The 72,089-nt window shown below is 41.4% G+C and overlaps 3 protein-coding genes, 3 long non-coding RNA genes and 1 pseudogene across 8 annotated transcripts; 4 read left to right on the top strand and 3 right to left on the bottom strand.

The window, feature by feature from the left end:
* Positions 1-697: 697 nt before the first annotated feature.
* LOC127917449 (uncharacterized) lies at positions 698-1,331 on the bottom strand. Its single transcript, XR_008097302.1, has 3 exons — positions 1,255-1,331; positions 821-882; positions 698-771 (listed from the first exon to the last, which is right to left on the bottom strand). It is a non-coding gene; the product is annotated as an uncharacterized LOC127917449 (long non-coding RNA).
* A 3,359-nt stretch (positions 1,332-4,690) lies between these two features.
* On the top strand, positions 4,691-14,276 carry LOC127917451 (aftiphilin-like). The gene is made up of 7 exons (XM_052500598.1): positions 4,691-4,855; positions 4,989-5,115; positions 5,664-5,720; positions 6,133-6,249; positions 9,739-9,808; positions 13,529-13,616; positions 13,808-14,276. The coding sequence occupies exons 2-7, from the start codon at positions 5,098-5,100 to the stop codon at positions 13,956-13,958; spliced, it is 501 nt and encodes a 166-aa protein (XP_052356558.1). The 5' UTR covers positions 4,691-4,855; positions 4,989-5,097; the 3' UTR covers positions 13,959-14,276.
* LOC127917450 (uncharacterized) lies at positions 9,856-12,741 on the top strand. Its single transcript, XM_052500597.1, has 2 exons — positions 9,856-11,702; positions 12,302-12,741. The coding sequence occupies exons 1-2, from the start codon at positions 11,070-11,072 to the stop codon at positions 12,443-12,445; spliced, it is 777 nt and encodes a 258-aa protein (XP_052356557.1). The 5' UTR covers positions 9,856-11,069; the 3' UTR covers positions 12,446-12,741.
* Positions 14,277-15,943: 1,667 nt separating the features above from the next.
* On the top strand, positions 15,944-36,027 carry LOC127917452 (butyrophilin subfamily 1 member A1-like; annotated as a pseudogene).
* Positions 36,028-38,272: 2,245 nt separating this feature from the next.
* Positions 38,273-40,489, bottom strand: LOC127917443 (uncharacterized). Of its 3 annotated transcripts, XR_008097297.1 has the most exons (4): positions 39,647-40,489; positions 39,567-39,606; positions 38,799-38,846; positions 38,273-38,718 (listed from the first exon to the last, which is right to left on the bottom strand). It is a non-coding gene; the product is annotated as an uncharacterized LOC127917443 (long non-coding RNA). The 3 variants fall into 3 exon arrangements; XR_008097296.1 differs by lacking the exon at positions 39,567-39,606; XR_008097298.1 differs by lacking the exon at positions 38,799-38,846 and having other exon boundaries at positions 38,273-38,733; positions 39,574-39,606.
* A 1,727-nt stretch (positions 40,490-42,216) lies between these two features.
* On the bottom strand, positions 42,217-44,740 carry LOC127917444 (uncharacterized). Its single transcript, XM_052500591.1, has 5 exons — positions 44,721-44,740; positions 43,082-43,171; positions 42,830-43,039; positions 42,704-42,787; positions 42,217-42,481 (listed from the first exon to the last, which is right to left on the bottom strand). Exons 1-5 carry the CDS (start codon positions 44,738-44,740, stop codon positions 42,232-42,234), a joined length of 654 nt encoding a protein of 217 aa, XP_052356551.1. The 3' UTR covers positions 42,217-42,231.
* Positions 44,741-44,836: 96 nt separating this feature from the next.
* LOC127917453 (uncharacterized) lies at positions 44,837-56,468 on the top strand. The gene is made up of 4 exons (XR_008097304.1): positions 44,837-45,390; positions 46,650-46,676; positions 48,309-48,335; positions 56,434-56,468. It is a non-coding gene; the product is annotated as an uncharacterized LOC127917453 (long non-coding RNA).
* The last annotated feature ends 15,621 nt before the right edge of the window (positions 56,469-72,089 follow it).

Consider the following 72,089-nt stretch of genomic DNA (forward strand, 5'->3'; position numbering starts at 1 on the left):
ACAAGGCCTACTGTTAATAATGTCATATGGCTATGTAGAACAAGGCCTACTGTTAATAATGACATATGGCTATGTAGAACAAGACCTACTGTTAATAATGTCATATGGCTATGTAGAACAAGACCTACTGTCTGTTAATAATGTCATATGGCTATGTAGAACAAGACCTACTGTCTGTTAATAATGTCATATGACTATGTAGAACAAGACCTACTGTCTGTTAATAATGACATATGACTATGTAGAACAAGGCCTACTGTCTGTTAATAATGACATATGACTATGTAGAACAAGGCCTACTGTCTGTTAATAATGACATATGGCTATGTAGAACAAGGTCTACTGTCTGTTAATAATGACTATGTAGAACAAGGCCTACTGTCTGTTAATAATGTCATATGGCTATGAGACTATGTAGAACAAGGTCTACTGTCTGTTAATAATGACTATGTAGAACAAGGCCTATTGTCTGTTAATAATGTCATATGGCTATGTAGAACAAGGTCTACTGTCTGTTAATAATGACTATGTAGAACAAGGCCTACTGTCTGTTAATAATGACATATGACTATGTAGAACAAGACCTACTGTCTGTTAAAAATGTTATATGACTATGTAGAACAAGACCTTCCTTTTATTTTCTCCCAACAACACATTTATTTGATTGATTGAACATTCAGCTGTCTTCTGTAGGCCTTCTGTACTCAACCTGTCTTCTAGTAGGCCGTTCTGTACTCAACCTGTCTTCTATTAGGCCGTTCTGTACTCAACCTGTCTTCTAGTAGGCCGTCTGTACTCAACCTGTCTTCTATTATTCAACCTGTCTTCTAGTAGGCCGTTCTGTACTCAACCTGTCTTCTATTAGGCCGTTCTGTACTCAACCTGTCTTCTAGTAGGCCGTTCTGTACTCAACCTGTCTTCTAGTAGGCCGTTCTGTACTCAACCTGTCTTCTAGTAGGCCGTTCTGTACTCAACCTGTCTTCTAGTAGGCCGTTCTGTACTCAACCTGTCTTCTAGTAGGCCGTTCTGTACTCAACCTGTCTTCTAGTAGGCCGTTCTGTACTCAACCTGTCTTCTAGTAGGCCGTTCTGTACTCAACCTGTCTTCTAGTAGGCCGTTCTGTACTCAACCTGTCTTCTAGTAGGCCGTTCTGTACTCAACCTGTCTTCTAGTAGGCCGTTCTGTACTCAACCTGTCTTCTAGTAGGCCGTTCTGTACTCAACCTGTCTTCTAGTAGGCCGTTCTGTACTCAACCTGTCTTCTAGTAGGCCGTTCTGTACTCAACCTGTCTTCTATTAGGCCGTTCTGTACTCAACCTGTCTTCTAGTAGGCCGTTCTGTACTCAACCTGGCCGTTCTGTACTCAACCTGTCTTCTAGTAGGCCGTTCTGTACTCAACCTGTCTTCTAGTAGGCCGTTCTGTACTCAACCTGTCTTCTAGTAGGCCGTTCTGTACTCAACCTGTCTTCTAGTAGGCCGTTCTGTACTCAACCTGTCTTCTAGTAGGCCGTTCTGTACTCAACCTGTCTTCTAGTAGGCCGTTCTGTACTCAACCTGTCTTCTAGTAGGCCGTTCGTTTTGTACTCAACCTGTCTTCTAGTAGGCCGTTCTGTGCTCAACCTGTCTTCTAGTAGGCCGTTCTGTACTCAACCTGTCTTCTAGTAGGCCGTTTGTACTCAACCTGTCTTCTAGTAGGCCGTTCTGTACTCAACTTCTAGTACGTTCTGTACTCAACCTGTCTTCTAGTAGGCCGTTCTGTACTATACCTGTCTTCTAGTAGGCCGTTCTGTACTCAACCTGTCTTCTAGTAGGCCGTTCTGTACTCAACCTGTCTTCTAGTAGGCCGTTCTGTACTCAACCTGTCTTCTAGTAGGCCGTTCTGTACTCAACCTGTCTGTGTGTTCTCCCTACAGATCTATGAGGCCTTCAGCCAGGAGAGCTCTCCCATGGAACAGGAAGTGATGCGCATATACTCCTCCTCCCCCCCTCCGCTGGACGACGAATCAGGGGGAGAGGAGGACGATGACGAGTTTGGAGATTTCTCTGGGGGTGTGGCAATGTCATCCAACCAGCCGTGCCCCTCCACAACAGACCCCGCCTCCCCGACCCCATCAGCTGTGAGCTTTAGTGTTAGTAACTCCTCCTCTTTCTCCGGAACTACCCATAGCAACGGAATCTCGAAACAGTTCCGAGCAGCTGACGACCTGAAGAAGCCATGGGCGCCGGTGGTGGACCAATCACAGCCCGCTAATACTGGGACTTCAGAGGTCGGCAGGGTTCGGCCGGGGTTGGAGGTCAAAGGGCAGCCCTGTCATTGCGACCTCCCTGACCTCCCTCTCACCAATGGGTTTGTCAAGCGGAATCACCAGGGGACCATGTCTGCAGGTAACAACTTTAGTCCCGAGGGCTGTCATGGAGTTGTTAGTGAGGTTGTTTTTGTTGTATTGTGTTTTTAATCCTCAATAATTTTGAATATGTACTGTTGTACTCAAATGGCTGAGGCATCTCTATATGTATTTGAAATACGTTCCAGTAAAATGTATGAATTCATTCACCACAGGTCTTGTACCGGCTGGCCTGGACTCCCCCAGCCAGGAGCAGGGGTTTGCAGACTTCTCTGCATTCGCCGAGCCAGAGATGGAGCTGGAACCCTGGTGCTGCGGCTTCACTCACACTCACAGTACGGAGCACAGGAAGGACGGCAGGATGGAGGGGACAAACCTAACCAACGGTTTCTGCAATGCACACTCGGTCCAGAAGGACATGGAGCAGCGGGCCAGAATAGAGCCTGGCGGGCCTGACTCTCAGTGTTTAGCACAGCAAGACGACAGGGACTGCACTGGAGTCCAGCAACACTGTGAGCTAAGGGGCCACCCTCAGGACTCTGGCCTATTAGCCCCCATAGAGGTGCTCTGTGCTAGGGGTGAGGGGCCGGGGGAGCCAGGAGAGAGGGCACCCAGCATCAACAGGGATAGCACGCTTACACAGGACCCAGAACTGGGAGGGAGGAGGGTGGAGGAGGAGGAAGATAAGGAGAGCGAAACAGAGGACAGTGTCTCTCCTCTCCAGACCACAGTCAGTGGGTCAGTGAGTGAGGAGTTTGCCTCCTCTGGTGAGGCTGTGTCGTCAGACGCTTTGGAGGAGTTTGGGAACTTTGGCGAGACGGTCTTCACTCCCTCGTCAATAGGGGAGGAGGAGAAGGAGAAAGAGGAGGTGCAGCGGAGTGACCTCAGGGAGGAGACCAAGACAAAGATGGTGGAGGAGGAAGATGAAGAAGAGGACTTTGGAATCTTCAGGGATGCTGGATCCTTCCCTAGCCAGGAGGACTTTGCTGACTTCAACCAATCGGAGTCCAGGACACAGGAGGGCTTTGGTGACTTTGAACAGGACTATTCTGAGGACCCAGGTCCGACCCAGGCGTGTGGGGAGGAGGTTGGACATGGAGACCTTCCCCTCAGCGACAGCTTTGCAGACTTCCACTCTGCTCCCCTGGAGGGGCAGGGTGAGAGGGAGGAGGGCTGGGGGGCGTATGGGGACCAGAGAGGTCTGTCGGAGGGGGAGACCTGGGCAGAGTTTGGAGAGGAGGATAGAGCCAGGCGGACAGAAGAGGCAGAGGAGAAGAAGTGGGGAGAGAGATGTCAGGGAGGTGCTGCTGTACGAAGGGACAGTCTGCAGGTGAGTGGTCTGAGTTATTAGAGGGGATTTATATTGTGTAACGCCGGAGAGACAGTCCCAGCTCCAACACCTCACATTATCCCCAACACGGCCGACACACAATTTATACCGGTGAGATGAATGGTCAGCCGCCCGCCGCATGCTCTAATGTAAAGTGATAGAGAGTTGGGACTCCAAACAGGATTCTCCAGGAGTCTGGATAACCAGGCATCCAACAGTACTTAGTTGTCCCACGTCTGGTAGAAATCCACTCTGACATTTGTAGTATGTTTGTCATAACCTTTGACTCAAGAATAAGAATAATTCTGCCCAGATGTTTTTTTATTATTGTATCAATAGATTGTCACTAGAGGTAGTTCCAGTTCGCCTAGAGGTAGTTCCTAGAGGTAGTTCCTAGAGGTAGTTCCTAGAGGTAGTTCCTAGAGGTAGTTCCTAGAGGTAGTTCCTAGAGGTAGCTCCTAGAGGTAGTTCCTAGAGGTAGCTCCTAGAGGGTAGCTCCTAGAGGTAGCTCCTAGAGGTAGCTCCTAGAGGAGCTCCTAGAGGTAGCTCCTAGAGGTAGCTCCTAGAGGTAGCTCCTAGAGGTAGCTCCTAGAGGTAGCTCCTAGAGGTAGCTCCTAGAGGTAGTTCCTAGAGGTAGCCCTAGAGGTAGCTAGAGGTAGCCTAGAGGGTAGTTAGAGGTACCTAGAGTAGTTCCTAGAGGTTAACACCTAAATGAGTTTGCTGGAATAAGACAGTTCCTGCCAGACTTCAGTTTGCTTCAAAATCAGGTAGATGGACAAAGTTAGTTTAAAAATCTTTCCCATTAATTGTGTTTGATTACAATGTAGTAGACTGCACTGTACTAGATCTCAAACAAGCCATGTCTCTCCCATTCAGGACTCCCTGTCTATCCGGCTACAGAGAGTCCTACAGACCAGCTTCCCTGCAGTGGCAGTCCCAGAACTGGATCAGGAGAGGGAGGAGACTGGGGTGGAGGGGGAGGAGACTGGGGTGGAGGGGGAGGAGACTGGGGTGGAGGGGGAGGAGACTGGGGTGGAGGAGGAGACTGCCGTGGAGGAGGAGGAGGTGGAGGACAGTGGGGATGAGGTGTTGAATGTGCTCAGCCTCAGGGCTCTGCTAGAGACTCTAGACACACAGCCTGAGGAAGAGGAGACAAAGGGGCTCAACCACACTACACACTGGTGAGAGAACCTCTAGTGATGATGATGATGATTATAACGATGATGGTTCAGTGGAATAACAGCACATAGCATTGGAGGCTGGCCAAAGCACTACTCTGCTGTATGTGACCGCCTCCTTGGTTGCTTTACCCAGGGTTCCTAGGGGCGCGTGGCGGCAGCCTCGGGACCTTCACGATGCCGTGGGCCTGGGATTCCAGTGGGGCGGTTCCCATAGCAACAGGGCCCTGCTCCGCTGTCTGGGGATGGACACCAGAAACATGGTAACGGCCTCTTTTCAGTTTAAAGCCACACTCTGTAGTTATGTGAATGGCTCCATGCGTAGCAGAGTGAGCCACAGCCTCCCCAACAGAATAACAGAAGATGTAAGAAAATGGATGGATGGCATTTCACGTGACTTTAAATCATCTACATATATAGTGCTCAATGAATGACTTTCCATCAGAGCAACATAACTAAATAAAACATGAAGCCATCTGTCTTTAACAACAACATCAATGATGTAGTAAGTAGTCTGTCCGTCCGTCCGTCCGTCCGTAAGCACCTCCCTTCTCCCCATATTTCCATATTGTACATCATCTACTGTAAATATGTCTGTATATCCCCTTTACTATGTAAAGTGTTCTGTTGTTGCTGTATCTATAGTGTACTTACTGTATGTGGATTATATGTCAATTCTTAATCTATAATATAATGTTTTTCTGTCTGTATATTCTGTTTATTGGTGTAAAAGCAGCACCGTTTCACCAGCTTGAATTCCTGCTACATGTAAAGTTACTTGGTGATTTCTGATTCTGTCTCTCCTCCACAGTTGTTCACTGGTCAGAGAAAGCAGCCTGTCATAGTTCCTGTGTTTGCAGCCAGCCTGGTGAGTGGACTGATGCAGATACTGTACTGTGTCCCAAATGGCACCCTGTTCCCTATACAGTGCACTACTTTAGACCAGGGCCCATATGGACACAGTCCATGGTGGTCCTTGTTCCATTTCTGTCCCTAGATCCTCCCCCTAAGCATGTGTACCAGTCAGTTTGTTCCGTGATGCCACTCCTTGTCATCCCAAACATGACCAGGAGTTGACATGATGGCACCAACAGATCTGGGACCAGGCTACCTTCCCTTAGACTTGTATGCTGATAGCCCCTTAATGTTCACAGATCTGAAACTACTGGGTAGGTGTAAAGCAATAAGATGATGACTTGGCAGTCGGCCATGTTGCTTTCTCCCGTTATCCTCCCCTCTCCTCTCTCTCTTTCGCCCCCTCTCCCCTCTTTCTCTTTCAGGGAATGTTAGAGCCCACCAAAGAGCCACTGAGACCAGCTTCAACTGCGGAGAAGACTGCTGCCACAGCACAAGCACTTCCTGGGTCACAGGAAACCACCACCACCTCGTCAATACAGGTACAGAAACAGGTGTAGGGAGAAGTTGTCCTTGATGCTGATATGTGGTCAGTTTAGCATTTTCCCTCCAAATGGTTACAGTTAGAATTGCGGGAGGTGAAGCAGATCCTAGATCTGTACTTAGGGGAAACTTCAATCCAGAGCAACAGGCACACCATGGCTGTGTGTGAACATGTTACCAGCTGTTAAACTCTCCTCCGTCTTTGCTTCCTCAATCCTGCACCCCTTTCTCAAAGCTCATTGGAGGAGGAGGGACCTTAGATACTCTCTTCAAAGTTAACTTTGAGAGAGAGGTAAGAATAGTTATGTTCCTTGAATTGAGGACAGAAGAGGCAAGGATTTGACAGTTGGTAATGTTTCCAGACAGTCTGTAGCAAGGATGTGACAGTTGGTAATGTTTCCAAACAGCCTGTGGCTAGGATGTGACAGTTGGTAATGTTTCCAGACAGTCTGTGGCTAGGATGTGACAGTTGGTAATGTTTCCAAACAGCCTGTGGCTAGGATGTGACAGTTGGTCATGTTTCCAGACAGTCTGTGGCTAGGATGTGACAGTTGGTAATGTTTCCAAACAGCCTGTGGCTAGGATGTGACAGTTGGTAATGTTTCCAGACAGTCTGTGGCTAGGATGTGACAGGATGTTTGACAGTTGGTGAATGTTTCCAAACAGTCTGTGGCTAGGATGTGACAGTTGGTAATGTTTCCAGACAGCCTGTGGCTAGGATGTGACAGTTGGTAATGTTTCCAGACAGTCTGTGGCTAGGATGTGACAGTTGGTAATGTTTCCAGACAGCCTGTGGCAAGGATGTGACAGTTGGTCATGTTTCCAGACAGTCTGTGGCTAGGATGTGACAGTTGGTAATGTTTCCAGACAGCCTGTGGCTAGGATGTGACAGTTGGTAATGTTTCCAGACAGTCTGTGGCTAGGATGTGACAGTTGGTAATGTTTCCAGACAGTCTGTGGCTAGGATGTGACAGTTGGTAATGTTTCCAGACAGCCTGTGGCTAGGATGTGACAGTTGGTCATGTTTCCAGACAGTCTGTGATGTGACAGTTGGTCATGTTTCCAGACAGTCTGTGGCTAGGATGTGACAGTGGTGGTACATGTTTGACAGTTGGATGTTTCCAGACAGTCTGCCGCTAGGATGTGACAGTTGGTAATGTTTCCAGACAGCCTGTGGCTAGGATGTGACAGTTGGTCATGTTTCCAGACAGCCTGTGGCTAGGATGTGACAGTTGGTAATGTTTCCAGACAGCCTGTGGCTAGGATGTGACAGTTGGTAATGTTTCCAGACAGTCTGTGGCTAGGATGTGACAGTTGGTAATGTTTCCAGACAAACAGTCTGAGCCTGTGGCTAGGATGTGACAGTTGGTAATGTTTCCAGACAGCCTGTGGCTAGGATGTGACAGTTGGTCATGTTTCCAGACAGTCTGTGGCTAGGATGTGACAGTTGGTAATGTTTCCAGACAGCCTGTGGCTAGGATGTGACAGTTGGTAATGTTTCCAGACAGTCTGTGGCTAGGATGTGACAGTTGGTAATGTTTCCAGACAGCCTGTGGCTAGGATGTGACAGTTGGTAATGTTTCCAGACAGTCTGTGGCTAGGATGTGACAGTTGGTAATGTTTCCAGACAGCCTGTGGCTAGGATGTGACAGTTGGTAATGTTTCCAGACAGTCTGTGGCTAGGATGTGACAGTTGGTAATGTTTCCAGACAGTCTGTGGCTAGGATGTGACAGTTGGTAACGTTTCCAGACAGTCTGTGGCTAGGATGTGACAGTTGGTAATGTTCTCCAGACAGTCTGTGGCTAGGATGTGACAGTTGGTAATGTTTCCAGACAGCCTGTGGCAAGGATGTGACAGTTGGTCATGTCTCCAGACAGCCTGTGGCTAGGATGTGACAGTTGGTCATGTTTCCAGACAGTCTGCCGCTAAATCTGTGACAGTTGGTAAGGTTTCCAGACAGCCTCTGACTAGGATGTGACAGTTGTCATGTCATGTTTCCAGACAGTCCTGTGGCTAGGATGTGACAGTTGGTCATGTTTCCAGACAGCTTGTGGCTAGGATGTGACAGTTGGTAATGTTTCCAGACAGTCTGGGGCTAGGATGTGACAGTTGGTAATGTTTCCAGACAGCCTGTGGCTAGGATGTGACAGTTGGTAATGTCTCCAGACAGCCTGTGGCTAGGATGTGACAGTTGGTCATGTTTCCAGACAGTCTGCGGCTAGGATGTGACAGTTGGTAACGTTTCCAGACAGTCTGACTAGGATGTGACAGTTGGTCATGTTTCCAGACAGCCTGTGGCTAGGATGTGACAGTTGGTCATGTTTCCAGACAGCTTGTGGCTAGAATGTGACAGTTGGTAATGTTTCCAGACAGTCTGGGGCTAGGATGTGACAGTTGGTAATGTTTCCAGACAGCCTGTGGCTAGGATGTGACAGTTGGTAATGTCTCCAGACAGCCTGTGGCAAGGATGTGACAGTTGGTAATGTCTCCAGACAGCCTGTGGCTAGGATGTGACAGTTGGTAATGTTTCCAGACAGTCTGTGGCTAGGATGTGACAGTTGGTAATGTTTCCAGACAGTCTGTGGCTAGGATGTGACAGTTGGTCAATGTTTCCAGGGACAGTCTGTAGGCTAGGATGTGACAGTTGGTTTTCCAGACAGCCAGTGGTCAGGGATGAGTTGATCGAGGTGAATGTTTCCAGACAGTCTGTGGCTAGGATGTGACAGTCTTGGTAACAGGTTTTCCAGACAGTCTGTGGCTAGGATGTGACAGTTGGTAATGTTTCCAGACAGTCTGTGGCTTAGGATGATGTCACAGTCAAAATGGTAACCTCTCCAGACAGTCTGTGGCTAGGATGTGACAGCTTGGAATAAGTGTTTCCAGACAGCCTGTGGAAAGGATGTGACAGTTGGTCAGCCCTGTCTCCAGACAGCCTGTGGCTAGGATGTGACAGTTGGTCATGTTTCCAGACAGTCTGGCTAGGATGTGACAGTTGGTAACGTTTCCAGACAGTCTGACTAGGATGTGACAGTTGGTAATTTTTCCAGACAGCCTGTGACTCACACAGTAGTATACCCAACACAAACAGGGCAACATTGGGCACTATATTTTACACTTCCTTGATAATGAAGTTAACCCTAAACTCTGACCTATGATCAGATATCCTTACCGCAGATCCTAATCTCAGCATTAGGAGGATAATGACAATATCTGACCCTAGACTAACTAACACCCAATTCCTCTGTGCTGTCCTCTATCCATCACGAAGACCTGGCCATATTCACAAAGCGTCTTGGAGTAGGAGTGCTGATCTAGGATCAGTCTAGTATTTTAACTCATAATCAATAAGATAACAATAACCAGGGGGACCTGATTCTAGATCAGCACTCATTTGTCTGATGTGCTTTTGTGAGTATGGGCTTTCAAGAGACTGTGTTGAATAGAGGACACACTGCTGAGCCTCACTACAGTTTGTTCCTTCCGCCAGCAGGGGGCCCCCCAGCCTTGGTCCCAGTTTGACTGGAGCAGCAGTGGCCTTGGCATCAACCGTCTGGATGGTACGTCCTCCCACTGAGCCCCTACCGACAGGGCTTGAGATGAGGCTGCTGAACACACTCTCCCCCGACTCTGCTGCTACCTGACTCCTGTTATTCTCTTTGGTTCCAATGTCCACACCAGCATACTAGACTACCATTTATAATGAAGCAATGTGTTGGACATACTAGACTACCATTTATAATGAAGCAATGTGTTGGACATGCATTCTAAGTAAGTGGTATGCAAGCGTGGACTTTGGAACATAGTCCCTATCACTCCCCCTCCATCTCTCCTCTGCTCCTCTCTTCACATTGATGTCTCCCTCTAGATGGTACTACTCATTTTCATGACCTACTGTCCCTTTGTACTGTGGAATCCCAAGGCTCTCTCTCTATACGTCTAACTTAACCGGCTACCTCGTCTGCCCTGTATAGAGTGATGGTGATGAGGTTTCTCACATGTTGTTACCCTTCATCATTGACCCAAACACTGTTTCTTATTGCACTGGGCGAGAGATCTTTCAGTATTAGTGGAGGGAATGGGGCAAAGACAAGTCAAGCCATAGATGAATGTGTGGCCATAGCCTAAAGGGAATCCCCCCAGTAGCTGCATTTTGGTTGTAGTAGAAATAAGCTAATGTGAAAAAGCCTGAAATCCAGACCTGTTCTGTACTAACATTCCACTCCTTGTACTTTGTCATATGCCAAAAATTATGTTTGGCATGACATGAAGTAGAATATTAGCACAAACAGACTGGTATCCAGACTAGAGAAAGCCAGGATCCTCTTACTAGTACCCAGGATAGAGAAAGCCAGGATCCTCTTACTAGTACCCAGGATAGAGAAAGCCAGGATCCTCTTACTAGTACCCAGGCTAGAGAAAGCCAGGATCCTCTTACTAGTACCCAGGATAGAGAAAGCCAGGATCCTCTTACTAGTACCCAGGCTAGAGAAAGCCAGGATCCTCTTACTAGTACCCAGACTAGAGAAAGCCAGGATCCTCTTACTAGTACCCAGGCTAGAGAAAGCCAGGATCCTCTTACTAGTACCCAGGATAGAGAAATCCAGGATCCTCTTACTAGTACCCAGGATAGAGAAAGCCAGTATCCTCTTACTAGTACCCAGGCTAGAGAAAGCCAGGATCATCTTACTAGTACCCAGGCTAGAGAAAACCAGGATCCTCTTACTAGTACCCAGGCTAGAGAAAGCCAGGATCCTCTTACTAGTACCCAGGATAGAGAAAGCCAGGATCCTCTTACTAGTACCCAGGATAGAGAAAGCCATGATAGAGAAAGCCAGGATCCTCTTACTGGTACCCAGGATAGAGAAAGCCAGGATAGAGAAAGCCAGGATCCTCTTACTAGTACCCAGGATAGAGAAAGCCAGGATCATCTTACTAGTAGCCAGGATAGAGAAAGCCAGGATCCTCTTACTGGTACCCAGGATAGAGAAAGCCAGGATAGAGAAAGCCAGGATCCTCTTACTAGTACCCAGGATAGAGAAAGCCAGGATAGAGAAACCCAGGATAGAGAAACCCAGGATAGAGAAAGCAAGGATAGAGAAAGCCAGGATCCTCTTACTAGTACCCAGGATAGAGAAATACAGGATCCTCTTACTAGTACCCAGGATAGAGAAAGCCAGGATCCTCTTACTAGTACCCAGGCTAGAGAAAGCCAGGATCATCTTACTAGTACCCAGGCTAGAGAAAGCCAGGATCCTCTTACTAGTACCCAGGCTAGAGAAAGCCAGGATCCTCTTACTAGTACCCAGGATAGAGAAAGCCAGGATCCTCTTACTAGTACCCAGGATAGAGAAAGGCAGGATAGAGGAAGCCAGGATCATCTTACTTGTACCCAGGATAGAGAAAGCCAGGATAGAGAAAGCCAGGATCCTCTTACTGGTACCCAGGATAGATGCACCAATTTGTAAGTCGCTCTGGATAAGAGCGTCTGCTAAATGACTTAAATGTAATGTAATAAAGCCAGGATAGAGAAAGCCAGGATAGAGAAAGCCAGGATCCTCTTACTAGTACCCAGGATAGAGAAAGCCAGGATCCTCTTACTAGTACCCAGGATAGAGAAAGCCAGGATCATCTTACTAGTACCCAGGATAGAGAAAGCCAGGATCCTCTTACTAGTACACAGGATAGAGAAAGCCAGGATAGAGAAAGCCAGGATCCTCTTACTAGTACCCAGGATAGAGAAAGCCAGGATCCTCTTACTAGTACCCAGGCTAGAGAAAGCCAGGATCATTTTACTAGTACCCAGGCTAGAGAAAGCCAGGATCCTCTTACTAGTACCCAGGCTAGAGAAAACCAGGATAGAGGAAGCCAGGATCCTCTTACTTGTACCCAGGATAGATAAAGCCAGGATAGAGAAAGCCAGGATAGAGAAAGCCAGGATCCTCTTACTAGTACCCAGGATAGAGAACGCCAGGATCATCTTACTAGTACCCAGAATAGAGAAAGCCAGGATAGAGAAAGCCAGGATCCTCTTACTAGTACCCAGGATAGAGAAAGCCAGGATAGAGAAAGCCAGGATAGAGAAAGCCAGGATCCTCTTACTAGTACCCAGGATAGAGAAAGCCAGGATAGAGAAACCCAGGATAGAGAAAGCCAGGATAGAGAAAGCCAGGATTCTCTTACTGTTTTCTGTTTAAGCTGCTATTCTGTGTTTTCTTATATTCTTCTGTATCTTTACTTTTCATTTCATTTTCTTTGTAAAATAAAGAGGACATATATATTCAGTAAACTGAAATTGATCTTTACAATCACTGTGATTATATTAACACAATTTCTGCAAAAGAAAATACAATTTGATTTAGCTTGAATATGTTTTTATATTTCTTTTTAGATTCCCCCCAACCAATGAGATGTTTTAAGGTTCTTTCAGTGTGGTTGCAATAAACACTGTTGTAAATACGTGAATAAACCTCTTTCTAATATATTACACCTATCTGAGCTGTCCTGCCTCTTGGTTTTCTCTGGCTGTTCTATCACTGCACTGACAACTTTCCTCCATAGACATGGATAGATGTAACACATCCTGGTTTAACATCGGCAGTGCCATTGAGGCCGTTCACCATAAGGAAGCAGTCAGCTGGGTGGGAATTTCTATAGGATAAGTAAGGATCACAGAATTCCATCCAGGTCAGCAGGAAGGATCTGCCAATGAACTATACTCCTGAGCAAACGTCCCATACCTGGATGTGGCTGTAAATCACCCACCTTGGCCTTAATGCCTGTTCAGACAATACACTCCATGAGGCAGTATGCAAACCCTTTCAGTTTGTTAACCGACTGTCAATTAACTCATTTAAGTCAAATGGAGAGAGCCCTTAATATTGCTGCCCATGCTGTCACGGAATCCAGTATGGCAAAGATGTAAGGAAGAGCCCTCTATCCAACTCTATGCTGCTTTCCTCTGTTCTGGAGATTCTTATTCCAGCTCCATACTGCCACCCACTGTGTTGAAAGACCAAATTCTTGATGGTTTCTTCACCACTTGCTAGTAGTTTGTACACCTTTTATTTGGACCAAGGACAGAAGTGCCATGGTGGTCTTTTTGTTTTGAACTCTAAACACAGGTGCAATGTGTGTGTGTGTGTGTGTGTGTGTGTGTGTGTGTGTGTGTGTGTGTGTGTGTGTGTGTGTGTGTGTGTGTGTGTGTGTGTGTGTGTGTGTGTGTGTGTGTGTGTGTGTGTGTGTGTGTGTGTGTGTGTGTGTGTGTGTGGTGGATCCAGAGCTAGACAGTGACACCAGCAGCCGTCCAGCTGACACCCTGAACCACCTCATGTCTACTATGGAGAACACCACCACCACCTCCACCAGGTCAGACTGACACACACACACACACACACACGTAGAGATCAATAATTGCTAATCAAGCATAATTGATTGGTTTTATATCGTGCTTTCCCAGGTCTGAAAGAGCTTTGCATGGAAAGAGGGGAAACTCACCTGCAATCAAATGTCACCTCTTTGTTTTTCCATCTTAATGTGTTGTGTGTGTTTTGTGTCAGGAAACCCCATAGGGATGAGGAGGACCAGCTGAGTGAGGAGGCAGCCAGGGTGATCTGTGGGCTGGCTGACCTGTCCTTCATGAAGGCTATGGTCCTAATGTTCCCCATCACCCTCACACCAGCCGCTGGCTCTGGTACACTGCTAGAGTGATGCACACATGGATGGATGCACACACACACAAACACAGAAGACTTGTCCGCTTCAAAGCTAGATTGAACATTAATGCAAAGTCAAAATGTTGATAATCAGTAATATGGTGAAATAGTTAGTCTTTTGTGCTGAATGTATTGATGTATTTATGTTGTGACACAGTGGTTGAGGTCTAAGACTGATCCACACTTACCTCCAGTCATCTGCCTCGTTCCTCCAGTGGTCTTAGATCAATTTCCTGTTTCCCTTTTCAAGATGGTGATTTTATCTTCATGTATTTATTCTTAATGTGTGTATAGTTATTCATGTGAATTCATCATAAATAGCACCTTAATAGGAAATATATTGTATTTAATATTTACATAACAGTTTGGAAATAACAATATTTATATGATATATGTTTGTGTTGTTGATCCAGAGTGTGATTTCCTTGTAAATGGCACCCTATTCCCTATATAGTGCATTTATTATTGTCCAGAGCCATATGGGCCATTGTGAAAAGTAGTGCACTACATTTGGGACAAACGCCTATCATCATGGGGTTAACTACTGTTAAAGAATATAATAGCACAAGTCTTAATAAATAGGGCCTCCAGAACCCTAATATTTCTGATGAGTGTCTCAGGGGAAACACAGTCCTGTGTGTTCAGATGATCTGCCATTAAAGGGACAATCCAGTATTGGTACATCCATTTTTTTAAAAACCTTTAAATGAATGATATGTAGCCATTGATTGTTAAATAATTGAATGTATAAATGCCTCATGAGCTTAGTTCAAATGTCTTACCCAATCAGAACCCAAATGATCAGCTTGTTTCACTACATTTCTTGTAAATAATGTAATTGGTAACTAACGCTGTAAAGCTTCAGAATGTGGTTAAACTATCATGTTGATCTCATGGATGGTCAGTCCTTGCATCCATCCTTGCTTCATCTTTGAATTTGAGTGGTTTAATTTTTTCCAGCTCCATCCCAGCTGTTTACCCAAAGAAAGTGGTGGGGGGATTTCTAAAGATATGAAATGAATGTGAATCCCAGATTGCCCCTTTAAGGATCATATGGTGGTACTCACAGGAGCAATATTAATATATTTGATTTCTTATTTCCAGTTTTGTGTGTTTGATATTTGGGTTTGTGACCGTTTTTTCCCACACTTGTTCCCGCTGCCTGTCTACATCTTCAAGGAGGCATTTGCACATTCTAAAGATATGAAATGAATGTGACCTGTAGTTCACTGGTGCTGAATAATAAGATCACATTCTAAAGATATTAAATCAATGTGACCTGTAGTTCACTGGTGCTGAATAATAAGATCACATTCTAAAGATATGAAATGAATGTAACCTGTAGTTCACTGGTGCTGAATAATAAGATCACATTCTAAAGATATGAAATGAATGTAACCTGTAGTTCACTGGTGCTGAATAATAAGATCTGTGGAGGAAAACTATGGACTGTAAAATGTCAGGGACTTCCTGTGGAAAAACACAAGACATTAAAGAGCCTCCAGAAAGGTTTGAAAGCCTTGCTCTCCTTGGCTGTTCCTGTTAATGTACATTCACATGGAAATGATTTAGAAGAGGTACATGAGTGTGAACGTGTGTTTGTCTGTGGTGAGATTCAAACACGTTACCACTAGATCATTACACTAGATGTTTACGTTATACTTCCACCTCAGTTATGCCTTAAATAACCATCTGTCTTATGTGACCATATCAAACGTAACTTATACTAATTTAAGTGTTCTGGATTTACGTTTACTAAGTTACATCTAGTCTAGTGATGTAACCTAATATAAACATATCATACTATATAAATGGAGTGGCACAGATTTAAGTAAACTATCATGTGTTTTGCTTGGGTTATAGACCTCTCTATGTCATGTGGTCTGCACATCAGGCAGGCTTGGAATCCACAACCAAAACTTACCACCACAGTTCACACCCATGTTATCTGATTCTGAGCTCACTATGCAACAGTTGTGTGCAGCGATGCAGTTGAACAGGTTCTTGTTCCAAGGAATAGAAAGAATAAGAAGGTAGTTTGATCACATCACAATAGTTTGATCACAGAACACTAGTACATTTATCAGACTGCAGTGCCTCAATAGGACCGATTCAACCAGGTAAATGGATCAGCTAGTTTGCTATTGAAATGTGTTATACTATGTTATCCATTGTTATTGTATAATTAATGCTACAGTACTGCTTTCCAGGTTTCAAGTTGTGTTAGTCTTTCTCTTTATGATGAATGTAATTGTCTTCAGGAATGAAGATGACTCAACTAGACTGTCTGTGTCTGATTCTTCTACATCTCCTACACACAGCAGGCTCTGGTACAGTAGAAAACACATTTAATATCTCACTGCCTTTAATAACTCTGTGTGTGATTAATATGATCTCATTGTGTCTTTAGTCACTATTGTGGTCTTAAGGGTTCTACACAGTCTAATCAAACAGAGCAGAAGGAGGTCCTTTTGCTCCTCTGTCTACATAGTTCTACTACTATTGTCCATCAGCTCCATGGTGTAAACTGTGGAGATCCCTTTAGGGTGTCTGGCCTAAGGTGATTTCCTCTCCTAGTCTCCTTTCCTTCATCTGTACTGGTGTGTGTGTGATTAATATTATCTCATTGTGTCTTTAGTTGCTTGTATAGTGTTAAGGTGCATAACCTAAGGTTTATTCCTCTCCTAGACTTAAAATGCTTCAAATTATTCTAGCAAAGTGATGATCTTAAGACACACTACCTAGCTCCATAGTGAGGTCATCTGTAAACATGTAGAGTATGAGCTCAATGACCTCAAAATAACCTTCTTAAAATGTTTTTGTACTTGCAGTCGGTAAATTAAAGAAAATGTTCCTTTTGTGGTTCTAATAATGTTATCAAAGTGATGATCTGAAGACAGTACTTACAGAACCTCTCCATGAAATTGTCTGTAAATTGTCTATGTGGAGTAGATGGAAGACAGTGAGAACATCATTAACATGAACACTAGAAGATGTAGTCTCTCTCTGAGACTCCTTGGTCAGGATTCAATCCAATGTGCAGTATATCACAGGGCACTTCATAGCTGACAATGCACTTTTTTAAAGGCATTTTCACCAGCATTCACAGAGATCACATTCATGGTAAACACTGCACATGCCGATTCATGTGTAAAATACTTTTAAAAGTCTGTAATAGTGCTTTGTTAAATTGCGCCTTGAGTTGAATCCCGGCCCTTGTCTCATACCACTGTTCCAACATCAGATGGAACATCTTAAAATGTGCTCAGCAACCAAAAAAATACTTTAACTGCTTCAAATAATTATTGCAAAGTGATGATCTGAAGATACTACTTACCACTTTCCTTCTTGAGGACCTCTGTAAACATGTAGAGTAGATGGAAGACAGTGAGAACATCATTAACATGAACACTAGAAGATGTAGTCTCTCTCTGAGACTCCTTGTCTCATATCACTTCTCCAACGGCACAAATCCTATTTGAGTTCCACCACCTAAATGAGTCCCGTGTTCCTCTGTGAGACAACTTCCCCAATGAAGATATTCTACCCTCCCACCACTTCTTAATTTAATGAATGAAATGTGACTGGTCCATCAGTGATAGAGGTGTATCAGAGTTCATTTGACCTTTATTTAACCAGGTAGGCTAGTTGAGAACAAGTTCTCATTTGCAACTGCGACCTGGCCAAGATAAAGCATAGCAGTGTGAACAGACAACACAGAGTTACACATGGAGTAAACAATTAACAAGTCAATAACACAGTAGAAAAAAAGAGAGTCTATATACATTGTGGCAAAAGGCATGAGGAGGTAGGCGAATAATTACAATTTTGCAGATTAACACTGGAGTGATAAATGATCAGATGGTCATGTACAGGTAGAGATACTGGTGTGCAAAAGAGCAGAAAAGTAAATAAATATAAACAGTATGGGGAAGAGGTAGGTAAAATTGGGTGGGCTATTTACATTTACATTTAAGTCATTTAGCAGACGCTCTTATCCAGAGCGACTTACAAATTGGTGCATTCACCTTATGACATCCAGTAGAATAGTCACTTTACAATAGTGCATCTAAATCTTAAAGGGGGGGTGAGAAGGATTACTTATCCTATCCTAGGTATTCCTTAAAGAGGTGGGGTTTCAGGTGTCTGAAACCCCACCTCTTTAAGGAATACCTAGGATAGGATAAGTAATCCTTCTCACCCCCCCCCTTCATTTACCGATAGACTATGTACAGCTGCAGCGATCGGTTAGCTGCTCAGATAGCAGATGTTTGAAGTTGGTGAGGGAGATAAAAGTCTCCAACTTCAGCGAATTTTGCAATTCGTTCCAGTCACAGGCAGCAGAGAACTGGAACGAAAGGCAGCCAAATGAGGTGTTGGCTTTAGGGATGATCAGTGAGATACACCTGCTGGAGCGCGTGCTTCGGGTGGGTGTTGCCATCGTGACCAGTGAACTGAGATAACCTATGAGTTCTGTTATACTCACAGACATAATTCAAACAGTTTTAGAAACTTCAGAGTGTTTTCTATCCAATAGTAATAATAATATGCATATATTAGCAATCTAGAATGATGCAGTTCACTATGGGCACGCAATTCATCCAAAGTGAAAATACTGCCCCCTATCCTCAACAAGTTTTCACTGACTTGCCTAGTTTAAATAAAAGTGTTCTCAACTAGCCTACCTGGTTAAAGAAAGGTGTTCTCAACTAGCCCACCTGGTTAAATAAAGGTGTTCTCAACTAGCCTACCTGGTTAAATAAAGGTGTTCTCAACTAGCCTACCTGGTTAAAGAAAGGTGTTCTCAACTAGCCTACCTGGTTAAATAAAGGTGTTCTCAACTAGCCTACCTGGTTGTGTTAAACCTGGTTAAATAAAGGTGTTCTCAACTAGCCTACCTGGTTAAAAATAAAGGTGTTGTTCTCCAACTAGCCTACCTGGTTAAATGAAGGTGTTCTCAACTAGCCTACCTGGTTAAATAAAGGTGTTCTCAACTAGCCTACCTGGTTAAATGAAAGGTGTTCTCAACTAGCCTACCTGGTTAAATAAAGGTGTTCTCAACTAGCCTACCTGGTTAAATGAAGGTGTTCTCAACTAGCCTACCTGGTTAAATAAATGAAGGTGTTCTCAACTAGCCCACCTGGTTAAATCAAAGGTGTTCTCAACTAGCCCACCTGGTTAAATAAAGGTGTTCTCAACTAGCCCACCTGGTTAAAGAAAGGTGTTCTCAACTAGCCCACCTGGTTAAAGAAAGGTGTTCTCAACTAGCCCACCTGGTTAAAGAAAGGTGTTCTCAACTAGCCTACCTGGTTAAAGAAAGGTGTTCTCAACTAGCCCACCTGGTTAAATAAAGGTGTTCTCAACTAGCCCACCTGGTTAAATAAAGGTGTTCTCAACTAGCCCACCTGGTTAAAGAAAGGTGTTCTCAACTAGCCCACCTGGTTAAAGAAAGGTGTTCTCAACTAGCCTACCTGGTTAAATAAAGGTGTTCTCAACTAGCCCACCTGGTTAAATAAAGGTGTTCTCAACTAGCCTACCTGGTTAAATAAAGGTGTTCTCAACTAGCCTACCTGGTTAAATAAAGGTGTTCTCAACTAGCCTACCTGGTTAAATAAAGGTGTTCTCAACTAGCCTACCTGGTTAAATAAAGGTGTTCTCAACTAGCCTACCTGGTTAAATAAAGGTGTTCTCAACTAGCCTACCTGGTTAAATAAAGGTGTTCTCAACTAGCCTACCTGGTTAAATAAAGGTGTTCTCAACTAGCCTACCTGGTTAAATAAAGGTGTTCTCAACTAGCCTACCTGGTTAAATAAAGGTGTTCTCAACTAGCCCACCTGGTTAAATAAAGGTGTTCTCAACTAGCCTACCTGGTTAAATAAAGGTGTTCTCAACTAGCCTACCTGGTTAAATAAAGGTGTTCTCAACTAGCCCACCTGGTTAAATAAAGGTGTTCTCAACTAGCCTACCTGGTTAAATGAAGGTGTTCTCAACTAGCCTACCTGGTTAAATAAAGGTGTTCTCAACTAGCCTACCTGGTTAAATAAAGGTGTTCTCAACTAGCCTACCTGGTTAAATAAAGGTGTTCTCAACTAGCCTACCTGGTTAAATAAAGGTGTTCTCAACTAGCCTACCTGGTTAAATAAAGGTGTTCTCAACTAGCCTACCTGGTTAAAGAAAGGTGTTCTCAACTAGCCTACCTGGTTAAATAAAGGTGTTCTCAACTAGCCTACCTGGTTAAAGAAAGGTGTTCTCAACTAGCCTACCTGGTTAAAGAAAGGTGTTCTCAACTAGCCTACCTGGTTAAATAAAGGTGTTCTCAACTAGCCTACCTGGTTAAAGAAAGGTGTTCTCAACTAGCCTACCTGGTTAAATAAAGGTGTTCTCAACTAGCCTACCTGGTTAAATAAAGGTGTTCTCAACTAGCCTACCTGGTTAAATAAAGGTGTTCTCAACTAGCCTACCTGGTTAAATAAAGGTGTTCTCAACTAGCCTACCTGGTTAAATAAAGGTGTTCTCAACTAGCCTACCTGGTTAAATAAAGGTGTTCTCAACTAGCCTACCTGGTTAAATAAAGGTGTTCTCAACTAGCCTACCTGGTTAAATAAAGGTGTTCTCAACTAGCCAACCTGGTTAAATAAAGGTGTTCTCAACTAGCCTACCTGGTTAAATAAAGGTGTTCTCAACTAGCCTACCTGGTTAAATAAAGGTGTTCTCAACTAGCCTACCTGGTTAAATAAAGGTGTTCTCAACTAGCCTACCTGGTTAAATAAAGGTGTTCTCAACTAGCCTACCTGGTTAAATAAAGGTGTTCTCAACTAGCCCACCTGGTTAAATAAAGGTGTTCTCAACTAGCCTACCTGGTTAAATAAAGGTGTTCTCAACTAGCCTACCTGGTTAAATAAAGGTGTTCTCAACTAGCCTACCTGGTTAAATAAAGGTGTTCTCAACTAGCCTACCTGGTTAAATAAAGGTGTTCTCAACTAGCCTACCTGGTTAAATAAAGGTGTTCTCAACTAGCCTACCTGGTTAAATAAAGGTGTTCTCAACTAGCCTACCTGGTTAAATAAAGGTGTTCTCAACTAGCCTACCTGGTTAAATAAAGGTGTTCTCAACTAGCCTACCTGGTTAAATAAAGGTGTTCTCAACTAGCCTACCTGGTTAAATAAAGGTGTTCTCAACTAGCCTACCTGGTTAAATAAAGGTGTTCTCAACTAGCCTACCTGGTTAAATAAAGGTGTTCTCAACTAGCCCACCTGGTTAAATAAAGGTGTTCTCAACTAGCCTACCTGGTTAAATAAAGGTGTTCTCAACTAGCCTACCTGGTTAAATAAAGGTGTTCTCAACTAGCCCACCTGGTTAAATAAAGGTGTTCTCAACTAGCCTACCTGGTTAAATAAAGGTGTTCTCAACTAGCCTACCTGGTTAAATAAAGGTGTTCTCAACTAGCCCACCTGGTTAAATAAAGGTGTTCTCAACTAGCCCACCTGGTTAAAGAAAGGTGTTCTCAACTAGCCCACCTGGTTAAATAAAGGTGTTCTCAACTAGCCCACCTGGTTAAATAAAGGTGTTCTCAACTAGCCCACCTGGTTAAATAAAGGTGTTCTCAACTAGCCCACCTGGTTAAAGAAAGGTGTTCTCAACTAGCCCACCTGGTTAAAGAAAGGTGTTCTCAACTAGCCCACCTGGTTAAAGAAAGGTGTTCTCAACTAGCCCACCTGGTTAAATAAAGGTGTTCTCAACTAGCCCACCTGGTTAAATAAAGGTGTTCTCAACTAGCCCACCTGGTTAAAGAAAGGTGTTCTCAACTAGCCCACCTGGTTAAAGAAAGGTGTTCTCAACTAGCCCACCTGGTTAAAGAAAGGTGTTCTCAACTAGCCCACCTGGTTAAATAAAGGTGTTCTCAACTAGCCTACCTGGTTAAATAAAGGTGTTCTCAACTAGCCTACCTGGTTAAATAAAGGTGTTCTCAACTAGCCTACCTGGTTAAATAAAGGTGTTCTCAACTAGCCTACCTGGTTAAATAAAGGTGTTCTCAACTAGCCTACCTGGTTAAATAAAGGTGTTCTCAACTAGCCTACCTGGTTAAATAAAGGTGTTCTCAACTAGCCTACCTGGTTAAATAAAGGTGTTCTCAACTAGCCTACCTGGTTAAATAAAGGTGTTCTCAACTAGCCTACCTGGTTAAATAAAGGTGTTCTCAACTAGCCCACCTGGTTAAATAAAGGTGTTCTCAACTAGCCTACCTGGTTAAATAAAGGTGTTCTCAACTAGCCTACCTGGTTAAATAAAGGTGTTCTCAACTAGCCCACCTGGTTAAATAAAGGTGTTCTCAACTAGCCTACCTGGTTAAATGAAGGTGTTCTCAACTAGCCTACCTGGTTAAATAAAGGTGTTCTCAACTAGCCTACCTGGTTAAATAAAGGTGTTCTCAACTAGCCCACCTGGTTAAATAAAGGTGTTCTCAACTAGCCTACCTGGTTAAATAAAGGTGTTCTCAACTAGCCTACCTGGTTAAATAAAGGTGTTCTCAACTAGCCTACCTGGTTAAAGAAAGGTGTTCTCAACTAGCCTACCTGGTTAAATAAAGGTGTTCTCAACTAGCCTACCTGGTTAAAGAAAGGTGTTCTCAACTAGCCTACCTGGTTAAAGAAAGGTGTTCTCAACTAGCCTACCTGGTTAAATAAAGGTGTTCTCAACTAGCCTACCTGGTTAAAGAAAGGTGTTCTCAACTAGCCTACCTGGTTAAATAAAGGTGTTCTCAACTAGCCTACCTGGTTAAATAAAGGTGTTCTCAACTAGCCTACCTGGTTAAATAAAGGTGTTCTCAACTAGCCTACCTGGTTAAATAAAGGTGTTCTCAACTAGCCTACCTGGTTAAATGAAGGTGTTCTCAACTAGCCTACCTGGTTAAATAAAGGTGTTCTCAACTAGCCAACCTGGTTAAATAAAGGTGTTCTCAACTAGCCTACCTGGTTAAATAAAGGTGTTCTCAACTAGCCAACCTGGTTAAATAAAGGTGTTCTCAACTAGCCTACCTGGTTAAATAAAGGTGTTCTCAACTAGCCTACCTGGTTAAATAAAGGTGTTCTCAACTAGCCTACCTGGTTAAAGAAAGGTGTTCTCAACTAGCCTACCTGGTTAAATAAAGGTGTTCTCAACTAGCCTACCTGGTTAAAGAAAGGTGTTCTCAACTAGCCTACCTGGTTAAATAAAGGTGTTCTCAACCAGCCTACCTGGTTAAATAAAGGTGTTCTCAACTAGCCTACCTGGTTAAATAAAGGTGTTCTCAACTAGCCCACCTGGTTAAATAAAGGTGTTCTCAACTAGCCCACCTGGTTAAAGAAAGGTGTTCTCAACTAGCCCACCTGGTTAAATAAAGGTGTTCTCAACTAGCCCACCTGGTTAAATAAAGGTGTTCTCAACTAGCCCACCTGGTTAAAGAAAGGTGTTCTCAACTAGCCCACCTGGTTAAAGAAAGGTGTTCTCAACTAGCCCACCTGGTTAAAGAAAGGTGTTCTCAACTAGCCCACCTGGTTAAAGAAAGGTGTTCTCAACTAGCCCACCTGGTTAAAGAAAGGTGTTCTCAACTAGCCTACCTGGTTAAATAAAGGTGTTCTCAACTAGCCTACCTGGTTAAATAAAGGTGTTCTCAACTAGCCTACCTGGTTAAATAAAGGTGTTCTCAACTAGCCTACCTGGTTAAATAAAGGTGTTCTCAACTAGCCTACCTGGTTAAATAAAGGTGTTCTCAACTAGCCTACCTGGTTAAATAAAGGTGTTCTCAACTAGCCTACCTGGTTAAATAAAGGTGTTCTCAACTAGCCTACCTGGTTAAATAAAGGTGTTCTCAACTAGCCTACCTGGTTAAATAAAGGTGTTCTCAACTAGCCTACCTGGTTAAAGAAAGGTGTTCTCAACTAGCCTACCTGGTTAAATAAAGGTGTTCTCAACTAGCCTACCTGGTTAAATAAAGGTGTTCTCAACTAGCCTACCTGGTTAAATAAAGGTGTTCTCAACTAGCCCACCTGGTTAAATAAAGGTGTTCTCAACTAGCCCACCTGGTTAAAGAAAGGTGTTCTCAACTAGCCCACCTGGTTAAATAAAGGTGTTCTCAACTAGCCCACCTGGTTAAATAAAGGTGTTCTCAACTAGCCCACCTGGTTAAAGAAAGGTGTTCTCAACTAGCCCACCTGGTTAAAGAAAGGTGTTCTCAACTAGCCCACCTGGTTAAAGAAAGGTGTTCTCAACTAGCCCACCTGGTTAAATAAAGGTGTTCTCAACTAGCCTACCTGGTTAAATAAAGGTGTTCTCAACTAGCCTACCTGGTTAAATAAAGGTGTTCTCAACTAGCCTACCTGGTTAAATAAAGGTGTTCTCAACTAGCCTACCTGGTTAAATAAAGGTGTTCTCAACTAGCCTACCTGGTTAAATAAAGGTGTTCTCAACTAGCCTACCTGGTTAAATAAAGGTGTTCTCAACTAGCCTACCTGGTTAAATAAAGGTGTTCTCAACTAGCCTACCTGGTTAAATAAAGGTGTTCTCAACTAGCCTACCTGGTTAAATAAAGGTGTTCTCAACTAGCCCACCTGGTTAAATAAAGGTGTTCTCAACTAGCCTACCTGGTTAAATAAAGGTGTTCTCAACTAGCCTACCTGGTTAAATAAAGGTGTTCTCAACTAGCCCACCTGGTTAAATAAAGGTGTTCTCAACTAGCCTACCTGGTTAAATGAAGGTGTTCTCAACTAGCCTACCTGGTTAAATAAAGGTGTTCTCAACTAGCCTACCTGGTTAAATAAAGGTGTTCTCAACTAGCCCACCTGGTTAAATAAAGGTGTTCTCAACTAGCCTACCTGGTTAAATAAAGGTGTTCTCAACTAGCCTACCTGGTTAAATAAAGGTGTTCTCAACTAGCCCACCTGGTTAAATAAAGGTGTTCTCAACTAGCCCACCTGGTTAAAGAAAGGTGTTCTCAACTAGCCCACCTGGTTAAATAAAGGTGTTCTCAACTAGCCCACCTGGTTAAATAAAGGTGTTCTCAACTAGCCCACCTGGTTAAAGAAAGGTGTTCTCAACTAGCCCACCTGGTTAAAGAAAGGTGTTCTCAACTAGCCCACCTGGTTAAAGAAAGGTGTTCTCAACTAGCCCACCTGGTTAAAGAAAGGTGTTCTCAACTAGCCCACCTGGTTAAATAAAGGTGTTCTCAACTAGCCCACCTGGTTAAATAAAGGTGTTCTCAACTAGCCCACCTGGTTAAAGAAAGGTGTTCTCAACTAGCCCACCTGGTTAAAGAAAGGTGTTCTCAACTAGCCCACCTGGTTAAAGAAAGGTGTTCTCAACTAGCCCACCTGGTTAAATAAAGGTGTTCTCAACTAGCCTACCTGGTTAAATAAAGGTGTTCTCAACTAGCCTACCTGGTTAAATAAAGGTGTTCTCAACTAGCCTACCTGGTTAAATAAAGGTGTTCTCAACTAGCCTACCTGGTTAAATAAAGGTGTTCTCAACTAGCCTACCTGGTTAAATAAAGGTGTTCTCAACTAGCCTACCTGGTTAAATAAAGGTGTTCTCAACTAGCCTACCTGGTTAAATAAAGGTGTTCTCAACTAGCCTACCTGGTTAAATAAAGGTGTTCTCAACTAGCCTACCTGGTTAAATAAAGGTGTTCTCAACTAGCCCACCTGGTTAAATAAAGGTGTTCTCAACTAGCCTACCTGGTTAAATAAAGGTGTTCTCAACTAGCCTACCTGGTTAAATAAAGGTGTTCTCAACTAGCCCACCTGGTTAAATAAAGGTGTTCTCAACTAGCCTACCTGGTTAAATGAAGGTGTTCTCAACTAGCCTACCTGGTTAAATAAAGGTGTTCTCAACTAGCCTACCTGGTTAAATAAAGGTGTTCTCAACTAGCCCACCTGGTTAAATAAAGGTGTTCTCAACTAGCCTACCTGGTTAAATAAAGGTGTTCTCAACTAGCCTACCTGGTTAAATAAAGGTGTTCTCAACTAGCCTACCTGGTTAAAGAAAGGTGTTCTCAACTAGCCTACCTGGTTAAATAAAGGTGTTCTCAACTAGCCTACCTGGTTAAAGAAAGGTGTTCTCAACTAGCCTACCTGGTTAAAGAAAGGTGTTCTCAACTAGCCTACCTGGTTAAATAAAGGTGTTCTCAACTAGCCTACCTGGTTAAAGAAAGGTGTTCTCAACTAGCCTACCTGGTTAAATAAAGGTGTTCTCAACTAGCCTACCTGGTTAAATAAAGGTGTTCTCAACTAGCCTACCTGGTTAAATAAAGGTGTTCTCAACTAGCCTACCTGGTTAAATGAAGGTGTTCTCAACTAGCCTACCTGGTTAAATGAAGGTGTTCTCAACTAGCCTACCTGGTTAAATAAAGGTGTTCTCAACTAGCCAACCTGGTTAAATAAAGGTGTTCTCAACTAGCCTACCTGGTTAAATAAAGGTGTTCTCAACTAGCCAACCTGGTTAAATAAAGGTGTTCTCAACTAGCCTACCTGGTTAAATAAAGGTGTTCTCAACTAGCCTACCTGGTTAAATAAAGGTGTTCTCAACTAGCCTACCTGGTTAAAGAAAGGTGTTCTCAACTAGCCTACCTGGTTAAATAAAGGTGTTCTCAACTAGCCTACCTGGTTAAATAAAGGTGTTCTCAACTAGCCCACCTGGTTAAATAAAGGTGTTCTCAACTAGCCTACCTGGTTAAATAAAGGTGTTCTCAACTAGCCTACCTGGTTAAATAAAGGTGTTCTCAACTAGCCCACCTGGTTAAATAAAGGTGTTCTCAACTAGCCTACCTGGTTAAATAAAGGTGTTCTCAACTAGCCTACCTGGTTAAATAAAGGTGTTCTCAACTAGCCTACCTGGTTAAATAAAGGTGTTCTCAACTAGCCTACCTGGTTAAATAAAGGTGTTCTCAACTAGCCTACCTGGTTAAATAAAGGTGTTCTCAACTAGCCTACCTGGTTAAATAAAGGTGTTCTCAACTAGCCCACCTGGTTAAATAAAGGTGTTCTCAACTAGCCTACCTGGTTAAATAAAGGTGTTCTCAACTAGCCTACCTGGTTAAATAAAGGTGTTCTCAACTAGCCCACCTGGTTAAATAAAGGTGTTCTCAACTAGCCTACCTGGTTAAATGAAGGTGTTCTCAACTAGCCTACCTGGTTAAATAAAGGTGTTCTCAACTAGCCTACCTGGTTAAATAAAGGTGTTCTCAACTAGCCCACCTGGTTAAATAAAGGTGTTCTCAACTAGCCTACCTGGTTAAATAAAGGTGTTCTCAACTAGCCTACCTGGTTAAATAAAGGTGTTCTCAACTAGCCCACCTGGTTAAATAAAGGTGTTCTCAACTAGCCCACCTGGTTAAAGAAAGGTGTTCTCAACTAGCCCACCTGGTTAAATAAAGGTGTTCTCAACTAGCCCACCTGGTTAAATAAAGGTGTTCTCAACTAGCCCACCTGGTTAAAGAAAGGTGTTCTCAACTAGCCCACCTGGTTAAAGAAAGGTGTTCTCAACTAGCCCACCTGGTTAAAGAAAGGTGTTCTCAACTAGCCCACCTGGTTAAAGAAAGGTGTTCTCAACTAGCCCACCTGGTTAAATAAAGGTGTTCTCAACTAGCCCACCTGGTTAAATAAAGGTGTTCTCAACTAGCCCACCTGGTTAAAGAAAGGTGTTCTCAACTAGCCCACCTGGTTAAAGAAAGGTGTTCTCAACTAGCCCACCTGGTTAAAGAAAGGTGTTCTCAACTAGCCCACCTGGTTAAATAAAGGTGTTCTCAACTAGCCTACCTGGTTAAATAAAGGTGTTCTCAACTAGCCTACCTGGTTAAATAAAGGTGTTCTCAACTAGCCTACCTGGTTAAATAAAGGTGTTCTCAACTAGCCTACCTGGTTAAATAAAGGTGTTCTCAACTAGCCTACCTGGTTAAATAAAGGTGTTCTCAACTAGCCTACCTGGTTAAATAAAGGTGTTCTCAACTAGCCTACCTGGTTAAATAAAGGTGTTCTCAACTAGCCTACCTGGTTAAATAAAGGTGTTCTCAACTAGCCTACCTGGTTAAATAAAGGTGTTCTCAACTAGCCCACCTGGTTAAATAAAGGTGTTCTCAACTAGCCTACCTGGTTAAATAAAGGTGTTCTCAACTAGCCTACCTGGTTAAATAAAGGTGTTCTCAACTAGCCCACCTGGTTAAATAAAGGTGTTCTCAACTAGCCTACCTGGTTAAATGAAGGTGTTCTCAACTAGCCTACCTGGTTAAATAAAGGTGTTCTCAACTAGCCTACCTGGTTAAATAAAGGTGTTCTCAACTAGCCCACCTGGTTAAATAAAGGTGTTCTCAACTAGCCTACCTGGTTAAATAAAGGTGTTCTCAACTAGCCTACCTGGTTAAAGAAAGGTGTTCTCAACTAGCCTACCTGGTTAAATAAAGGTGTTCTCAACTAGCCTACCTGGTTAAAGAAAGGTGTTCTCAACTAGCCTACCTGGTTAAAGAAAGGTGTTCTCAACTAGCCTACCTGGTTAAATAAAGGTGTTCTCAACTAGCCTACCTGGTTAAAGAAAGGTGTTCTCAACTAGCCTACCTGGTTAAATAAAGGTGTTCTCAACTAGCCTACCTGGTTAAATAAAGGTGTTCTCAACTAGCCCACCTGGTTAAAGAAAGGTGTTCTCAACTAGCCCACCTGGTTAAAGAAAGGTGTTCTCAACTAGCCCACCTGGTTAAAGAAAGGTGTTCTCAACTAGCCCACCTGGTTAAATAAAGGTGTTCTCAACTAGCCCACCTGGTTAAATAAAGGTGTTCTCAACTAGCCCACCTGGTTAAAGAAAGGTGTTCTCAACTAGCCCACCTGGTTAAATAAAGGTGTTCTCAACTAGCCCACCTGGTTAAATAAAGGTGTTCTCAACTAGCCTACCTGGTTAAATAAAGGTGTTCTCAACTAGCCCACCTGGTTAAAGAAAGGTGTTCTCAACTAGCCCACCTGGTTAAATAAAGGTGTTCTCAACTAGCCTACCTGGTTAAATAAAGGTGTTCTCAACTAGCCCACCTGGTTAAATAAAGGTGTTCTCAACTAGCCCACCTGGTTAAATAAAGGTGTTCTCAACTAGCCTACCTGGTTAAATAAAGGTGTTCTCAACTAGCCTACCTGGTTAAATAAAGGTGTTCTCAACTAGCCCACCTGGTTAAATAAAGGTGTTCTCAACTAGCCTACCTGGTTAAATAAAGGTGTTCTCAACTAGCCTACCTGGTTAAATAAAGGTGAAATAAAAAAATAAAAAACAGGGCAGGCAATCTTCCAAACAAGAAGTGAAATTCTGAAAGTTGACTCCAACATGGCGGTTACGTCTGAGCGCCGTCTCAGATTATTGCAATGTTAGGCTTTTTCCTTAACGTTTAAAACAAATCTGACACATCGGTTGCGTGTGTGTGTGTGTATGTGTGTGTGTGATATTATCTCATTGTGTCTTTAGTTGCTTGTGTAGTGTTAAGGTGCATAACCTAAGGTGGATTCCTCTCCTCGTCTCCTTTCCTTCCTCTGCACTGATGTCCAAAAACTAAGCTAATGGTGAATCCAACTCTTCTGTAGGCATCCACCCTATAGTACTACTATATATATCCTGCAGTGTATAGTACTACTATATATACTGCAGTGTCTAGAACTACTATATATACTACAGTGTCTAGAACTACTATATATACTACAGTGTATAGTACCACTATATATCATACAGTGTATAGTACTACTATATATACTACAGTGTCTAGAACTACTATATATACTACAGTATCTACTACTACTATATATACTACAGTGTCTAGTACTACTATATATACTACAGTGTCTAGTACTACTATATATAATACAGTGTCTAGTACTACTATATATACTACAGTGTATTTCAGATCAGTGCAGATGAGAGAGGAATCCACTGTAAACTATTGAAACTGTTAATATGTCTGTTCTCTTCAGAGAGGTTTTAGTGGTGGGTAATGTCCTAAATGCTCCTTCATTTCTGTCTGTTCTCTTCAGAGAGGTTTGAGGTTCTTGGTCCAACTGATCCCATTGTTGCTGTAGCTGGTGATGACATCATTCTGCCCTGTTACCTCAAACCCAACATCAGTGCTGAGGACATGACAGTGGACTGGCTGAACCTGGACTTCTTAGATGGTCGTCTGTTTCGTTACCAAAACAGCAAAATCATACGAGAGGATCAGATTCCCTACTATAGAGGAAGAACTTCACTGTTTAAAGAGGAACTGTGGAGGGGAAACACCCTTTAAAACTGACCAGGGTACAAGGCACTGATGAGGGACATTACAAATGTTTAATTCAGTCAAAGAGCTGGTATGATGATTTCACTGTTCAAGTCCTCGTTAAAGGTGAGGTTTATTTTCATGTTAATGTAATAATATAACTACAGTACAATGACATCACCTCTTTCCTTCATATTACTGGATACAGTATGTGTCTATTTGTTCACAGCCTGTCACCAGTTAACATCAGTCTGTCTGTGTGTCTGTAGCTGTAGGATCCAAGCCAGTGGTGTCCATTGTGGGACACAGAGAGGGAGGGATGGGTTTGCTGTGTGAATCAGAAGGCTGGCACCCTGAGCCTGAGCTGGTGTGGCTGGACAGTAAAGGAGTCCATCTCTGCTGGTCCTCCTGAGATACATAGAAGTTTCAAGGGATTCTACAGAGTCAAACGACATGTCATTGTCCAGGAGACTGACACCAACCGCTTTACCTGCAGAGTCCAACAGAGCAGGATCAATGAGAAGATGGAGACGGAGATTCACCTCCCTAGTGAGTAACAACATAATATTATTTAGACATGAAACACTGGAGATATTGATGTGTTAATGTACAGTATGTGTCTATTTGTTCACAGCCTGTCACCAGTTAACATCAGTCTGTCTGTGTGTCTGTAGCTGTAGGATCCAAGCCTTTGGTGTCCATTGAGGGACACAGAGAGGGAGGGATGGGTCTGCTGTGTGAATCAGAAGGCTGGCACCCTGAGCCTCAGCTGGTGTGGCTGAACAGTAATGGAGTCCATCTCTGCTGGTCCTCCTGAGACACACAGAGACTTCGAGGGATTGTATAGAGTCAAACAATATGTCATTGTCCAGAGACTGACACCAACCGCTTTACCTGCAGAGTCCAACAGAGCAGGAACAATGAGAAGATGGAGACAGAGATTCACCTCCCTAGTGAGTAACAACATAATATTATTTAGACATGAAACACTGAGATATTGACGTGTGTTGAAGGAATTTAATTCCTCTGTTTTAATTCCCAATTCAAATGAAACACGCTGTCAATTCATAAGAATTTCTAAGACCCTTATTTTATAGGAATGGACAGAGCCCGGTCTTAAAAGTCAAGTAACAGCCTTTATTCAAGAGAGTACTGCCACAATACAGGTTACCACAGGTTATAAGCTGAAAATTACGTCATTAGTTCTAACACTACCCCGTGCCATCTCCGTTCCAGTACCAAGGCTGTGTATCAAGCCTTCCCACATCCGTCTCCCTACCAATTTAATATAATTTACGAGTCAAGGTTTTCTTATGTAGATAAGCACTCTAGCCAGTCTGATTCATTTGTACCAAGGAACAGACCGTCATTGTTCTAAACTCTTGACCACATTCACACACACATTATTTTCAGTACTGGGATCAAGAAAGAAAACTCATACATATACAGTAACATTTAGTATTCTGATTAGTACATATATAGTAACATAATAGTATTCGGATTAGTACATATACAGTAACATAATAGTATTCTGATTAGTCAGTCCTGATTGAGATGTATACATAATTAGTCATCATTGGTAAAAATTCCCTTAACAATGTGTTATTGTAAAGTATATGTTTTAACCAAAGGCTTTGAGACAACAATACAAAAGATTAGTGTTTATTATGACACAATCCACTGCTGTGTGATAGTATCAGTACCAAACCCTGTTGTTGATGTGTGGTAGTATTAGTACCAAACCCTGTTGTTGATGTGGTAGTATTAGTACCGAACCCTGTTGTTGATGTGTAATGATGTGTGGTAGTATTAGTACCAAACCCTGTTGTTGATGTGTGATAGTATTAGTACCAAACCCTGTTGTTGATATGTAATGATGTGTGTGTTTTAGGTGAGTTATTTTATACAACCCCATGGAGAATGACCTTCATTGTGTTATGCTGTCTGGGAGCCATCGCTGTGATTGGGTTATCTCTGACTATCTACTGCATGTGTAATAAGAAAGGTAATGGAGAAATTATATGAACGTTTAATTGTTGGAATGAAATGTCTGCAATGTTTTTTTCATCCTCACCACATCACTGTGGTTGTATTATACGGATACAGGATAATATACTAAACCTGCAGGTGATTAACATGTTGACACTGAGGACTGATTTTAACCATCAGGTGATTAACATGTTAACACTGATGACTGATTTTAATCTCCAGGTGATTAACATGTTAACACTGATGACTGATTTTAACCATCAGGTGATTTACATGTTAACACTGAAGACTGATTTTACCTGCAGGTGATTAACATGTTAACACTGAAGACTGATTTTACCTGCAGGTGATTAACATGTTAACACTGATGACTGATTTTAATCTGCAGGTGATTAACATGTTAACACTGATGACTGATTTTAACCATCAGGTGATTTACATGTTAACACTGATGACTGATTTTACCTGCAGGTGATTAACATGTTAACACTGATGACTGATTTTAACCATCAGGTGATTAACATGTTGACACTGATGACTGATTTTAACCATCAGGTGATTAACATGTTAACACTGATGACTGATTTTAACCATCAGGTGATTAACATGTTAACACTGATGACTGATTTTAATCTGCAGGTGATTAACATGTTAACACTGAAGACTGATTTTAACCATCAGGTGATTAACATGTTGACACTGATGACTGATTTTAACCATCAGGTGATTTACATGTTAACACTGATGACTGATTTTAACCATCAGGTGATTTACATGTTAACACTGATGACTGATTTTACCTGCAGGTGATTAACATGTTAACACTGATTTAATCTCCAGGTGATTTACATGTTAACACTGATGACTGATTTTAATCTGCAGGTGATTAACATGTTAACACTGACTGATGACTGATTTTAACCATCAGGTGATTAACATGTTAACACTGATGACTGATTTTAACCATCAGGTGATTAACATGTTAACACTGAAGACTGATTTTAACCATCAGGTGATTAACATGTTGACACTGATGACTGATTTTAACCATCAGGTGATTAACATGTTAACACTGATGACTGATTTTAACCATCAGGTGATTAACATGTTAACACTGATCACTGATTTTAACCATCAGGTGATTAACATGTTGACACTGATGACTGATTTTAACCATCAGGTGATTAACATGTTAACACTGATGACTGATTTTAACCATCAGGTGATTAACATGTTAACACTGATGACTGATTTTACCCATCAGGTGATTAACATGTTGACACTGATGACTGATTTTAATCTGCAGGTGATTAACATGTTAACACTGATGACTGATTTTACCCATCAGGTGATTAACATGTTAACACTGATGACTGATTTTACCTGCAGGTGATTAACATGTTAACACTGATGACTGATTTTACCCATCAGGTGATTAACATGTTAACACTGATGACTGATTTTAATCTCCAGGTGATTAACATGTTAACACTGAAGACTGATTTTAATCTGCAGGTGATTAACATGTTAACACTGATGACTGATTTTAATCTCCAGGTGATTAACATGTTAACACTGATGACTGATTTTAACCATCAGGTGATTAACATGTTGACACTGATGACTGATTTTAACCATCAGGTGATTAACATGTTAACACTGATGACTGATTTTACCTGCAGGTGATTAACATGTTAACACTGATGACTGATTTTAATCTGCAGGTGATTAACATGTTAACACTGATGACTGATTTTAACCTGCAGGTGATTAACATGTTGACACTGATGACTGATTTTAACCATCAGGTGATTAACATGTTAACACTGATGACTGATTTTAACCATCAGGTGATTAACATGTTAACACTGATGACTGATTTTAACCATCAGGTGATTAACATGTTAACACTGATGACTGATTTTAACCATCAGGTGATTAACATGTTGACACTGATGACTGATTTTAATCTGCAGGTGATTAACATGTTGACACTGAAGACTGATTTTAACCATCAGGTGATTAACATGTTAACACTGATGACTGATTTTAATCTGCAGGTGATTTACATGTTAATACTGATGACTGATTTTAACCATCAGGTGATTTACATGTTAATACTGATGACTGATTTTAACCATCAGGTGATTAACATGTTGACACTGATGACTGATTTTAATCTGCAGGTGATTAACATGTTAACACTGATGACTGATTTTAACCATCAGGTGATTAACATGTTGACACTGATGACTGATTTTAACCTTCAGGTGATTAACATGTTAACACTGATGACTGATTTTAACCATCAGGTGATTTACATGTTAACACTGAAGACTGATTTTACCTGCAGGTGATTAACATGTTAACACTGAAGACTGATTTTACCTGCAGGTGATTAACATGTTAACACTGATTTAATCTCCAGGTGAATAACATGTTAACACTGATGACTGATTTTAACCATCAGGTGATTAACATGTTAACACTGATGACTGATTTTAACCTGCAGGTGATTAACATGTTAACACTGATGACTGATTTTAACCTGCAGGTGATTTACATGTTGACACTGATGACTGATTTTAACCATCAGGTGATTAACATGCGAATCAGGTGTGATAATAGATCAACTCAGTCTGCAGTGGGGAAAGTATTATCCTTACCTGGGGGAGGCAGGGGCAGGTAGCCTAGTGGTTAGAGTGTTGGATTTGGAACTAACAGGTTGCAAACTGACAAGGTAAAAATATGTTTTTCTGCCCCTGAGCAAGGTAGTTAACCCACTGTTCCTAGGCGGTCATTGAAAATAAGTATTTGTTCTTAACTGACTTGCCAAGTTAAATAAAGGTCAAATGAACTCTGATACACCTGGATCACTGATGGACCAGTCACATTTATTTAATGAAATTAAGAAGTGGTAGTGGGTAGAATATCTTCATTGGAGAAGTTGTCTTACAGAGGTGCTCTGGACTCATTTAGGTGGTGGAACTCAAATAGGATTTGTGACATTAGAGAAGTAATATGAGACAAGGAGTCCCAGAGAGAGACTACATCTTCTAGTGTTCATGTTAATGATGTTCTCACTGTTTTCCATCTACTCTACATGTTTACAGATGACCTCAAGAAGGAAAGTGGTAAGTAGTGTCTTCAGTTCATCACTTTGCAATAATTATTTGAAGCATTTAAAGTATTTTTTGGTTGCTGAGCACATTTTAAGATGTTCCATCTGATGTTAGAACAGTGGTATGAGACAAGGGCCGGGATTCAATTCAAGACGCATTATAACTTACTTGTAAAGCTATTTTACGCTTGAGTCAACATGTACAGTGTTTACCATGAATGTGATCTCTGTGAATGCTGGTGGAAAATGCCTATAAAAAGTGCATTGTCAGCTATGAAGTACCCTGTGATATACTGCACATTGGATTGAATCCCAACCAAGGAGTCCCAGAGAGAGAGACAACATCTTCTAGTGTTCATGTTAATGATGTTCTCACTGTCTTCCATCTACTCTACATGTTTACAGAGGATCTCTGGGAGCAGAATCGTAAGTACTGTCATCAGATCATCACATTGATAACATTATATAATCCAATGTCTCTTCTATAGATGTACCTTCTAGTGAAGTAGAACATTTCATGTTGTTTATATTCATGTTCCCTGACTTTTATCTGATGTTGGAACATTGATATGAGACAAGGAGTCCCAGAGAGAGACAACATCTTCTAGTGTTCATGTTAATGATGTTCTCACTGTCTTCCATCTACTCTACATGTTTACAGATGACCTCTGTGAACAGAAATGTAAGTAGTGTCTTCAGATCATCACTTCGATAACATTATTAGAACCACAAAAGGAAAATATTCTTTAATTTACCGACTTCAAGTAAAAAACATTTTAAGAAGGTTATTTTGAGGTCATTGAGCTCATACTCTACATGTTTACAGATGACCTCACTGTGAAGCACGGTAAGTAGTGTCTTCAGATCATCACTTTGCTAGATTAATTTGAAGCATTTTAAGTCTTTTTTTGGTTGAAAGTGCAGTGATAGTCATTTGGGTGACAACCAAACAAAAAATCAAACATTGTTTTTCCACTGTAATTTGGTTGTGATTTTGGATGGTTGATAACATAGTGATAACACATTGTAAATTCAACTAACTTTTTTGGCAGTCTTTCCATATACTGTAGGTTGTAATCTCATTGATCAACATCTCGACCAAATATTACCCAAATATCCACGTTGAGATTACGTAGTTTGCCCAGTGGGTAGTTTCTGATGGACCAGGATCTCTGATTGACCAGTCACATTTATTTAATGAAATTAAGAAGTGGTGGATAGAATATCTTTATTGGAGAAGTTGTCTCTCAGAGGTACGCTGGACTCATTTAGGTGGTGGAACTCATTTAGGATTTGTGACATTAGAGAAGTGATATGAGACAAGGAGTCCCAGATCATCACTTTGAAAGAATTATGTGAACCATTTTATAAAGGCTATTCGTAATCCAATTCAAAACTTACGTTGAGGCCCCAGGTATGTGATGTTGCAGTCAGATGCTCTTTCAAAGTAACAGGGAATACAAATCTTGAATAGTGTAAAAACAAACAGAAATGTATTTGCCAGACAAAGGCTCCACGTTTCCAAAACACAGGTCATTTCACAGGTTACAGAGTCTTTCCATGATCAAAGCAAAATAATTATTTAAACAGAAAATGAAAATTATATATAGTAGTATTTTTTTCTTGTTTGAGTAAAAGCGATACAAAAGTCCTAGCTAACCCATAATGTATGTTACCTCCATACATGAGTCATAGCTGACCCATAATGTATGTTACCTCCATACCTGAGTCCTAGCTGACCCATAATGTATGTTACCTCCATACATGAGTCATAGCTGACCCATAATGTATGTTACCTCCATACATGAGTCCTAGCTGACCCATAATGTATGTTACCTCCATACCTGAGTCATAGCTGACCCATAATGTATGTTACCTCCATACATGAGTCCTAGCTGACCCATAATGTATGTTACCTCCATACCTGAGTCATAGCTGACCCATAATGTATGTTACCTCCATACCTGAGTCCTAGCTGACCCATAATGTATGGTAACTCCATACCTGAGTCCCAGCTGACCCATAATGTATGTTACCTCCATACCTGAGTCCTAGCTGACCCATAATGTATGTTACCTCCATACCTGAGTCCTAGCTGACCCATAATGTATGTTACCTCCATACCTGAGTCCTAGCTGACCCATAATGTATGTTACCTCCATACCTGAGTCCTAGCTGACCCATAATGTATGTTACCTCCATACCTGAGTCCTAGCTGACCCATAATGTATGTTACCTCCATACATGAGTCCTAGCTGACCCATAATGTATGTTACCTCCATACCTGAGTCATAGCTGACCCATAATGTATGTTACCTCCATACCTGAGTCCTAGCTGACCCATAATGTATGGTAACTCCATACCTGAGTCCCAGCTGACCCATAATGTATGGTTACTCCATACCTGAGTCCTAGCTGACCCATAATGTATGGTAACTCCATACCTGAGTCCTAGCTGACCCATTATGTATGGTTACTCCATACCTGAGTCCTAGCTGACCCATTATGTATGGTAACTCCATACCTGAGTCCTAGCTGACCCATAATGTATGTTACCTCCATACCTGAGTCCTAGCTGACCCATAATGTATGTTACCTCCATACCTGAGTCCTAGCTGACCCATAATGTATGTTACCTCCATACCTGAGTCCTAGCTGACCCATAATGTATGTTACCTCCATACCTGAGTCCTAGCTGACCCATAATGTATGTTACCTCCATACCTGAGTCCTAGCTGACTCATAATGTATGTTACCTCCATACCTGAGTCCGAGCTGACCCATAATGTATGGTAACTCCATACCTGAGTCCTAGCTGACCCATAATGTATGTTACCTCCATACCTGAGTCCTAGCTGACCCATAATGTATGTTACCTCCATATCTGAGTCCTAGCTGACCCATAATGTATGTTACCTCCATACCTGAGTCCTAGCTGACCCATAATGTATGTTACCTCCATACCTGAGTCCTAGCTGACCCATAATGTATGTTACCTCCATACCTGAGTCCTAGCTGACCCATAATGTATGTTACCTCCATACCTGAGTCCTAGCTGACCCATAATGTATGTTATCTCCATACCTGAGTCCTAGCTGACCCATAATGTATGGTAACTCCATACCTGAGTCCTAGTTGACCCATAATGTATGTTATCTCCATACCTGAGTCCCAGCTGACCCATAATGTATGCTTACTCCATACCTGAGACCTAGCTGACCCATAATGTATGGTTACTCTATACCTGAGACCTAGCTGACCCATAATGTATGTTTACTCTATACCTGAGACCAAGCTGACTCATAATGTATGGTTACTCTATACCTGAGACCAAGCTGACTCATAATGTATGGTTACTCTATACCTGAGTCCTAGCTGACCCATAATGTATGGTAACTCCATACCTGAGTCCTAGCTGACCCATAATGTATGTTACCTCCATACCTGAGTCCTAGCTGACCCATAATGTATGTTACCTCCATACCTGAGTCCTAGCTGACCCATAATGTATGGTTACTCTATACCTGAGACCTAGCTGACCCATAATGTATGTTACCTCCATACCTGAGTCCTAGCTGACCCATAATGTATGTTACCTCCATACCTGAGTCCTAGCTGACCCATAATGTATGTTACCTCCATACCTGAGTCCTAGCTGACCCATAATGTATGTTACCTCCATACCTGAGTCCTAGCTGACCCATAATGTATGTTACCTCCATACCTGAGTCCTAGCTGACCCATAATGTATGTTACCTCCATACCTGAGTCCTAGCTGACTCATAATGTATGTTACCTCCATACCTGAGTCCGAGCTGACCCATAATGTATGGTAACTCCATACCTGAGTCCTAGCTGACCCATAATGTATGTTACCTCCATACCTGAGTCCTAGCTGACCCATAATGTATGTTACCTCCATATCTGAGTCCTAGCTGACCCATAATGTATGTTACCTCCATACCTGAGTCCTAGCTGACCCATAATGTATGTTACCTCCATACCTGAGTCCTAGCTGACCCATAATGTATGTTACCTCCATACCTGAGTCCTAGCTGACCCATAATGTATGTTACCTCCATACCTGAGTCCTAGCTGACCCATAATGTATGTTATCTCCATACCTGAGTCCTAGCTGACCCATAATGTATGGTAACTCCATACCTGAGTCCTAGTTGACCCATAATGTATGTTATCTCCATACCTGAGTCCCAGCTGACCCATAATGTATGCTTACTCCATACCTGAGACCTAGCTGACCCATAATGTATGGTTACTCTATACCTGAGACCTAGCTGACCCATAATGTATGTTTACTCTATACCTGAGACCAAGCTGACTCATAATGTATGGTTACTCTATACCTGAGACCAAGCTGACTCATAATGTATGGTTACTCTATACCTGAGACCTAGCTGACCCATAATGTATGGTAACTCTATACCTGAGTCCTAGCTGACTCATAATGTATGGTAACTCTATACCTGAGACCTAGCTGACCCATAATGCCAAAACCCTAAATAAGTATAGGAAAGGTGAACATGGGAAAAGGGCTGTGTCCAGGTGAGGCTCCATCTTGCTTTCAAATACCCATGATAACCATAGTAGGAAACCAGAAACATGATTTCATCAACCAAACTCCTTGTTCTTGTGGGATCAAAACAATTACAACTTCAAAACATAGAGGAAACCTTATGTGGGCCTCCAGCAGCAGACACAGCTTGGTGGTCTGGGTTCTCACTTGCCTAACCAGCCCTCCGGAGTCGGGGTGGTTTGTGTGACTTGCCCCATGAGCCACGAGTTTAGTATTTGCTATTTCGTCGCTGCCAAGTTGTTCCAAACTCAAAACAAAACACAACAATATAATACATACTATACATAACATTACAAAATACAATACACTGGTAGCATGTTCTGATCCCAGTCCAGATCCGTTATCTCCTTTGCTTTCTCCTCTTCAGGAATAGAGGCAACAACTTGACTGTTGCTGATCCATTTGTTCAGTCTAAAGCCTCATTTAGAACACAGTGATGTGCGGTCCTGAGTAGGTGTCAAGGCTTCTTCCTCACTTGCTGCTGACTTTAGACAGTCATCCATATAGAAGAGCACCTCCAATCCTCCAGCTCCTTTTCCAGATCCAGAGAAATCTCAGGTCTGTGTCCTGCTCTGGAACGCTCACCTGGTGGAACATGACTTCAATATCTGTCATGAAGGCAACAGGCTCTTGGTGGGATCTGGAAAACACCAATGATATGGTTTGTCATGTCTGGACCCCGTAGAAGCTGAGCATTCAGTGATGTCTCTTGTTAGGCGGCTCCACAGTCTAGTACCACCCTCAGATTGTGCTTCTTAGGATGATATACTCTGTGGTGAGGAATATACCAAACTATCTTGCTGCTGTCATTCTGTAAGTCTATTGGCATGATCACTGCAAAGCCTTTGTCCAGGATATCTGCCATGAAGTTGGTATAGTCCTTACAGGACCAGGGATTCTTACTGAGTTTCCATTTCAGGTTGAGAGCACGCTGTACTGCCACACAGCAGTTGTTGGGAAATTCAGCATCCTCATTCCTCAGTGGGAGGCAAATAATATAGTGGACATCCACCAGCTTGGCTGACAGATACACTCTCCATGAAGATAGGAACTTCTCTTGATATTTCAAGCTGCTCCTCATGGTGGTGCTCTGGGAAATCATGCTGGACCTGTTGCTTCAGCAGCTCTTCCAACTCTACCACAGAGATTCTGTGTGACATTACATGAGACCGCCCATAGGTGGAGACATTCCCCTTTTTTAGAAGCCCATTCACAATCCAGACCAGAGTGGTTTTCACAGTGTAATGGGCCTTATCTTCTTGGCTGTTTATGACCATCCATGGCTCAATGGCCTGAAGTATGTTTGTCAACAATACAATTTTAGAATCAATCTGCTTGAGACACTTTTTCCAAATATGGCCGTTGGTTCACATCTGTTTGGTTAGGAATCGGTGAGGGCTGGTGGGAGGAGCTATAGGAGGACGGGCTCATTGTAATGCCCGGAATGTAATAATTGGAACGGTATCAAACATCAATCATATTAAATCAAATTTGATTGGTCCCATACACATATTTAGCAGATGTTTTTGCTTGTGGAAACCACATGGACAACCTCATGTTTGACTCCGTTCCATTGATTTCACTCCAGCCATTACAATGAGCCCATCCTCCTATAGCTCCTCCCACCAGCCGCTGGTGGTAGCAATGTTCTCCTTAGTTACAGGGATTTATTTCTGCGTGAAAACTGCAAGGATTTCAACAAAACTGCTGTCATCAAGGCTACTTATCTCCAAGCCAGAGACAACAAATGTACTCATGACTTCCTGGTTGTTGATAGTGTTTTATTTTTTACATTTTTAATTATTATTATTATTCAAATCAAATGCAGACCACCATAGTCCCTGTGTACAACAACACCAAGGTAACCTGTCTAAATGACTATCACCGCTTAGCACTCACATCAATATCCTTGAAATTGATTTGAAAGGCTGATCATGGCTCACGTCAACACCATCATTCAAGACACCCTGGACCCACCCCACCCGCATACCACCCCAACAGAACCCCAGATTACACAATCTCTATTGCACTCCACAATCTGCCCTTTCCCACCTGGACAAAATGAACACCTACGTGAGAATTCTGTTCATTGACAACAGCTCAGATTACAACACCACCAAGCTCATCACTAAGCTAAGGTCCCTGGGACTGAACATCTCCCTCTGCAACTTGATCCTGGACTTCCTGACGGGTCGCCCCAGGTGGTTAGGGTAGACAACAACACATCCGCCATGCTGGCCCTCAACACAGGGGCCCTCAGGGGTGCGTGCTTAGTCCCTCGGGTACTCCCTGTTCACTCATGACTGCATGGACACTCAGAACTCCAATACGGTGTTAGGCCTGATCACCAAAGACAATGAGAAAGCCTTGGGGAGGAGGTCAGACACCCGGCAGTGTGGTGACAGGACAACAACCTCTCCCTCGACTTTAGTAAGACAAAGCAGTTGAGCTAAAATTTGATTCGACTTGAGTTGCCCCATGGTGAATTTCTCCAAAAGGTACAACCTATCTTTGCTGTTCTCGGTCCGGTCTTCGATAGCGTGTTCAAAGCCATGTACAAAGAACCTGTCGCCTAGTGACGTGGTCCTTCTGTGGCTCAGTTGGTAGAGCATGGCGCTTGTAATGCCAGGGTAGTGGGTTCGATTCCCGGGACCACCCATACGTAGAATGTATGCACACATGACTGTAAGTCGCTTTGGATAAAAGCGTCAGCTAAATGGCATATATTATATTATTATTATTATTATTATTATTAGTGGTTCACCCTTAAACACTGGTACAAAGAACCTGTCGTCTAGTGGTTCACCCTTAAACACTGGTACAAAGAACCTGTCGTCTAGTGGTTCACCCTTAAACACTGGTACAAAGAACCTGTAGTGTAGTGGTTCACCCTTAAACACTGGTACAAAGAACCTGTCGTCTAGTGGTTCACCCTTAAACACTGGTACAAAGAACCTGTCGTCTAGTGGTTCACCCTTAAACACTGGTACAAAGAACCTGTCGTCTAGTGGTTCACCCTTAAACACTGGTACAAAGAACCTGTCGTCTAGTGGTTCACCCTTAAACACTGGTACAAAGAACCTGTCGTCTAGTGGTTCACCCTTAAACACTGGTACAAAGAACCTGTAGTGTAGTGGTTCACCCTTAAACACTGGTACAAAGAACCTGTCGTCTAGTGGTTCACCCTTAAACACTGGTACAAAGAACCTGTCGTCTAGTGGTTCACCCTTAAACACTGGTACAAAGAACTGTCGTCTAGTGGTTCACCCTTAAACACTGGTACAAAGAACCTGTCGTCTAGTGGTTCACCCTTAAACACTGGTACAAAGAACCTGTAGTGTAGTGGGTCACCCAGTCGTACACTAAGAGGTGGTTTTATTTTGTGCCTTGAGTTGAGCCTCCTGTGTCTCCAATGCATGTTTACTTTTCAATGTTTCAGCTTTAACAAGAAAGGCTTCCCCCTTCAGCCTTCAAAAATAGCCTGATAGAAGATGTGGTGTATTGTCATGAGTGCCTGCTGTGTTGTCATCTATTTACATGTTTTGATGAGACATTGGAGATACTGTCCCTTGTCTGGACATCCTCATCAGTTTTTTTTTGCTGCTGTGCTTTACTGTGCTTCTAACGTCCATATTGGTTGCCAAACAATTCTGTGTTGCTGCGTTTGGGCAATACCATTCAACCTGATACTTTGTTGCCTTCTCAGCAGATAACAAAGCCTTTATGGCAAAGTTAATCAACTTTGAGAAATTTTGTGTCAGCAAAGATTTCAACATTTCCATCATCCCCCATAAGTTGTGTGATCTCATTTCTCTTTAGTAAGTGCACCCAACTTAGCACTTCTCGATCATTTGAACTTTTGCAATGTTTCCATTGGATCCATTGTAAGGGCAGGTAAGAGCACTGACCATCAAATCCCATTCAATTCCATTGATTTGCAACCATCAGCACGGTATGAACACATTTTAGCACGGCATAGGTTTTTATTTTTTATTTTATTTTTTATTTCACCTTTATTTAACCAGGTAGGCAAGTTGAGAACAACTTCTCATGTACAATTGTGACCTGGCCAAGATAAAGCAAAGCAGTTCGACACATACAACGACACAGAGTTACACATGGAATAAAACAAACATACAGTCAATAATACAGTAGAAACAAGTCTATATATGATGTGAGCAAATGAGGTGAGATAAGGGAGGTAAAGGCAAAAAAAGGCCATGGTGGCAAAGTAAATACAATATAGCAAGTAAAACACTGGAATGGTAGATTTGCAGTGGAAGAATGTGCAAAGTAGAAGTAAAAATAATGGGGTGTAAAGGAGCTAAATAAATAAATAAAATAAATACAGTAGGGAAAAAGGTAGTTGTTTGGGCTAAATTATAGGTGGGCTATGTACAGGTGCAGTAATCTGTGAGCTGCTCTGACAGTTGGTGCTAAAAGCTAGTGAGGGAGGTAAGTGTTTCCAGTTTCAGAGATTTTTGTAGTTCGTTCCAGTCATTGGCAGCAGAGAACTGGAAGGAGAGGCGGCCAAAGAAAGAATTGGTTTTGGGGGTGACCAGAGAGATATACCTGCTGGAGCGCGTGCTACAGGTTGGTGCTGCTATGGTGACCAGCGAGCTGAGATAAGGGGTGACTTTACCTAGCAGGGTCTTGTAGATGACATGGAGCCAGTGGGTTTGGCCAATCAGCAAAGGCTCCACGTTTCCAAAACACAGATAATTTCATAGTCTAGAAAACAGTATATAGTAGAAGGTTTCTTAGTTCATGTAATAGTGATAAAAACTGTATTGGAACACATTACCTGAGTCCTAGCTGACCCATAATGCCAACGTTCTCAATTTGAATTATACACACGAGTTGGAATTGAGTCACTTACTGGTTCCAAAAAAGAAATCCCTTTTGAAAAGGTTCTTCAAAGCTCCCCTTAAGTCTACAAAGGTTAAAAAACGAACTGATGGGCCTCCCGAGTGACGCGACCGGGAGACCGCCCAGCATCGTCGCAGGGATGTCCTTGTACCAGCGACTCCTGTGGCAAGCCGGGGGCAGTGCACGCTGAAATCGTCACTAGGGGGTTCCTCCGACACATTGGTTCGGCTGGCTTCCGGGTTAAGTGGGCATTGTGTCAAGAAGCAGTGTGGCTTGGTTGGGTTGTGGTTCGGAAGAAACAACCTCGACCTTTGCCTCTCCCGAGTCCGTACGGGAGTTGCAGCGATGAGACAGGACTGTTGGGGAGAAAAAGGGGTCAAATACACAAAATAAAATACGACCTGATGGCAGAGTATAGGTTCTTAAATTAATCTTAAGTTTTTTTTTTTTTTACCTTATATTATCCTAAAAGATCATACCTTTTATTTTTAGAGTGTAGACTAGAAAGTTAGCTAACACATGTTGATTCCCCCTTGGACACAACTGATGTGTCTAATTGACTATATGTATGTGTTTATCTGTAGAAATCCTGACTTCTCAGCTGGGTAAGTATTAAGGCTTTGTTACCAACTGTATATGATGGCTTATAAATGTTAGCTTTGTCAATGGAGTTGAGTGGTGATGAGTGTGTGTGGACTGTACCTCCGACTATCAGTCCTTATCAGTCGATACTTGTAAAAATGTAAATTCTTAAACTCTTACCGTGAACCTGTTTGTCCTGTGTACTTGCGTGACTTTCTTTGTTTGCTGAAATCCTTCGTTTTTTATTAAAGTATTATTTTAGGTGACCTCTGCCAAAGGAATCGTTGTGTGAAGGAGCAGCCCATCATTGCACGGCTGATTTAAAAAAAGGTTTTGGAAGGGGACGCCTAGAATAAAATGTTTAATGAAAAACTATGGATTTCCAGTCCAACTGACAACGCTATAACAATCAGGACAAGGATAAGACCAGCTACACAGTATGTAATACATACAGTTAAATAATGGATATGTATAAGACCAGCTACACAGTATGTAATACATACAGTTAAATAATGGATATGTATAAGACCAGCTACACAGTACGTAATACATACAGTTAAATAATGGATATGTATAAGACCAGCTACACAGTACGTAATACATACAGTTAAATAATGGATATCTATAAGACCAGCTACACAGTACGTAATACATACAGTTAAATAATGGATATGTATAAGACCAGCTACACAGTATGTAATACATACAGTTAAATAATGGATATGTATAAGACCAGCTACACAGTATGTAATACATACAGTTAAATAATGGATATGTATAAGACCAGCTACACAGTATGTAATACATACAGTTAAATAATGGATATGTATAAGACCAGCTACACAGTACGTAATACATACAGTTAAATAATGGATATTTATGAAAGCATTAAGTTGTCATGCCTGATTGAAGTCGTAATTTTTTACTCCATTGCGATTATAACCGATTTTATCCACAACTACGTATTTCAGCAAACAAAAAGGCACACAGTTACACAGGACACACATAGGTACAAAGAAAGCATTAAAGAATGAGCATTTACAAGTATGGACAAGTATGAACTAGTGAGTGACTGGATGTAGTGACGGTACACTCTTCTGGGTGCATCGCTCTAGAAGTCATTATGGAAGATGTCCTTATTACAGGGTTCTAAACTATAGCTTCAGTATATGCTGGCTTCAGTACATCAATAATACATTGACAATGTCTAAACATTTGTGTACAGTGAAGAAAACCTGTATATCTTAATGATTAATATTGGTTAAAAATAATGTCTCCACAGATTTTGTGAACACAAACTGGAGTCCAGGTAAAGGGAAGAACTGATTTCTAATATTTTGAATGTACTTTTTCTTGGAATCTTGTTTGCAGTTATAGTATGATAGATAATTAATGTAGTACATGTTTTATTACATTGTGTCTGTGTGTTTGGCACTAAATTTGACTGAAGTTTCCATCAATCTCACCACTGGCATAACACAGATTCTCTGGACCCCCGCAAGGTCGGAGTTTGCCCCCCTAAAATAAAATTTAAGTATAGATGACCGATCACTGACCATGGTGCTGAAATCGCGACATGTCTATGTGGCTGCATGCCTATCGAATCGAAGATGGGTTTTCTGTGGTGCCAAGGCTTAGCTTTGGCTAATGGATAAATGTTCATTGGTAGTTTAATAAAACCTAGTTTAATAAAGGTAAAATTTAAAAAAAAGTTTTTCCAAGGACTGCCCCTTTGACTTAACGTTGCAGTGAAGTAAAATAAATAAATAAAATAAAATAAATGTAGTGATACTTTCTGACCACCATTGGGAGGAAAATACACATTAATTCGACAGAGGACGTTGACATGGTCCTAGTAAGGTCTGGATGGTCTTCTGACTTATAAAACCAAGGGAAATCAAAACAAATAAGTCATGAAAACAAACATATTTTAAAGTAATTCTAGTGCCTGATTTCAGGGACTGTCAGCTTGTGGGCCCCGAGTGGCGTAGGGGTCTAAGCACGGCACTTCAGTGCTAGAGGCGTCACTACTTGGTTTGGTTTGATCCCAGGCTGTATCACAACCGGCTGTGATGGGGAGTCCCATAGGGCGGCGCACAATTGGCCCAGCGTTGTCCGGGTTTGGGGAGGTTTTTGGCCGGGGGAGGTCCTCATTGTAAAATAAGAATTTGTTCTTAACTGACTTGCCTAGTAAAATAAAGGTAAAATAAAAAAAAATGTAAAGTAAGAATTTGTTTCTTAACTGAATTGCATAGTTTAAATAAAGGTTAAATAAAATACATTATTAATTAATTATAGATATTACTGAACTGCTGTATTTGAAGTACAACTCCCTTCTGCCCAGTTTCACTGATGTTGCTACGGCAACTCAAGCTGTTTTTACCATCCCTATAACTGTTGCTTCTGCAGAGAGATTATTTTCTAAACTAAAACTCAAAAATAACTATCTAAGAAGCATTAGTCTCTCGGTCTGATATGAGTTTTTGAACACCTCAGTAAGCTCCACTCATTACACTGGCGCTGTCGTAGCCTTGACAACAGCATTTGTTCACTGACTATCCCCTCATACTATCAATCAGTTTGTTTTTTTACTTTTTCACTTTTCAGTCACATTCCTGAAGCCCAAGAAAACAAACATTTAGCTTCCTATCACATATGGAAAAGAAAAAAAGGTTTATGAATGAATTAATGGAGGATTACTGTCAAAATAATTTATTATATATACATATATAAAAAATGGGCTCTTGGTCTCCCCACCTTCCTGGGACTGCTGGGTGTCAGATATTTCTCCCCATATGTTCACTAAGATTAAAGTTATTATAGGTCTGCATAGTTTGAGGTCTGGGTTGAACAACACAAATGTCCTTTAACAGTAGTTTGAGATATCCATCAGTATGTTGCTCATTTTCATAACCAACAGTCTTTTTACTCTATATTTCAGATTTTGAAACCATCAGAAGACATGCAGGTGTGTTTTATACTCTGTGACATCCACAAATTAATACATACCATATGAAATGTAACATATTATACCAAATAGTGTCTCGGATTTACTTACAGAATAATAGCAAATGCTTGCGACCACTTTGGTGGATTTGACAGCTCTTAACGCAGTTCCACCTCCGACACTGTCAAAACAACCACTATGTGTAAGCAGATCTGATTGAATCAAACCCTAAATCACGTATTAACATGAGTTAACCAGGTTCTTACCCATGACGTAATGAAAACTGGACCACTAATCATGGAAGACAGTATCATGTGTCAGTGATCAATACAGTAACATGTTGTACCCACTGATGTTGATGTCATGATGTCATTGTGTTTACCATAGTGTATTATACCCCTGATGTTGATGTCATGATGTCATTGTGTTTACCATAGTGTGTATTATACCACTGATGTTGATGTCATTGGAGTTTACCATAGTGTATTATACCACTGATGTTGATGTCATTGTGTTTTACCATAGTGTATTATACCACTGATGTTGATGTCATTGGGTTTACCATAGTGTATTATACCACTGATGTTGATGTCATTGTGTTTACCATAGTGTATTATACCACTGATGGTGATGTCATTGTGTTTACCATAGTGTATTATACCACTGATGTTGATGTCATGATGTCATTGTGTTTACCATAGTGTATTATACCACTGATGTTGATGTCATGATGTCATTGTGTTTACCATAGTGTATTATACCACTGATGATGATGTCATTGTGTTTACTATAGTGTATTATACCACTGATGTTGATGTCATGATGTCATTGTGTTTACCATAGTGTATTATACCCTGATGTTGATGTCATTGTGTTTACCATAGTGTATTATACCACTGATGATGATGTCATTGTGTTTACCATAGTGTATTATACCACTGATGTTGATGTCATTGTGTTTACCACAGTGTATTATACCACTGATGTTGATGTCATTGTGTTTACCATAGTGTATTATACCACTGATGTTGATGTCATTGTGTTTACCATAGTGTATTATACCACTGATGTTGATGTCATTGGGTTTACCATAGTGTATTATACCACTGATGTTGATGTCATTGTGTTTACCATAGTGTATTATACCACTGATGGTGATGTCATTGTGTTTACCATAGTGTATTATACCACTGATGTTGATGTCATGATGTCATTGTGTTTACCATAGTGTATTATACCACTGATGTTGATGTCATGATGTCATTGTGTTTACCATAGTGTATTATACCACTGATGATGATGTCATTGTGTTTACCATAGTGTATTATACCACTGATGTTGATGTCATGATGTCATTGTGTTTACCATAGTGTATTATACCCTGATGTTGATGTCATTGTGTTTACCATAGTGTATTATACCACTGATGATGATGTCATTGTGTTTACCATAGTGTATTATACCACTGATGTTGATGTCATTGTGTTTACCACAGTGTATTATACCACTGATGTTGATGTCATTGTGTTTACCATAGTGTATTATACCACTGATGATGATGTCATTGTGTTTACCATAGTGTATTATACCCCTGATGTTGATGTCATTGTGTTTACCATAGTGTATTATACCACTGATGATGATGTCATTGTGTTTACCATAGTGTATTATACCACTGATGTTGATGTCATTGTGTTTACCACAGTGTATTATACCACTGATGTTGATGTCATTGTGTTTACCATAGTGTATTATACCACTGATGATGATGTCATTGTGTTTACCATAGTGTATTATACCACTGATGTTGATGTCATTGTGTTTACCACAGTGTATTATACCACTGATGTTGATGTCATTGTGTTTACCATAGTGTATTATACCACTGATGTTGATGTCATTGTGTTTACCATAGTGTATTATACCCACTGATGATGATGTCATTGTGTTTACCATAGTGTATTATACCACTGATGATGATGTCATGATGTCATTGTGTTTTACCATAGTGTATTATACCACTGATGATGATGTCATGATGTCATTGTGTTTACCATAGTGTATTATACCACTGATGATGATGTCATTGTGTTTACCATAGTGTATTATACCCCTGATGTTGATGTCATTGTGTTTACCATAGTGTATTATACCACTGATGATGATGTCATTGTGTTTACCATAGTGTATTATACCACTGATGTTGATGTCATTGTGTTTACCACAGTGTATTATACCACTGATGTTGATGTCATTGTGTTTACCATAGTGTATTATACCACTGATGTTGATGTCATGATGTCATTGTGTTTACCATAGTGTATTATACCACTGATGATGATGTCATTGTGTTTACCATAGTGTATTATACCCCTGATGTTGATGTCATTGTGTTTACCATAGTGTATTATACCACTGATGATGATGTCATTGTGTTTACCATAGTGTATTATACCACTGATGTTGATGTCATTGTGTTTACCACAGTGTATTATACCACTGATGTTGATGTCATTGTGTTTACCATAGTGTATTATACCACTGATGATGATGTCATTGTGTTTACCATAGTGTATTATACCACTGATGTTGATGTCATTGTGTTTACCATAGTGTATTATACCACTGATGTTGATGTCATTGTGTTTACCATAGTGTATTATACCACTGATGATGATGTCATTGTGTTTACCATAGTGTATTATACCACTGATGTTGATGTCATTGTGTTTACCATAGTGTATTATACCCACTGATGATGATGTCATTGTGTTTACCATATAGTGTATTATACCACTGATATTTGATGTCACGTTTACCATAGTGTATTATACCACTGATGTTGATGTCATTGTCTTTACCATAGTGTATTATACCACTGATGATGATGTCATTGTGTTTACCATAGTGTATTATACCCACTGATGATGATGTCATTGTGTTTACCATAGTGTATTATACCCACTGATGATGATGTCATTGTGTTTACCATAGTGTATTATACCCACTGATGATGATGTCATTGTGTTTACCATAGTGTATTATACCACTGATGTTGATGTCATTGTGTTTACCATAGTGTATTATACCACTGATGATGATGTCATTGTGTTTACCATAGTGTATTATACCACTGATGTTGATGTCATTGTGTTTACCATAGTGTATTATACCCACTGATGATGATGTCATTGTGTTTACCATAGTGTATTATACCCACTGATGATGATGTCATTGTGTTTACCATAGTGCATTATACCACTGATGTTGATGTCATTGTGTTTACCATAGTGTATTATACCACTGATGATGATGTCATTGTGTTTACCATAGTGTATTTATACCACTGATGTTGATGTCATGATGTCATTGTGTTTACCATATGTATTATACCACTGATGTTGATGTCATTGTGTTTACCATAGTGTATTATACCACTGATGTTGATGTCATTGTGTTTACCATAGTGTATTATACCCACTGATGATGATGTCATTGTGTTTACCATAGTGTATTATACCACTGATGTTGATGTCATTGTGTTTACCATAGTGTATTATACCACTGATGATGATGTCATTGTGTTTACCATAGTGTATTATACCCTGATGTTGATGTCATTGTGTTTACCATAGTGTATTATACCACTGATGATGATGTCATTGTGTTTACCATAGTGTATTATACCACTGATGTTGATGTCATGATGTCATTGTGTTTACCATAGTGTATTATACCACTGATGTTGATGTCATTGTGTTTACCATAGTGTATTATACCACTGATGATGATGTCATTGTGTTTACCATAGTGTATTATACCACTGATGTTGATGTCATTGTGTTTACCATAGTGTATTATACCACTGATGTTGATGTCATGATGTCATTGTGTTTACCATAGTGTATTATACCACTGATGTTGATGTCATTGTGTTTACCATAGTGTATTATACCACTGATGATGATGTCATTGTGTTTACCATAGTGTATTATACCACTGATGATGATGTCATTGTGTTTACCATAGTGCATTATACCACTGATGTTGATGTCATTGTGTTTACCATAGTGTATTATACCACTGATGATGATGTCATTGTGTTTACCATAGTGTATTATACCACTGATGTTGATGTCATTGTGTTTTCCATAGTGTATTATACCACTGATGATGATGTCATTGTGTTTACCATAGTGTATTATACCACTGATGTTGATGTCATTGTATTTACCATAGTGTATTATACCCACTGATGATGATGTCATTGTGTTTACCATAGTGTATTATACCCCTGATGTTGATGTCATTGTGTCATTGTGTTTACCATAGTGTATTATACCACTGATGTTGATGTCATTGTATTTACCATAGTGTATTATAATCTAATTGATGATGATGTCATTGTTTACCATAGTGTATTATGCGTACCCACTGATGATGATGTCATTGTGTTTACTATAGTGTATATTATACCACTGATGTTGATGTCATTGTGTTTACCATAGTGTGTTATACCACTGATGATGATGTCATTGTGTTTACATAGTGTATTATGTACCACTGATGTTGATGTCATTGTGTTTACTGATAGTATTATACCCACTGATGATGATGTCATTGTGTTTACTATAGTGTATTATACCCACTGATGATGATGTCATTGTGTTTACCATAGTGTATTATACCACTGATGTTGATGTCCTTGTGTTTACTATAGTGTATTATACCACTGATGATGTCAGATGTCATTGTGTTTACCATGTGTATTATACCCCTGATGTTGATGTCATAAGCTTAATAGTGTATTATCACTGATGATGATGTCATTGTCTTTTACCATAGTTAATATACACTGATCTAATGTTGATGTCTGTTTACCATAGTGTATTATACCACTGATGTTGATGTCATTGTGTTTAATAGTGTATTATGTCAGGATGATGATGTCATTGTGTTTACCATAGTGTATTATACCACTGATGATGATGTCATTGTGTTTACCATAGTGCATTATACCACTGATGTTGATGTCATTGTGTTTACCATAGTGTATTATACCACTGATGATGATGTCATTGTGTTTACCATAGTGTATTATACCACTGATGTTGATGTCATGATGTCATTGTGTTTACCATAGTGTATTATACCACTGATGTTGATGTCATTGTGTTTACCATAGTGTATTATACCACTGATGTTGATGTCATTGTGTTTACCATAGTGTATTATACCACTGATGATGATGTCATTGTGTTTACCATAGTGTATTATACCACTGATGATGATGTCATTGTGTTTACCATAGTGTATTATACCACTGATGTTGATGTCATTGTGTTTACCATAGTGTATTATACCACTGATGTTGATGTCATGATGTCATTGTGTTTACCATAGTGTATTATACCACTGATGTTGATGTCATTGTGTTTACCATAGTGTATTATACCACTGATGATGATGTCATTGTGTTTACCATAGTGTATTATACCACTGATGATGATGTCATTGTGTTTACCATAGTGCATTATACCACTGATGTTGATGTCATTGTGTTTACCATAGTGTATTATACCACTGATGATGATGTCATTGTGTTTACCATAGTGTATTATACCACTGATGTTGATGTCATTGTGTTTTCCATAGTGTATTATACCACTGATGATGATGTCATTGTGTTTACCATAGTGTATTATACCACTGATGTTGATGTCATTGTATTTACCATAGTGTATTATACCCACTGATGATGATGTCATTGTGTTTACCATAGTGTATTATACCCCTGATGTTGATGTCATTGTGTCATTGTGTTTACCATAGTGTATTATACCACTGATGATGATGTCATCGTGTTTACCATAGTGTATTATACCACTGATGATGATGTCATTGTATTTACCATAGTGTATTATACCACTGATGATGATGTCATTGTGTTTACCATAGTGTATTATACCACTGATGATGATGTCATCGTGTTTACCATAGTGTATTATACCACTGATGATGATGTCATTGTATTTACCATAGTGTATTATACCACTGATGATGATGTCATTGTGTTTACCATAGTGTATTATACCACTGATGTTGATGTCATTGTGTTTACCATAGTGTATTATACCACTGATGTTGATGTCATTGTGTTTACCATAGTGTATTATACCACTGATGTTGATATCATTGTGTTTACCATAGTGTATTATACCACTGATGATGATGTCATTGTGTTTACCATAGTGTATTATACCCCTGATGTTGATGTCATTGTGTCATTGTGTTTACCATAGTGTATTATACCACTGATGATGATGTCATCGTGTTTACCATAGTGTATTATACCACTGATGATGATGTCATTGTATTTACCATAGTGTATTATACCACTGATGATGATGTCATTGTGTTTACCATAGTGTATTATACCACTGATGATGATGTCATCGTGTTTACCATAGTGTATTATACCACTGATGATGATGTCATTGTATTTACCATAGTGTATTATACCACTGATGATGATGTCATTGTATTTACTATAGTGTATTATACCACTGATGTTGATGTCATTGTGTTTACCATAGTGTATTATACCACTGATGTTGATGTCATGATGTCATTGTGTTTACCATAGTGTATTATACCACTGATGTTGATGTCATTGTGTTTACCATAGTGTATTATACACTGATGATGATGTCATTGTGTTTACCATAGTGTATTATACCACTGATGATGATGTCATTGTGTTTACCATAGTGCATTATACCACTGATGTTGATGTCATTGTGTTTACCATAGTGTATTATACCACTGATGATGATGTCATTGTGTTTACCATAGTGTATTATACCACTGATGTTGATGTCATTGTGTTTTCCATAGTGTATTATACCACTGATGATGATGTCATTGTGTTTACCATAGTGTATTATACCACTGATGTTGATGTCATTGTATTTACCATAGTGTATTATACCCACTGATGATGATGTCATTGTGTTTACCATAGTGTATTATACCTCTGATGTTGATGTCATTGTGTCATTGTGTTTACCTATAGTGTATTATACCACTGATGATGATGTCATCGTGTTACCATAGTGTATTATACCACTGATGATGATGTCATTGTATTTACCATAGTGTATTATACCACTGATGATGATGTCATTGTGTTTACCATAGTGTATTATACCACTGATGATGATGATGTGATAGTGTATTATACCACCGATGATGATGTCATTGTATTTACCATAGTGTATTATACCACTGATGATGATGTCATTGTGTTTATTATTATACCACTGATGTTGATGTCATTGTGTTTACCATAGTGTATTATACCACTGATGATGATGTCATTGTGTTTACCATAGTGTATTATACCACTGATGATGATGTCATTGTGTTTACCATAGTGTATTATACCACTGATGTTGATTTCATTGTGTTTACCATAGTGATTATCATTGTCATTGTGTTTACCATAGTGTATTATACCACTGATGTTGATTTCATTGTGTTTACCATAGTGTATTATACCACTGATGATGATGTCATTGTGTTTACCATAGTGTATTATACCACTGATGATGATGTCATTGTGTTTACTATAGTGTATTATACCACTGATGATGATGTCATTGTGTTTACCATAGTGTATCATACTGATGTGATGTCATTGTGTTTACCATAGTGTATTATACCACTGATGTTGATGTCATTGTGTTTACCATAGTATATTATACCACTGATGATGATGTCATTGTGTTTACCATAGTGTATTATACCACTGATGATGATGTCATTGTGTTTACCATAGTGTATTATACCACTGATGATGATGTCATTGTGTTTACCATAGTGTATTATACCACTGATGATGATGTCATTGTGTTTACCATAGTGTATTATACCACTGATGATGATGTCATTGTGTTTACCATAGTGTATTATACCACTGATGATGATGTCATTGTGTTTACCATAGTGTATTATACCACTGATGTTGATGTCATTGTGTTTACCATAGTATATTATACCACTGATGATGATGTAATGATGGCATTGTGTTTACCACAGTGTATGTTTCTCTCCACAGTGGATGTGACTCTAGACCCTGAGTCTGCACATCGTATACCTCATCCTGTCTGATGATTGTGGGAAACAAGTGAGACATGGAGAACTAGATCAGGTTCTCTCTGACAACGGGAAGAGGTTTACAAATTGGTCCTGTGTCCTGATGAAATGTGGGCTTCTCAGGAAGTTCTACTATGAGGTGAGGTGGAGGAAGACTGAGTGGACTTTGGGGTGGTATTATACCATCAATAGGAATGTCAGTTTTATACCAATCCCTCATAATGGATACTGGACTGTGGAGCTGAAGGATGGAGAGTATATAGCTCACGATGATTCCCCTGTCACCTTCACCCGAGAGAGGAGCCCCAGAAGGTGGGGGTGTTTGTGGATTATGAGAAGAGACAGGTCTCCTTCACAATGTGGAGGCAGGGTCTCATATCTACTCTTTCACTGACTGCTCCTTCACTGAGAAACTCTATCCATTCTTCAACCCTGGTGGATCAGATAGTATTTCACTGGTCGTCTGTCCTGTGGATGCCACTGACTGACTGTTTAAATCAAACAAAGGTGCAATTGTTATTTGTGAAATGCTTGTTACTCTGCTAATGTGCAGTAAATATACTGTATATAATTTTAAAAGTGCTGAACAAGTAGTTATATTGACAACATCCGTCCGAGCTCGCTCATTTATGTCTTAATCGAAATTGAGATTGTCTCTTATCCGCTCCTCGTTCCCTTATGCCATAGTTTGTACATCTCAATTGTCAGTATAAACCATATTTTTAAGATTGCAGTAAATGAGGCAGATTTTTCTTTTACCTCTTATTTAACCATCATCATCATCAGTTAAGAACAAATTCTTATTTTTAATGACAGCCTAGGAACAGTGGGACTTCCTGAAGGTGCAGAACGACAGATTTGTACCTTGTCAGCTCAGGGAGTTTGAACTTGGGGGTGTTTCGGTTACTGAGTCCAACGCTCTTAACCACTAGGCTACCCTGCCACCCCATGAATGAACTGTTTCACTGCCAGACATGGCTCCGCTGATAGCCAGGCGTAGCAGTGGTAAGGTGGGGAACCTGTATTAGGACTCTGCTGTTGGGATTCTGCTGTTGGGATTCTGCTGTTGGGATTCTGCTGGTGGGATTCTGCTGTTGAGAGTCTGCTGATGGGACTCTGCTGATGGGACTCTGCTGATGAGACTCTGCTGATGGGACTCTGCTGATGGGACTCTGCTGTTGGGACTCTGCTGTTGGGACTCTGCTGTTCAGAGACTCTGCTGATGGGACTCTGCTGTGGGACTCTGCTGTTTGGACTCTGCTGTTGAGACTCTGGGGTTTAACTCTGCGTTCTGGGACTCTGCTGTTGGGACTCTGCATCTGCTGATGGGACTCTGCTCTTGGGACTCTACCCTGCCACTGATGGACTCTGCTGATGAGACTCTGCTGATGGGACTCTGCTGATGGACTCTGCTGATGGGTGTAGCAGTGGTCTGCTGTTGGGACTCTGCTGTTGGGACTCTGCTGATGGGACTCTGCTGATGGGACTCTGCTGATGGGACTCTGCTGATGGGACAGCTTTATGTAGGTCCAGATAGTTTGTGGGCACCGTTTTTAACCGTTACCGTGCAATTAGTGTATTGTTTAGTGTTGTGTTGTGTAGTGGCGTTTGGAATGCACAAGATTTACATGCTAAAATTGCAACTGGTTGTGCAACCTTTCTGTTGTGTGCTCCTACATTTAGGTAACAATGTAGCAACAGCACAAAAAAATGTGTTCAACATATTGATCATTTGATAATTAAATGTTCTGAAAGAGTGTTTAAAAATTGTTTTATCTCCATCATTGTCATCAGACAGAATACTGTTTCAGACAGACTACTGTATACGACAGACTACCCCAATAGATTACTGTATCAGAAAGACTAATGTAATAATAATAATATAATATATGCCATTTAGCTTTAGCTTTTATCCAGACTTACAGTCATGTGTGCATACATTCTACGTATGGGTGGTCCCGGGAATCGAACCCACTACCCTGGCGTTACAAGCACCATGCTCTACCAACTGAGCCACAGAAGGACCATGTGTCAGACAGACTACTCTATCAGACTACTCTATTAGTCAGACTACTGTATAAGACAGACTAACCAGACTACTGTATCAGACATACTATTATATCAGACAGAATAGTATGCATCTACATCTCTTGCTTTCTGTTTGGGGTTTTAGGCTGGGTTTCTATATAGCACTTTGACATCAGCTGATGTAAAAGGGCTTTATAAATCAATTTGATTATTAATTGATTGTATCAGACTACTGTATCAGACAGAATACTGTATCAGACAGACTGTCAACAGCCACCACCGGCCTGAGGAGAGACACATGGAACGAGGGGTTAATACGGTAATTCGGGGAAGCTGTAACAAGTGAAATCAAATCAAATGTATTTATATAGCCCTTCGTACATCAGCTGATATCTCAAAGTGCTGTACAGAAACCCAGCCTAAAACCCCAAACAGCATGTAATGCAGGTGTAGAAGCACGGTGGCTAGGAAAAACTCCCTAGAAAGGCCAAAACCTTGGAAGAAACCTAGAGAGGAACCAGGCTATGTGGGGTGGCCAGTCCTCTTCTGGCTGTACTGGGTAGAGAGGAACCAGGCTCTGAGGGTGGCCAGTCCTCTTCTGGCTGTACTGGGTGAGAGGAACCAGGCTCTGAGTGGTGGCCAGTCCTCTTCTGGCTGTGCTGGGTGGAGATTATAACTGAACATGGCCAAGATGTTCAAATGTTCATAAATGACCAGCATGGTCAAATAATAATAATCACAGGCAGAACAGTTGAAACTGGAGCAGCAGCATGCCCAGGTGGACGGGAGTCATCATGCCCGGTAGTCCTAGGGCTCAGGTCCTCCGAGAGAGAGGAAGAGAGAATTAGAGTGAGCATACTTAAATTCACACAGGACACCAGATAGGACAGGAGAAGTACTCCAGATATAACAAACTGACCCTAGCCCCTCGACACATACACTACTGCAGCATAAGTACTGGAGGCTGAGACTGGAGGGGTCAGGAGACACTGTGGCCCCATCCGATGACACCCCCGGACAGGGCCAAACAGGAAGGATATAACCCCACCCACTTTGCCAAAACACAGCTCCCACACCACTAGAGGGATATCTTCAACCACCAACTTACCATCCTGAGACAAGGCCGAGTATAGCCCACAAAGATCTCCGCCACGGCACAACCCAAGGGGGGGGCGCCAACCCAGACAGGAAGATCACATCAGTGACTCAACCCACTCAAGTGACACACCCCTCCTAGGGACGGTATGAAAGAGCCCTCGTAAGCCAGTGACTCAGCCACTGTAAATAGGGTTAGAGGCAGAGAATCCCAGTGGAAAGAGGGGAACCGGCCAGGCAGAGACAGCAAGGGCGGTTCGTTGCTCCAGAGCCTTTCCGTTCACCTTCACACTCCTGGGCCAGACTACACTCAATCATATGACCCACTGAAGAGATGAGTCTTCAGTAAAGACTTAAAGGTTGAGACCGAGTTTGCGTCTCTCACATGGATAGGCAGACCATTCCATAAAAATGGAGCTCTATAGGAAAAAAGCCCTGGTTTGCTTAGAAATTCTAGGGACAATTAGGAGGCCTCGTCTTGTGACCGTAGCGTACGTGTAGGTATGCACGGCAGGACCCAATCAGAGAGATAGGTAGGAGCAAGCCCATGTAATGCTTTTTGTAGGTTAGCAGTAAAACCTTGAAATCAGCCCTTGCCTTGACAGGGAGCCAGTGTAGGGAGGCTAGCACTGGAGTAATATGATCCAATTTTTTGGTTCTAGTCAGGATTCTAGCAGCCGTATTTAGCCCTAACTGAAGTTTATTTAGTGCTTTATCTGGGTAGCGGGAAAGTAGAGTATTGCAGTAGTCTAACCTAGAAGTGACAAAAGCATGGATGAATTTTTCTGCACAATTTTTGGACAGAAAGTTTCTGATTTTTGCAATGTTACGTAGATGGAAAAAAGCTGTCCTTGAAACAGTCTTGATATGTTCTGCAAAAGAGAGATCAGGGTCCAGAGTAACGCAGAGGTCCTTCACAGTTTTATTTGAGACGACTGTACAACCATTAAGATTAATTGTCAGATTCAACAGAAGATCTCTTTGTTTCTTGGGACCTAGAACAAGCATCTCTGTTTTGTCCGAGTTTAAAATTTGAAAGTTTGCAGCCATCCACTTCCTTATGTCTGAAACACATGCTTCTAGCAAGGGCAATTTTGGGGCTTCACCATGTTTCATTGAAATGTACAGCTGTGTGTCATCCGCATAGTAGTGAAAGTTAACATTATGTTTTTTGAATGACATCCCCAAGAGGTAAAATATATAGTGAAAACAATAGTGGTCCTAAAACGGAACCTTGAGGAACACCGAAATTTACAGTTGATTTGTCAGAGGACAAACCATTCACAGAGACAAACTGATATCTTTCCGACAGATAAGATCTAAACCAGGCCAGAACTTGTCCGTGTAGACCAATTTGGGTTTCCAATCTCTCCAAAGAATGTGGTGATCGATGGTATCAAAAGCAGCACTAAGGTCTAGGAGCACGAGGACAGATGCAGAGCCTCGGTCTGATGCCATTAAAGGTCATTTACCACCTTCACAAGTGCAGTCTCAGTGCTATGATGGGGTCTAAAAACCAGACTGAAGCATTTCGTATACATTGTTTGTCTTCAGGAAGGCAGTGAGTTGCTGCACAACAGCCTTTTCTAAAACATTTGAGAGGAATGGAAGATTAAATGTAGGCCGATAGTTTTGAAATATTTTCTGGGTCAAGGTTTGGCTTTTTCAAGACAGGCTTTATTACTGCCACTTTTAGTGAGTTTGGTACACATCCGGTGGATAGAGAGCCGTTTATTATGTTCAACATAGGAGGGCCAAGCACAGGAAGCAGCTCTTTCAGTAGGTTAGTTGGAATAGGGTCAGTATGCAGCTTGAAGGTTTAGAGGCCATGATTATTTTCATCATTGTGTCAAGAGATATAATACTAAAACACTTGAGTGTCTCTCTTGATCCTAGGTCCTGGCAGAGTTGTGCAGACTCAGGACAACTGAGCTTTGAAGGAATATGCAGATTTAAAGAGGAGTCCGTAATTTGCTTTCTAATAATCATGATCTTTTCCTCAAGTAGTTCATGAATTTATTACTGCTGAAGTGAAAGCCATCCTCTCTTGGAGAATGCTGCTTTTTAGTTAGCTTTGCAACAGTATCAAAAGGAATTTCAGTTGTTCTTATGTTCCTCAATTAAGTTGGAAAAATAGGATGATCGAGCAGCAGTAAGGGCTCTTCGATACTGCACGGTACTGTCTTTCCAAGCTCGTCGGAAGACTTCCAGTTTGGTGTGGCGCCATTTCCGTTCCAATTTTCTGGAAGCTTGCTTCAGAGCTCGGGTATTTTCTGTATACCAGGGAGCTAGTTTCTTATGAGAAATGTTTTTAGTTTTTAGGGGTGCAACTGCATCTAAGGTATTGCGCAAGGTTAAATTGAGTTCCTCAGTTAGGTGGTTAACTGATTTTTGTCCTCTGGCGTCCTTGGGTAGACAGAGGGAGTCTGGAAGGACATCAAGGAATCTTTATGTTGTCTGTGAATTTATAGCACAACTTTTGATGTTCCTTGGTTGGGGTCTGAGCAGATTATTTGTTGCAATTGCAAAACGTAATAAAATGGTGGTCCGATAGTCCAGGATTATGAGGAAAGACATTAAGATCCACAACATTTATTCCATGGGAACAAACTAGGTCCTGAGTATGACTGTGACAGTGAGTAGGTCCAGAGACATGTTGGACAAAACCCACTGAGTCGATGATGGCTCCGAAAGCCTTTTGGAGTGGTCTGTGGACTTTTCCATGTGAATATTAAAGTCATCAAAAAGTTGAATATTATCTGCTATGACTACAAGGTCCAATAGGAATCCAGGGAACTCAATGTTTAGTTTTACCCAACCTAGGTTTTCAACCAGCGATTGAGTTGTGAGACTCTGCTGTAGAGCTCATCACTCCCCCTATCTGGGAGGGGGCCAGAGACAATTACTCGATGCCGACACATCTTTCTAGCTGATTTACACGCTGAAGCTATGTTACGCTTGGTGATCTCTGACTGTTTCATCCTAACATCGTTGGTGCCGACGTGGATAACAATATCTCTATACTCTCTACACTCGCCAGTTTTAGCTTTAGCCAGCACCATCTTCAGATTAGCCTTAACGTCAGTAGCCCTGCCCCTTGGCAGTGTATAATCGCTGGATGATTCGTTTTAAGTCTAATACTGCGGGTAATGGAGTCGCCAATGACTAGAGTTTTCAATTTGTCAGAGCTAATGGTGGGAAGCTTCAGGCGTCTCAGACCCCGTAACAGGAGGAGTAGAGACAAGAGAAGGTTCTGCTTCTGAGACTCGTTGTAATGGGGAAAACCGGTTGAAAGTTTCTGTTGGCTGAATGAGCGACACCGGTTGAGCATTCCTACAGCATTTCCTCCAGAAACCGTGAGAATGTTGTCCAGCTGCGGGGGACCGCAGAGGGGATTTATACTAACGTTACTATATGTACTTACTGGTGGCACAGACGCTGTTTCATCCTTTCCTACACTTAATTACCCTTACCTAACGATTGCGTCTGAAGCTGGGCTTGTAGCACAGCTCTCCTCGCCGTAATGCGATCATTCTCCTGTACATTATGAGTACAGCGACTGCAATTAGAAGGCATCGTGTTAATGTTACTACTTAGCTTCGGCTGTTGGAGGTCCTGACGAACCATGTCCAGATAAAGAGTCCGGAGTGAAAAAGTTGAATGGAAAAAGAAAAGTTGAGGAAAACAAAAATATAAACGGTAAATAAAAAGTTAAAAACCGTAAAGTTGTCAGGTAGCAAAGTAAGGTTGGCAACAAAACGCACAGCAACATGTAAACAAGTCTGCAAGTTGTGACCGGGAAATGGCGTAGATGAATGAACGTGCAAATCAGTCCAAGCCAATCAGGCAGGTTTCTCAGGTAGACAGACCAACATGTACCAGTGTATAAAGGACTACTAGTTCATGAAATGGGTTTCCATTGGACTCTGAAGCAGTGAAATGCGTTCTCTGGAGAGATGAATCACGCTGAACCGTTTGCCAGTCCTACGGACAAATTTGTGTTTGGCGCATGTCAGGAGAACGCTACCTGCCCGAATGCATAGTGCCAACTGTAAAGTTTGTTGTGGGAGGAATAATGGTCTGGGGCTGTTTTTCATGGTTCGTGCTAGTCCCTTAGTTCTAGTGAAGGGAAATCTTAACTCTACAGCAAACAGTGACATTCTAGACAATTATGTCCTTCCAACTTTGTGGCAACAGTTTGGGAAGGCCCTTTGCTGTTTCAGCATGACAATGCCCCCATGCACAAAGCGGGGTCCATACAGGCATGGTTTGTTGAGATCGGTGTGGAAGAACTTGGCTGGGCTGCACAGAGCCCTGACCTCAACCCCATCAAACACCTTTGAGATTAATTGGAACTCCGACTGCGAGCCAGGACTAATTGCTCATCAGTGCCCAATCTCATGAATGCGCTTGTGGCTAAATGAAAGAAAGTCCTCGCAGCATTGTGCCGACATCTAGTGGAACATTTTCCCAGAAGAGTGGAGGCTGTTATAGATGCGAAAGGGGACCAACTCCATATTAATGCCTATAATTTTGTAATGACATGTTTGACAAGCAGGTGTCCATATACTTTTGTTCATGTAGTGTACCTTTGGAAACTTGGGAAAAAAGAAGATCAAAAGGGTGGAGTAGAGCAGAGTCTAGATGGAAACTAGTGACGAGTGGCCACTTATCAAACCAATCAAGTATCTTGTATGGTTGGAGTTTCAAACTTGTAACAAGCTAGCATGCATTACAGACCAAATAAATGCTGCATTGGTAACATGAAGCACATCTTGAAGCACATTGTGGCGACTAGCCTCTTCTTAGAAACCTAGTGCACATCTCCGCTGCTTTTTAACCCCCCTTTTCTATAATGAGCTGTAAACAAAAAACATAAAAACATTGTCAATATATCGATACCACTTCATCGATACCACTTTATTCAAAAATTGATTTTCGTTTTCATTATTAACAAAACAAAAAAAAGTTATTCAAAAAGACCCACATAAAGGTTATGTGGGTCTCAGAGCGAATGTGAAGCCCATCGATGTTCCATTCGTTTGTAGGTGGTATTCATCATCAAACCTGAAATAATTATACATCAAAACATATTCAGCTCTAGAATAAAGTTTGTTGGTGGATATTCGTTAGTGTCTCTGTCTCCCAAATAGTGAGCTAGGGCTGCCAGCCCCCCCACATGGGGAATGCTGGCATATAGACCCTCGACATCTAATGTGACCAAAATACAGTCTTCTGTTAAACCCGTTATTTGTGAGATCTTGTTTATGAAGTCAATAGAGTCTTATACATATGATGGCAATACTTGCACATGAGTTTTAATAAAAGAGTCTACAAAGATCGACAACGGCTCTAGCATTGAGCCTATTCCTGCAACCACTGGTCTGCCTGGATAATTGCCTTGTTGTAGAAAGTCCCGGTATTTCCCAATGGACATTATTAACCTCTCGTTGTCTAACACAGAGAATCAGTGAACATAAAAGTTCAATCAGGAGAAATGACAGGGATTATCCAGTCGCAGGACATTTCAATGACCTGAAGCATGATATTTCTACCTTTTATATTGTGTGGCATAGAGAAAGTTATATCAGACAGGGGAGGTGATATTAATAATACTCTGAGTTAAAGATAATGTTTTTGCATTTTCACCCTCCAGACATTATTTCCTAAAGGTCTTAATGATGAAATACCTATGTATGTTATGTCGTGAATTTGAACATGAATTATGCTCCTATTTAAGATTACTCTGTTTTTCGTATGATGTAACCATGGTTGCTCGGTAGGTCTATATTCTCATTGTGGTTTTACAGACGTGTTTAATATGTCTTATTTACTCACTTTATTCAAATGTTTATGAAATGTATATTGTTATATTTGGTAGCACTTGTTTTTCCTTCACCTCAACCCCTTTTGATGCGTGGAACGGATGTGGGTGGGGTTAGGTCTGCATAAGGGTGCAAAAAAAAGAATTAAATCACAAAAGCTCTGGTGAAGGCGGTGAGGCAGATACGTAAGCTTATTAAAGATCAGTGATACTATCAAGAGCAGTGTGCGGTTTCCTTTTCCTTCATCTTTGGAGAATAAAATCGATGACCTTCGCGGAAGATTAAACTATCAACGGGACATTCAAAACTGTAATATCTTATGCTTCGGAGTCGTGGCTGAACGATGACACTATCAACATACAGCTGGCTGGTTATACGCTGTACCGGCAGGATACCAGCTGCGTCTGGTGGTGGCGGACTATGCATTTTTGTGAATAACAGCTGGTGCACGATATCTAAGGAAGTTTTGAGCTATTGCTCGCCTGAGGTAGAGTATCTCATGATAACCTGTAGACCATACGACCTACCGAGAGAGTTTTCATCTGTATTTTTTGTAGCTGTTTACATATCACCACAGTCAGAGGCTGGCACTAAGACAGCATTGAATGAGCTATATTACACCATAAGCAAAAAAGAAAATACTCACGCAGTGTCACGAGACTGTGTTTGTGAGGTAAGAATCAGGCGCAGAGAGTTCCACAGGGAAAAAGTGCACTTTAATATGGCACCAAAATCCAATGCCCAAAAACACATGGCGCGAAAAATACTGACCAACCCAAAACACAGGGTACACCGTCTGGAGTACGAACACACCCAACGACAACAACACGTAACACAAAATCAATCCCGCACAAAACAAGAGCGGGTTCACTAACCTTAAATAAGGAAGCGCATCAGAAAAACATAATTAGACACAGGTGCAACTAATAAGACAAAACAAACAGAAAAAGGAAAAGGCTAGTAGGCCGGTGACGACAACCGCCGAGCACCGCCCGAACAGGCAGGGGAGCCAACTTCGGCGGAAGTCGTGACACCCAGAGGCAGCGCTCCAAGTAGCCGGGGACTTTAATGCAGGGAAATCAGCGTGTTAAATGTGCAACGAGAAGGAAAAACTCTGAACCACCTTTACTCCACACACAGAGATGCATACAAAGCTCTCCCTCACCCTCCATTTGGCAAATCTGACCATAATTCTATCCTCCTGATTCCTGCGTATGAGATAAAATTAAACTTGAGACTTGGGACGACAACTTGAGACGGCCACTTAAGACTAGTGACGGCCACTTGAGACTAGGGACGGCCACTTGAGACTAGTGACGGCCACTTGAGACTAGGGACGGCCACTTGAGACTAGTGACGGCCACTTGAGACTAGGGACGGCCACTTGAGACTAGGGACGGCCACTTAAGACTAGTGACGGCCACTTAAGACTAGGGACGGCCACTTAAGACTAGTGACGGCCACTTGAGACTAGGGACGGCCACTTGAGACTAGGGACGGCCACTTGAGACTAGGGACGGCCACTTGAGACTAGGGACGGCCACTTGAGACTAGGGACGGCCACTTGAGACTAGTGACGGCCACTTGAGACTAGGGACGGCCACTTGAGACTAGGGACGGCCACTTAAGACTAGTGACGGCCACTTAAGACTAGGGACGGCCACTTAAGACTAGGGACGGCCACTTGAGACTAGGGACGGCCACTTGAGACTAGGGACGGCCACTTGAGACTAGGGACGGCCACTTGAGACTAGGGACGGCCACTTGAGACTAGGGACGGCCACTTGAGACTAGGGGACGGCCACCAGAGACAAGGGACGGCCACTTGAGACTAGGGACGGCCACTTGAGACTAGTGACGGCCACTTGAGACTAGGGCGGCCACTTGAGACTAGGGCGGCCACTTGAGACTAAGGGACGGCCACTTGAGACTAGGGACGGCCACTTGAGACTAGGGACGGCCACTTGAGACTAGGGACGGCCACCTGAGACTAGGGACGGCCACTTGAGACTAGGTGACGGCCACCTGAGACTTGGGGCGGCTATTTGAGACTAGGGTCGGCCATTTGAGACTAGGGTCGGCCATTTGAGACTAGGGTCGGCCATTTGAGACTAGGGTCGGCCACTTGAGACTAGGGTCGGCCACTTGAGACTAGGGACGGCCATTTGAGACTAGGGACGGCCACTTGAGACTAGGGATGCGGTAGTACACTAGTCTATATGTTGACAATGATGGAGATAAAACTATTTTAATCACACTTGATTTGGAAAATGTTATAATCAAATGATACATTCATACACATGTATTTTGTGTTGCTGCTAAATTCTTTCCTAAATATTGAAGCACACGGCAGAATGGATACACAACAAATACTGTTAGAAAACACAGAGAATAAAATATGTAGCACATTCTCCTCAAGACAGAACAGTCAAGGGACGGGTGAAAGACACGTCAAAGATTCATCAAACATTGACAAGAAATCAGTGGCATTCAGAACCATCTGATTTATCTTTCAACATTCCTACCTTTACCTCTCTGTCCTATTCAATGAACAATAAACTGTCCCACTCTACTACAACAACAACGATTGATAGGAAATCTGAGAACTCATGTACAGGTAGCCTAGTGGTTAGAGCGTTGGACTAGTAACCAGAAGGTTGCAAGATTGAGTCCCTGAGCTGATAAGGTAAAAATCTGTCGTTCTGTCCCTGAACAATACAGTTAACCCACTGTTCCTAGGCCTTCATTGAAAATAAGAATTTGTTCTTAACTGACTTGCCTAGTTAAATAAACTCTCTCCTATTGCTAACTGTTTATACCAGCCTGGTTTGTTTTAAAACAGCCAGATAGTGACATCTGTAGGACAGATGACCACTGAGATACTATCAATAATACCAGGCCTGAAGAATGGAGAGTTTCTCACTGAAGGAGCAGAATGGGCTCTTTTCTTTTTTAATAGGTTGGGCTTTGACCCCTGGTATCATATAAACACACATAAGACATGGAAGAATGTGGAGAATTGCAGGAAATGAGCCATAAAACAGCAAAGTAAATCTGAACCTTTGTCACCGAGGAAATGTGTGTCACCGGACCGTCTGAAATAGTACTTGAGTACCCCTGGTCTAGAGTCACATCCACTGTGGAGAGAAACATACATTATTGCAAACACAATGATATCAACATAAGTGGTATAATACACTATGGTAAACACAATGACATCATCATCAGTGGTATAATACACTTTGGTAAACACAATGACATCATCATCAGTGGTATAATACACTATGGTAAACACAATGACATCAACATCAGTGGGTATAATACACTATGGTAAACACAATGACATCATCATCAGGGGTATAATACACTATGGTAAACACAATGGCATCATCATCAGTGGTATAATACACTATGGTAAACACAATGACATCATCATCAGTGGGTATAATACACTATGGTAAACACAATGACATCATCATCAGGGGTATAATACACTATGGTAAACACAATGACATCATCATCAGTGGTATAATACACTATGGTAAACACAATGACATCATCATCAGTGGTATAATACACTATGGTGACAAACAGTGGGTATAATACAATGACATCAATCATCAGGGTATAATACACTATGGTAAACACAATGACATCAACATCAGTGGTATAATACACTATGGTAAACACAATGACATCAACATCAGGGGTATAATACACTATGGTAAACACAATGACATCATCATCAGTGGGTATAATACACTATGGTAAACACAATGACATCATCATCAGGGGTATAATACTATGGTAAACACAATGACATCATCATCAGTGGGTATAAACACAATGACATCATCATCAGGGTATAATACACTATGGTAAACACAATGACATGATGACATCAATTTCAGTGGTATGATACACTATGGTAAACACAATGACATCATCATTGACAATAACACTAGACGGTGTCGTCTCTCTGAGACTCCTTGTCTCATATCACAAATCCTAATTGAGGTCCACCACCTAAATGAGTCCAGCGTACCTCTGTGACAACTTCTCCAATGAAGATATTCTACCCTACCACCACTTTGTAATTTATCACGTCTATCAGTGATCCAGGTGTATCAGAAACTACCCACTGGGCACACTACGTCATTTCAACGTGGATAATTGGGTAATATTTGCTTGAGACGTTGATCGGTGAGATTACAACCTACAGTATATTCACCCATCTAAAAAGACAGCCAGAAGTCTGCCGAATTTCCAATGTGTTTTCCCTACACTTTCAACCATCTAAAAGCACAACCAAAATCCAGTGGAAAAACAATGTTTGATTTTGTTGTCACCCATCTAATATCTATACCTGCACTTTCAACTAATTTAAACCACAGCAAAGTTCAACTGGGAATGCAATGTCAGATATGTTGTTTATTTACACAGATTAATGTGAATATCCCTGTGCTTCATCTAATAGCAGAATCACATTACCTGGATTACAGTTAACATGATATAAATTAAATTCAACATAAAATGGTTGATATAATTCTACTAAAGTGATGATCTGAAGACACTACTTACCTAGCTTCCTAGTGAGGACCTCTGTAAACATGTAGAGTAGATGGAAGACAGTGAGAACATCATTAACATGAACACTAGAATATGTAGTCTCTCTCCGGGACTCCTTGTCTCATATCACTTCTCTAACGGCACAAATCCTAATTGAGTTCCACCACCTAAATGAGTCCAGAGCACCTCTGTGAGACAACTACCTCTGTGAGACAACCAGCATACCTCTGTGAGACAACTTCTCCACTGAAGATATTCTACACACCACTTCTTCATTTTTTTTCTACCCTACTAATTATTTTAGATTGTTTTTTTTTCTCCCCAATTTCGTGGTATCCAACCGTCTTGTCTCATCGCTGCAACTCCCGTACGGACTCAGGAGAGGCGAAGGTCGAGAGCCGTGTGTCCTCCGAAGCACAACCCTACCAAACCGCACAAATCGTCCAGAGGAAACATAATTTACCTGGCTACCGTGTCAGCGTGCACTGCGCCCGGCCTGCCACAGGAGTCGCTAGTGCGTGATGGGACAAGGACATCCCTGCCAGCCAAACCCTCCCTAACCTGGACAACCCTAGGCCCAATGTGCTCCACCCCATGGGTCTCCCAGTCGAGCCTGAACTCAAACCCAGAATCTCTGGTGGCACAGCGAGCATTGTGATGCAGTGCCTTAGACCACTGCGCCACTCAGGAGGCCCCTACCACCACTTCTTGACTTAATGAAATAAATACACTAGAGGGAGTAGAGGGAAGACAGTGAGAACATCATTAACATGTTATTTAGAATATGTAGTCGTTAGAAATATTATGAATAAATGAATAAACAATAACCTTATTTTAAATAGAACTGTAACTAAGTAAACTCGTACTCTGTTTTATTATATCTGATTAACAATATGAGTTCAAACGAAGGGATTGTGTGACACGGACAAGGAGTAATTAAAGTTAATGAACACCATTCCAACTAGGCAGAAAGAAATGGGTTGTGGGTTAAGTAAGCAGATAGGGTCGTTAACATATGGTTGAACCGACAAAACTTAGCTCTGGGGCGTTTTAGATAAGACAGTGAGTGCATTCCTAGGTTTTCTGTTAATTAGAACTGTCAGCTAAGTGGTGATCGATAATGTTGAGGGGTCAAAAGTTAATTCAGTTATGTTGTGTGACCTGTGAGTGTGTTAGTGAGTTAGAATGAACTTTTAAACCTCACTTGATTCTAGGTCGGGAGGAGGGGATTCATTCTAGAAGCAAATGACGTCATGTTATTGTATATTAACTGTTGCTCGTGGTAACGTGGCAGCGCGCTCTGAGAATAAATTCTGTTACCTATTATTGAAAATACTGGTCTCCGTCTATTTTATGCAAACAAGAATCTTACAAATTCTCATAAAATAGATTAAGGGAATTCAATTAATGAAAACATATTGGAATAATTAACAGTAGTCTGTTTAGTGAATCTTTACATTCATGTGTGTAATCTGGGTTAGAGACAATAAAACCACTACTTACCCCTCCCGTTCACAGGGTCAACTATATACATGTAGAGTAGATGGAAGACAGTGAGAACATCATTAACATGAACACTAGTAGATGTAGTCTCTCTCTCTGGGACTCCTTGGTTGGGATTTAATCCAATGTGTGCATTATACCGCAGGGCACTTCATAGCTGACAATGCACTTTTTAATGGAATTTTCAACCGCACACGTTGACTAAAGCGTAAAATAGCTTTACAAGTAAGTTATAATGTGTCTTGAATTGAATCCCGGCCCTTGTCTCATACCACTGTTCTAACATCAGAAGGAACATCTGGGGTCAATCAGAAGTTGAAACAATAACAAAACATGATCCACTGTTGTTTTGTTAATAAGCTGAGGGAGGGGCTGGGGAAATAATATCACTCTCAAATTCATAGAACTATGGATGCAAGGACTGACCATCCATTATACTGTATATACATTATAGTTTTAAATATGTTTTGAGGCTATATAGTGTTTGTTTACATTTACTTTGTTTACAAACGTTGAGATAAAACAAGCTTATATTTTGGGTTCTGATGGGGTACAACAGTTAAACTAAGCTGTTTAATCATGTATAAATTATATTCTT

This window comes from Oncorhynchus keta, unplaced genomic scaffold, assembly GCF_023373465.1.
Source record: "Oncorhynchus keta strain PuntledgeMale-10-30-2019 unplaced genomic scaffold, Oket_V2 Un_contig_1146_pilon_pilon, whole genome shotgun sequence".
Lineage (NCBI taxonomy): Eukaryota > Metazoa > Chordata > Actinopteri > Salmoniformes > Salmonidae > Oncorhynchus > Oncorhynchus keta.

Bases quoted from the DNA above. Each gene is read 5' to 3' on its own strand.
- LOC127917451 (XM_052500598.1), top strand. The intron at 5,721-6,132 runs GTGAGTGGACTG...TTTCTCTTTCAG, and splicing joins CTGTGTTTGCAGCCAGCCTG to GGAATGTTAGAGCCCACCAA. The intron at 9,809-13,528 runs GTACGTCCTCCC...TGGTGGATCCAG, and splicing joins TGGCATCAACCGTCTGGATG to AGCTAGACAGTGACACCAGC.
- LOC127917450 (XM_052500597.1), top strand. From the start codon at position 11,070: ATGATAGAGAAAGCCAGGATCCTCTTACTGGTACCCAGGATAGAGAAA. The intron at 11,703-12,301 runs GCACCAATTTGT...CCCAGGATAGAG, and splicing joins TACTGGTACCCAGGATAGAT to AAAGCCAGGATAGAGAAAGC.
- LOC127917444 (XM_052500591.1), bottom strand. From the start codon at position 44,740: ATGGGTCAGCTAGGACTCAG. The intron at 43,040-43,081 runs GTTCTTTGTACC...ACTACACTACAG, and splicing joins GGTGAACCACTAGACGACAG to GTTCTTTGTACCAGTGTTTA. The intron at 42,482-42,703 runs GTTCTTTGTACC...ACTAGGCGACAG, and splicing joins GGTGAACCACTAGACGACAG to GTTCTTTGTACATGGCTTTG.